At 40.5% G+C, this 72,089-nt stretch overlaps 2 long non-coding RNA genes across 2 annotated transcripts; one reads left to right on the top strand and one right to left on the bottom strand.

Annotated features, from left to right (window-relative positions):
* Positions 1–31,051: 31,051 nt before the first annotated feature.
* On the bottom strand, positions 31,052–62,500 carry LOC137851645 (uncharacterized). Its single transcript, XR_011093316.1, has 3 exons — positions 62,438–62,500; positions 32,680–32,866; positions 31,052–32,448 (listed from the first exon to the last, which is right to left on the bottom strand). It is a non-coding gene; the product is annotated as an uncharacterized lncRNA (long non-coding RNA).
* Positions 62,501–62,624: 124 nt separating this feature from the next.
* Positions 62,625–68,466, top strand: LOC137852049 (uncharacterized). The gene is made up of 2 exons (XR_011093632.1): positions 62,625–63,124; positions 67,249–68,466. It is a non-coding gene; the product is annotated as an uncharacterized lncRNA (long non-coding RNA).
* Positions 68,467–72,089: the final 3,623 nt, after the last annotated feature.

Here is a 72,089-nt window from a genome sequence, read left to right as displayed (position 1 = left end):
TCAGGATTGACAAAGTAATATTCTCTAAGTACATACAGCTGTCAGTAATGCTGGCTGAATGGTAGACAGACCCCCCAGACTTTTCTTTCAATCCACATGAAGAAATTCATTATACAGGTAGGAGGTATGGATAGAAATATGCCCTGAAAACAGCAGTTCCTGCATACTGGCCTGTGAATAATTGAGAGTTGTTGTGGTAAATATGCAACTGGGTTGCAAAATCACATCATTCTTATAATGATTGAATTAAAGGTAAGGTATAAGTGCAGCTAGTCCATGAGAATTTTAATTTTTGCAGTGACCTACTGAACTCCAAAACATTTTGTAACAATTAAAAACCTAGAGATTACCCCGTATAGAGGCAGACAGCAAGCTGCAGAAATGAATGAAATCATCATCTCAGCATGTCAGTGAATCTCTTCTGATCCAAACTGGAAAGAGCTCTGATGTATTCTACATTATTTAATCAAAAATGATTCAGAGAGTGTATCAGTGCTGCAGGTAACTAGCCTATTTAAAAAATAAGCTTGGGGATTTTCAGTACCTTACTGGACAACTTCCTGAACCTGACTTTGAAGTCAGCCCTGATTTGAGCAACGATTAGACTAGAGATCTGCAGAGGTTTCTTCCAGATTAAGTTTTTCTATCATTCTGTATTTCATTGCCATTTAATTTTCCTTTGAGAAAAGTGTTTGCAGAACTCCTAATGGGGAAAAAGGTGAAGATTACTAATTGTCAGGAGAACATGGACATTTCCAGTTTAAGTTCTCGTTATATGATTTATACTAGGAACCGGATGCTGCATAGGCATGCTTCCACATACCTCCCTGCCAATGGTTTTATCAACCAAATGGAATCAGGAGAAAGCTGAGTGAGTTGGCGGTCTGATCTGACTCGTGAGTAGAATTTTGGAGAAGATAAACAGGCTCACAGGGACACAGAGCAAAACTAGACAAAAATACTTTTATTGAAAGAAAGGAAAAGGCACTTGTTGCAAAGGATGTTTCCCATGGCTGAGTGCCTCTCCACAGAGCTCTGCCTGCTTGAAAGGATTTATGCCCTTCTGGCACAGAATCATACTTAACATCTTCCACTGAAGAGGAAAATAAACAAAATAAGAACCTTTTTCTTGACCCCTCTATCCAGAGTAATCACGTTCATCTACTTTGGGCAACAATCAAGCTTAAAGACATTAGGTTTTAGTCTAATGAGCCCAATGGGGATGTCCTTTACAGAATAAGACTCCAGGTTACAGAAGTAAAGCCTAAAACCAAGAAAAAGCAAGCTTAAATGCACGTAATACCTACCTCTTTTTCACTTGTCACTGAGGTGTCAAATGTGGCAGCAAAGCCATTCCCTCGGTACCTCTCTCTTGTGGCGTTGCTTCAAGAAGAGCTCATTTCTGAAAAGACATCCTCTCAGCAATATTCAAGAGGACTCAGAGCAATAGCCAGAAGCACCCATTGGTCCTACTTCTGTTCAGTAAAGGAGACTCACTGTACCGAGCCTTTGATGGCTCATTGTCAGAATGCAAATGGTAAAATGGTAAAAAACCCTTAAATTCACCAAACATTGGGACGCAGATGAGCTTTCTTACTCTGTGTTCTCACACTATGCCAGTCTTTCTTTGAAGGAAGCCCATTGGTTTTCAGCTTCTTCTAACCTCAATTTTTCCATACAACAAGACTTACACTACGAGGCTTTCTAGGACATGCCAGTCTCATAATAATAGGAAACTATCCAAATATCAGATATCCAAATTCTTGGATTCAGAAAAACAAAACAAACAAACAAAAAAAGTAGCAAGGGAGGAAAGACCGCCTTGGTCTACTGAGTTGGGCAAGAGCCTGAGAGCCAGGAATTCAAATCTCACACATTCCACTGCTGACGTATTGTGCCTCAAGTCAAGCCTTCACTTCGCTGTTTTTTCTACCTGTAGAGGTGGAAAGACCCAGATTGTTTTTGTAGTTACCACAAAATGTAGCATCTGTATGTAAAGCATGGAGCATGTGGTGTTTCTGTCACCGTGAAGTATTTTTGTTCCTGAGTGACAGGCAGCAAGTTCTCCTCCGCTGCATAGTGAGTACACTGATTAGTGGGTTTTTGGCAGCAAACTAAAGGCAACTCTTTATCTGTCTCCACTACATTATAGTTTTATGCTGAAAGCACAGGATGCTGGTTCCTAACTTCATCTATCCTGCAGACAGTGCTACGAAACAAGAAGTGGCTTGGGGATAGCTTCTTGCTTTTCTTTTTCTTTCCACCTCAGTTTCGAATTTGACATTTCCTGGACTCTTATGGACAACATGTTACAATAACCAGTAGGAGTCAGGACCACTGGCATGAGGTAACCAAGATTAATAATAACCAAATAATCCAATCTTAATGAGGTTTAAAAAGGAGCTTGACAGTCGTTCAAAAGCGCTTATTAGATGTATGGCTTGTCTGTGATCACTGAAGCATGCAAAGAATGTTATTAATAGGTCTGCAGTCAGGTGAATAAGTCTGCAAGTTTTGGATTAGTTTCATGTAGCAACGGGCAGCGGTGTTTTAAGTGGGTGGAAACTTCAGTGACAAACATATTGATAAACTTTCCAAGTGCTTGAGTAAACATAGCAGTGGAAAACTGATAAGGATATGTTGATTAACCATTTGTATCTCAGATTCATCCTTCAAGCACATCTGCTCCACTCACCCCAGTTTCACAAGCCTCCACAGGTAAACACACACTCTCTCTCCAGACCTGAAGTCTGATATGACATATCTGCCTCCTCACCTGTGTGAGCACAGCAGTGACCCAGGTTAAATGAGGAATAGCCTCCTTGAAATTGCAGGGTTGTATAACTGTATTAGGGTGGCTGTGTCTTGTTAAACAAAGGACTCTCACTTCATTTCATGGGCTAAGACTGTATGACTACAGTAAAAATGGGACAATCCCTGGAGTCTCTGGAGTATTTACTCATCCTCCAGCAAGTTCTGTCCTAGTGGTCTCCTGAGTCAGATGGCGTGTCTTCTCATTAAAAACAAAATATTAATAGTTTTCTTTTTCTTTTTTAAAGATTTTATATTATTTTTTTTTTCTATTCCACATACATCCCATATTCCACATTTATTTTTGTTTATGCCCATTATTCTGCACCCATGTAAACTCTTACCTTTCATAACATGCTGTATTGAGGAATCTCACAGCTCACACAATGTGAGGAATCATTTTCTACAACTGGTTTTGAAACAGATCCTTGGCAGTTTTGTTTTGCAGCTCATAGTCCTTGATTTGAAAGAAACAGGAAATAATCATTCCCTGGCCACTTTCTGCAGGCTCCAGATCTTTCACATACCATAGTGTTTGCAATATAGTTCATAGTAAATTCAAAGAATACTGCTGGGAAATGAAAATAGGATAACAAGGCAGGAACTGCTTACAAATAACCACTTTTTTCCTTGTTATTATTATTATTATTTAATTTGCTGTGAACATTTGTAGCCCACTAGCTAACAATATGTCGTCTACTTCTCCGACATTTCAAGGTGTAAGATCAATAATTTTGCTATTCTCAGAGTAGAGGGCACAATGATACCCAGGTTCATGATCCTTAGTAAAACGTTTGATGTCTAAAGAAAGGTTGTCAGTTAAAACAACAACAGGAACAAGCAGTCATTTTGTAGAGGACAAAAAGTGCCCATAACTTCTTTTTTTTCCTAATAATGAAAAACTAAAGACTTTTGTGATACCAAGAATAGTGAATCATATTAAACAGAGAAAAGGTAACGTGCTACTGCCGGAACAAGTCAGCTTCATTGGAATTATTCTGGTTTCATACAAATGTCAGTGGGAATATGGCTTTGTATTTTTTAACATGGTCTAAATACCGAGACAGATCTTGCCATCATTATATGTAAAAGGCAGTAATTTTAATCCATCTCAGTGGATATCTCTGTTTAAAAGTTGAGTCCCAGTCCTACTCATTTGTTTTCAAGAAATAAATGCCTTTAAGTAAGCGTATATTTAGTAATACATTTACTAACACTAAATTCAGTCTGTTGAGCTTCTGAGCAGCTATTTAAGTCTTGAGACTTAACAAATTAATAGGGGAATGCTTATTAAAAGTCAAGACCTTAAGTCTCACATTAAATATTTTCTACAGAGGCAGTGTTCTCATGATAAAGAGGCATCGGGTCACCTGCTTCATTAAGCCCTAGTATTTGCTTATGTGGTTTGTTGAGGCAGAATGTAAAATGCAGTGATCTGCCTGCTTCCAAGACCTTTCCCCACACCTTACCTTGCCTCCCCTCCTTGTGGGACTGTTATAACTCTTTTCAGCATCTCACAACTTGTGCCTTTGCTTTAAGAATGGCAGATCATCTGAAAAACAAAACAAAACAAAAAAAAACCACCACCACCAACACCAAAAAAAAAAAAAAAAACATTCCCGGGGAATATTTTCCTACTGGGAAATGTCAACCTGTCAAAAGAAAAATGTATCATGGAAATATGTCAGGTTTGATAAAATACTGTATTGAAAAATCAGAATAGAACACAACCATATAAATATTCCCTGGTTAGTCTTTCAGGAGCTGCAGAGTTTGTTTTCCAATTTAAAACAGCTTTTTCTTTTCCTTATTTCCCATGAAAGCATGGGAAAGCACAAGAGCAGAAATCATAATTAAATATTTTGATTCCCCCCAAAACAAACAGCATTTGATGTTACTGTTAATTTCATTTAGTAGAGAAAGTTGCTTTCCTATTACCCATTTAAAATTCGATTTTTTTTCCCACTTGTCAGAATTTCAAGTGAAAAAGAAAATTTATTTCCTTCTTCAGTTTTAATTAAGTCATGTGTTTACCAAATACTTAATCAGAAGTGAAATGGTTAAAGTCGTTCGAGTATTCATAAATTGAGTACAAACTTGTGCTATGCAGTTATGGTAGGAATACAGGGACAAAAAGAATGAAAACAAAATTGAAAATAAATAGAGCAAATAAAGATGACAGCGTTCACTTCATGAGCTGTGCCTTTGGATTCATATCCCTCCAAATCCTTTTCCCACTTGGATTGTATCCCTAAACACACCGCTGTGTAATTGCCATGGATTTTCACATTTACTTTGCATCTCTGTTTCTGGCTGTGCAGTCTGCTGAAGACAGGAACAGTTTACGCTATGCTGAGCTCACCAGACATGACACAACTCCTTACCTGCAACTCAATAGACACAGTTAAGGTCAAAAATAAGACCAAAGTACTGTGTTTGGGTTCAGGAACTACATCACATCACCATTGCCTAAAAGTTCAAATCTTTTCTTGCACCTGCTCAAGGAGGTGTTGAGGATTCAGTGTTTGCCTGTGACAAGAGATTCTTATCTAAGGAAAGGGGCAGAAAAATCAGATTCTTTTTCCCCCCTGGGAAGAAGAGGTAGAAGTATATTGTCCCCATCGTTATAATCTCCCAGAAAAGGAAAGGAAAATGTGGAAAACAGAAATATATATAATTAAATATGGAATATTGGAATATATATGGAAAAAAAAAAAGGAAAAAAAATCATAGAAGAAAAAAAAATATTAAGGGTTTTTGAATACAAAGACATACCAACTGACCTTGGGAATCTGGATGACTCCACAAAAATCTTCATGGTCATGAACACAGCAGGTGTAGACTGCTATCAGGGCTCACTCCAGTGCAAAAATCAACATAAACTTAGGTTAATTCTAGCTGTGAGGAAAGAAGACGTGGCTAATCTCTGTGTCATTTGGCATATTTTACTTCTGAGACTAGTTTGACTTACCCCAGGGCTTGCCATTATTGTCTCCTAAAGTAACGTGTGCTCTCCTTTCTGTGGGGAGCTCTGGATGACAGTTATGGAAACTTATTTTGTCACAGGCCATACGCCTCTCAAAATGGACCTATGATGGGTCAATTAGCACAGCAAATTTATCTGTGTGAAACATCCTACTGACACAACTATATTGTTTCCATGTCCAGAATTAGCTTGGTTGGGACTAGACTGAATATCTCAGTTTTGGCAGCACATTGCAGAACGTGGATATTTCCCATGGGACTTATCCATAATCTATCCGTGTTGGAGACAGATGCTGCCAGATATCATTATAATATGTAATTGCTTTCCATATACGATCAAGAGCAACAGCAGTATTGTTCAGGTTCTCTGGCATCCTGCCTTCCTAGATTCAGAATATATTTAAGGATACAATGTTTTTTAGCTCTGTTGTGTTGTTTTGTGGTAGTGAAGGAAAGTGTGGGAGAATTTCAAAATGGAAGGGATCTTCCCCAAGACTGAGGTGCTGAAATCTTTTCGAAAGAAAACCAGGAAATGAAGTTGCCTGAAATTCTTGAGGAGATTGTCCCATAGCCAGATACCATGGCACACAGGAATTTGTTCCAAGCTTTCCATGCATTAGTTTGAGAGCCACTGAATTGACAGAGCCATGGAGATAAAAATACTCATGTATCAAGAAAGGTCTCCTTTAAAAGTTGTTTAAACTTCATCAGTGCAGTCTAACCCAGAGTCTCTAAGCAGCCAAGGCTGTAGGACAGTGACAGACTGTACGCAATTCAATTCTCTACCAATCCAGCAAGTCCCACTCACGTGTATCATACTAACAAAACCTCGGGGTATGGAGTGGATTAGAGGTGGGGGAAAAACAACAGAAAAGAACAAAAAAAACGCAAAAGCTCACGAAGACTTAGAGTCAGACTACATTTTATTGGTATAGATCAAGAAAGTAAAAACGAATTTCAGATATTAAGGTTTACCAGGTAGCAGATATCTAAAGGAATGTTCCGCTGATCTCCATAGAATGCATCCTGTTTGCTGGCATGATAAACTTTTAGACTGAGGTTCCTTTGTAGGAACAATAGCAATGTCTCCCCATGTACAGCCCAAATGCTGTAATTCAGAGTATTTTGCTGATATACAAGGGAACCAGTCATGCAGATCTTTAGTAGAATCTTTGATAAGGGCCTTGAAAAGATGCTACTTATGCTAAAAATGTCCTAATATCTTTAAAAAAAAAAAAAAAAAAGAGTTACCAATGCTTGAAGAAATACCTTAGCAAGAGATCTTATGTAGACATTACCTACTTTAGCTACTGAGTGCTGCATACAGAGACCAGCATCCACTTCTTACAGAAACTAAGAAACTAAACAGTACTCAGTAACTGACATTCTAGTTTCTCAAAGCTCCCTGCTTCTAACTGTGAAGAAAAATTTCCTCTGAAACAGATCTTAATTTTAGGCTATGCATCATCAGAAATGAAGACCAGCTGAGGAAGAGATTGATTTATATCTGTTGTGATATTCAGCTGATCACCTGCAGGTGTTTGTTCCCTTTATAATCAGCAGAGAGGAACCACATTCTCTGTTTATGGGATCAGGGGCTCCAGTTAAGTTTAGACCTAGGCCTTCAGCCTTGACTCAGCCTTAATCTGAATTATGTTGTAGGAATATTTGTCCTAAGCTCAGTCTTAGCTGTGTCTGATCATAGACCCTATTGATCCAAGCTCTGACCCATGGGCTGACCTCTCAGCTTGGCCTTGGAGCTACTTTGTGACTGAGGACTTGTGTGATAATCATAGGACTATGTCTGGCTACTGCTGCTAGACCTGATTGTGATCTGCATGTTGACTTCCTGGCTTAACTGCAGTCCTGCCTTATCACCAGGAACTTGCCTGATGATCTGGACTTTTGTATGAATGTGGATGCTACTTCTGGATCTTTGGGGTTGTAGGACAAGATCTTGGCCTGTGAGGCTCTTGCCCCGTTAGCTGTGTTATCACTCCTGCTTCTTGGCTCTCTGTGCCTTGGGAAGCAGCTGGCCCTTGCTGCTCCCTGACAAAGGCATTTTATAGCTCATGCTGTTGCATGACAGCTGTCTACTACAACCTGGAACAGGACCAGCTCCAGCTTTTCACAAAGACTGCCAAACCCCCATAAGAAGGTGAGCAATTTTTCATTACTTGAGATGTGGCTTAATCAGCAGCCATGTGTTGAACAGCTCACAGCTCCAAAACCCTAAGGCGAGCAATTCCACCACAGGCAAAACCTCATCGGAAGGGAGGGAGGAAGAATGACAGAAACCTTTATAGGTGAAGGAAACAGAAGTTATCCCATGCCACTGGATAATGATGAAAACGAAGTTGTGAAACAGCTTGAAAAGGAGCAGAGGAAAGGCTTCATATATCATGGAGAATGTTTGCCAAATTGACCACAACAATTATAGTAGCATTTCTCAGATTAAATTACAAAGCATGTAGGAGTTATGGTCAAGAAAGATGTTTATATGGTCCCTGTGAGTGATAGTGCACCTGAGAAGCTTTTAGGAGGTATTCTTGAAACATGGAGTGTTTACAGGGTTTACCTGTGTTTGGTGCTTTTTCTCACCCCAACTGACTTGGTGATCTGGTTTGCAGCTTGACTCAGAGTTAAAACAGCTCATTGAGAGTGCAGGTGAACTGATATGAAGATGGAAGTGAACAGCAAGGGAGCATGAACCAGCCTTGATGCTGCAGAAAATGTCATATGTAATTATGGTTTTTGCTTATATATATCTATCCCTTTTAAAATAATGGTCACCGGGAGTTACTAAGTAGCCAGCAAGTAAAGAATCAACTCAAAATTAAGTGAAATATAGGTGGTTTTATTGTCTTCTTTTTCTTCCCTCTTCCATCCCAAATCATAAATTGGAGCTTGCACTCATTGCTGACTAGCCTTGGAAAGAATATTTCTAAAAAAAAAAATAAAATACCAACAACAAAAAACTATGCAGATTTAACTATTAAGGCTATCCAGTCTTGACTGTAATTACTAGGACATGATGAAAAATTTACCAAGAACTACTAGCAGAGAGGTGAGGCAGCACTGTGCTTCAGCACGCTCTCATCTGACCTGCTTCTTGGGCAGTTTCTGGTAAGTGCACAAATCAGCAGTGATTTTTAAAATTGGTATTATCTATGTTAAATTTTAGAAGTGATATGGAGTATCTCTCACCCAAAACATATTTGGAGAGAGGCAGATACTGAAGATGCTTATTTACAAGCCTTTCCCTAAATCTGAAGGGATTCTCTGGTCTCTTTGCATCAGGTTTTCAAGACTCTCCACAACCAGCCAGGACAGAAAAAAAAAATGTAGGGTTCTGTGGGTTTTCTTTGCTGAAGCAAGTTTCTTTCCAATGGCTTCACTGCAAAAGTTGCAGAAGTAAGTGAAGTGAACTAGCAAAGTCCTTGGTGAAGGCTGTGAGCTGGCAGCACTGACATATGGACAGGCATGAAATTAAGGTGCTCTTCCATATTGATGGGCAGCTCACACATATCAAAGTATTTATACATGTATAACCAAGCATGAGTCACTGATGGCTTTCTACAGTGTGCCAGCCTGGGAGAGTCAGGAAACTTATTTGACTGGATGTTTAGAGTTTGTAATGGTAAATATAGCAGCCATGGAAGTTTGAGGAGAACTGGGGAGGTGCTTTTTTTTTTTTAATCTAGTATCTAAGTGCATTGACTTGATGTTACTCGTCTATACTAACAACCTTTTCTAGCTTCTTGTGTTGTGTCCACTGTCCCTCCATGACAAACATATGTAAATATAATAATTGACTCAACAGTTCAGCTCACTCAGTTAACTAAACACAGATGCATGTGCACACACATGCCTCCTGCATAAACCTTCAACACAGACTCGTATGTTTTGTAAGGCAACTCTCCTTTAAAAATAGCAGTGTGTGTTTGGGAACACTGCCTGCCTGTCCCTGCCATAGGACACTCATAGAACATTGCATTTCCCTATTGTGTCAGTGTGAGGCTTTTGACCCTGGAGTTGGAGCGAGACTTTAAATTCTTCACTGAAATCCCAGCAGTGGCACGACCCTCATGGTGAGTGCTTTAGTCCCTTATTTTTAGAAAGGCTGCTTTAAAGAGTCTAAGTCTGTCCTTCATTGCCCAGGAGTAACTCAAGATAAATTCTGCTAAGTAGAGGAAGCTGCAGATACTAAATGAGTATCTTCAGCTGTGCAATAGCCAATCCAGGCATCACAATCAATTCTTTCCTAGCTCAAGTCTAAGATTTTACCAGTGCTGTTGATTTTTATACAGAGGACGTTTCATTACTCAGACAGTATCACAAAACAAAACTTTTGAAAACAGATATCATTGAAATTGGAGGTCACTTGGGTAGAAGACCTGGGGAGAAGGATTGGATATGCGTGATTCCTGTAATCATGTGGTTGCTCAAAAGCAATTTCTTTAACATGTTAGCATGGTCTAAAACAATGGTTATGTGTGACGGCCTTCAGGGAGTGCTAAACAAGGCTGTTGGGTGTTGTATAGGGGGTAAGCAAGCAGCTCTCAGCCACTCCTCTGGTGCCTTTTGTTTTGGGATACTTGTGGTCATGGTTTCAAAACTGTGTTGCATCAGTACAATGGAGGCCAAGCAGGCATCTATACAGATGAGTTAAATGTATCCCCTGGCCCTGGGCAATAACCAGCAGAGAACACAGCTTGGCCTCTGGAACAGGGGGCCCACATCCAAAAAATCTCTCAGGAACAGATGCTGGTCTGTGTTAACTCCTGACCCATCCAGGAAATGCTTGTTGGCTCAAGCCTGAGGTGTGACCGGCAGCACCCTCCCTCCCTCTTGCATGAGAGATGAGTGTACTCTAGAAACAGTTCCTGGCATGCTTGAATTTCTCAGGGTAGGTGAAACTAAAGGGATGAGGATGTAGTTCTGAAGGTTAGACCCCTTCCGCTGGCTTCACCAGTAGTAAGGTTGGGTGATTTTCATCTGTACTTGACAAAAGGACGCAAATAAGAGCTCTCAACTGTGAGAAATGGAAGCAAAACAAAGAACAGCCAGGATGTTGTGCATGCAGCTTTCCCCCAGATACTGCTTAGGATGCCTTAGGACCCAACCACTTTGCAGTTCTTGGGATGGAAACCATGACAGACCTTTAATTTGGATTCTCCTCCACCTTCAATATTTAATGGAAATTCAAAAAACAGTCCAAGCGAATATCAAGGGAATATTTCTTTGTGTCCCCTCATTGTATGAGATTGAGATATCTGTTCCCAGGAACCTACTGGGCTTTGAAACCTACTTTTATACTGGTAATTAAATACAGCCAGAAGTGCTTGAATCAGAAAGAGAAAGCATTTCTAGTGTATTACTCTTTTCAGCGATTCCAACTGGCCAGCTCATTCATTCCAGGTCTGTGAGAGTGTGTAGTCTGAATTGCGACTGGTACCCAAGTCAGCGTGGGCAGTTTGGATAATCTCAGCATCCCAACACTTGTCCAAACTTGGATCTATCTCTTTGTCACTACACCATGTGTTGTACCAGTTTTTTTTGTTGTTGTTGTTTTTTGTTTTTTTTTTTTTTTTTACTAAATAATCTTCCCAGTTGCATGGATTAAAATCTTTCTAGTTTCTTTCATAGTTTCATAATAAACCTTCAACTCAAAATTAAGGCAGATTAAATCTGCATATTTGTTTATACTTGCTAAACCACAAATCTTAATGTCAGTTCAGAAAACTCAGTTTGGAAGTCTAATCAAGCCTGACACTTTCAAAAGACACTTCATACGAGATTCTTGGAAAGGTGCTCATCTATCCAGTGGATTATTGAGTTAATTGTCGGTAGTAATGTCTTTGCTGTGTGTAGATGGGAAAAGGAAAGCAAAACAGCTCACTGACTTGGAGCCAAGACAGTCCCCTGAGGATATTAATGTCACCAGTCCAAGAAGGGATTATATAGTCCAATAAAAATAGAAACAAAGTCAATGCTGTCTTTAAAAAGACAAAAAAGGTCAACCATAACATGATCTGGGCAATTCAGAGAAAGACAGCACAAAGTCAATTGAAACACACTCATCCGGAATTAACAAATAATGCTAAATGAGTTGATTTAACCTCCTGTTTCTGTTTGTAATTTGCCCTTGCCCAACAGTAATTACTCCTTTATCCCCCCCTCCCGCCCTGATATTCCTACCAAAACACTCTAGGAAGTCACCCATGCTCTCGAAGCAGGTCATGAGCAGTATATTGCCAGACCACATCATCTGACATCAAAGAACCAGCCTGTTCAGAAAGATTGCAGTAGGTTTCTGTGTCTTCCTTGGAAGAGGATAACTCTTCAGATGAGTTATTCTTGTATTGCAAAGAGCATTGTTTACAAATCTGAAAGGAGTAATTAGCAGTAAATAGTCTCTTCTGGGTAATGAGCTTTTATGCTTCTAAGAACTAGGCTTAATTGAAGAACAAGCAGTTGTTTTGTCCTCCAAGCCACTGGAGCTTGTTCAGGAAGGAGGAGTTGTGTGTGTAATTTTTTTGTGTCAGTTCTTGTGTAAGGTCTCCTGTCAACTGTGTTTACTTGGCTAGTACCAATCATGGATTTATTGGTTTGTTGTTTTCAGATTGTTTTGCAATATTCACTAAAAATGAACAGTTCCATCCCTTCCTACAGTGAGTAACACTGCTAGACCTCAGAGAAAAAAAAAAAAGAGTTGTTCAGGCACCTCTAGATAATTCCTCTCTCCACTACAGCATTGGACAACCAGGGGTACAGAGATGTGAGTGGAATGAAGGGACAAATTTGGCCACCACAATGGATTCTGCACCATCCAGAGGGGAACCAGCAACTACGGGGGGACACCATGAGCTTCGTTCTGAGTTGTGCTGGCTAAGAGATTTGTAACTGCAATGAAGGGATTTGAAACATTGGTGACTGCAAGCTGTCAGCATCAGACAAGGGGTTTTGCTCTGCCATAGCCAATCCTTCTCCTGCCCCACATGTTTGTGGAGTGTAAATGGCACCTGAGCAGGGGCAACTCCTGCTGTGCTTTTCCTTACATTCAGGAAATCAGGATTGCTATGCAATTTACAGACCTGGCAATTTTTGGCCTTACCGCACAGACCAGAGTGACTGGTAATCAAACCTGACCGTTATTCAAGTGTTATTACTGCAGTGTATCTCCTGACAAATTTCCCCCCAGGGATTTTCAGGTACCGACAAGGTCCTACAGTAATAATACAAATGGCAGCAGCTAGTTCATATGTAACTCCCCGTGGCAATCTGACTCTGCTTCCTCCCAGAGAGCTCTTGTATATTGTATGTATGCATTTATGAAGCCTGTATGTTGCTTTCTGTGTGTTGAGCCTTTATATTTCCAAGAACTGCCACTGACTGGGAGAAGAGCTGTCATTCCCCCAGTTCTGCAAGCCTGTTTAGACACACACATCCCCACACATCTCCTGGGCAACACTACAGCTGATCTTTTATTTCTGCTGGTTGTTTTATTACTGCTACCGAGCTATCATGAAAACTGGGTGATCGAATGTAGGAATAAATCTCAAGCAGATATTGTCTAGAAGACAGTGAATGGATTGGAGAACAGGGAATTACTATTTTGGAGTGCTCTTGGATGGTACTGATTGATTAAAGGTTGTATCTTACAGTTGGCACCAGCACCCACCTGTGATACAAAAGTCTGATTGCAAGCACCTGGCCTAAATCTGAGAGGAGGTATATTTGAATTTTAATCTCAGGGCTCCTGGAATAAACAATAAACTAATGCCCTTTCAGTCAGACCCTTCCTTAATTACAGCCCTGTTGAAATTTTATTCTCATTTCCATAAAAAATTGATAGATTCCTGCCAGGAATTTCTTAACCAGACTTTCTTAGGATCCCATTAGCCTTTATCAGAATAATATATTTTATAGACCTTTTCTCGATCTAATTTATTTTCTGGTATTAGTTAACAAATGAGAAGGGTTCTGATTTGATTTGGTCCCATATGTAAGCATTAGCAAAGCTGCAGCACAAACCAGAGTTCTACAAATAGATATGGAAATGCACCAGAAACCGCTTGTTTCCTGCAGTGAAGAGGTAATTTGCATATGCAATCCATCGATCTCTCTGAACTTTCTACTGACAGGTTAATGAAACTTCTGGGACACCATAAAATCCAGGATAAAGATTGTGATGTATATTCATGACAATGGATTTAGTGATGCTGATGGCACAGGTACAGAGGGGTGTGAGGTGTGGTGCTGGGATATGGGGCACCACCGAAGAACCCAAAGGCATTTACACTCTCGTGACAAAAATACAAAAGAGACCATGTAAAAAATTAAATCGAAGGGAAGTTACAGTTCCCAGTCATCTAACTATTGCATGTGCAGCCAGTGGCCTTTAACACGAAAGGATATATCTTGTACTTAAATCTGGGGGCTCTTATGTTTATTGAATTACTGTGTTTCTGGTAATGCTCTGAGGCAGTGTTTCTCATAACTCCATCCTGTAATCCAGTGCTGACGTCTGAAAACAAGGCTTTAAACAAAGCCCCTGTACCAATACATCCCAACAGCCTGGGAACTCATTCAGCAAGTGCAGAGCTATAGAAGGTCCCACGGCACCTCACAAACTCCAACTTGTGTTGAGCAGGAGTGGCTGTAGGGATCCATAGGCTCTGCGGCTCCGTTGGAGGTGTTTTCCTCTGGACATCATTTTAAAAACTGGATGTGGGAGACAGCTGGCTCAAATTCCACACCCACCCACAGTGGTAGCGTTTTGCTGCCTCAGTGTCAACAGCTGCCAAGCCTAAACTGTAAAGTGCTTTGGGAATAATGGAAAAATTGAGCCCATTATGCTGAGAAAAGCTTTACTCCCCTGCAGGAATGATGCATAAGCCAATGGTTAACACTATTTTATTTCAGGGCAGATAAAGCTATTGTTATGACTGACTGTAATGTAAATCAAGTTTTTAAGCAATACCAAATATACAGTACACTTGTTAAACTGAAGAACATTTAAATGTAAACAGCACAGACGGATGGATATTAATATATTTATCTGTTTATTTATTGGTCATTTAAACTACCAATTTGCAAGAGATGTCCAGCAAATGTTTGCTGCTGGTTTCAAAAAAACTTTGCCTTATCCTGATATTCCCACCATGTTCATTTTGTGCAACAGTTCAGAGAAATAGTTTATTTGTCGTATCTCATCTGTGAGTGATTCTTGGTCTGTTATTTTCTTTACAAGCTAGTTATTACATAAGTTTGAACACAGGGATTGAAAGTTCAGGATGTGCTGGGTAGTTTCTCTGCATTTTGGTTCCTTGCATAGGGAACAGAGGTATTAGAATTGCATTTTTCCAAGGAATAATTATGTTTACAAATTTACACTCTCTGGAAATACACTTGATTAGTAGCCTAAATCGTTTAATTCCCACAAAAACAGCAGATGATTTTACCTTACTCTCTGACATTGGCCTGTACAATTAACTCTTCCTTTTTCACAGTTACACTACATTGGAAGAGTTTTTTGTTTGTTTGTTTGTTTGTTTTTGTGTGTGTGTGTGTCTCTAAAATAACTAGAAGTGGACTAAAAAGGCCTAGGGACAAGGCTTGCAGAACTGACATAAATATCTGCTTTTCCTAAGGCTTTTCTGCACCAGGATGGAATAGATAAGATGGTCCTCCAACTGGATACAAGAGACGAGCTGATACATTAGTAGCATTAAGATTTAATTGGTGACTTTATTATTTTTTTTTTTTTTTACCAAAGAAACAGTTCCATTCAGTTGACAGTGATTTTTTCTTGAGCTGAAGAGTGGAGGAAAAGGCCCCAAATATATTTTTTGACCATTGTGCAAAATTGTCTCTTTTTATTGCCCTGCCAAGAAGCCATCAGTGTTGGACCAGATGTGGGCTGTGCCCATTACAGCAGCCAGCAGTGTCCTGGTTTGCTGGACTGTGTTCATGGGATCTACTTTAGTGAAAGGCTGAAGGAAACAGGCTAAATGTGTTCTCCTTCTCCCTACATCAGATGAAGGGAGCTGTAGTGCGTGGCCAATGAGCCCAGGATTTGGTGGCAGAGCATGGGCCTGGGGGTGGGAGGGAAAATGATTTGTCACAAGCATCAAAATGACAAGCCTGGGTGCTGGTATCCTGCCTTCATCTTTCCTTATAATAAACCATCATTTGATGTATTTCCAGAAAGTGGCAGGAAGCTTTCAACAGCACAAGGACCAACATCAATTCCTGAAGAACTCTACAAGTATCCCTATAAATAATGACGACTCTCTACTGACAGGCACATCCAAGTTCTGACATTTAGCTTCTCCTTCATTCATAAGACGCGTTCTGTGATAGTGTACAGTGCCATTCAGATTGTCATGCAGTATCAGCTCAGCACCTTGCAATGCACTGTACCATATAGCTGTATTTATAAGCCAAATTTGAATGATAATTTGATGATGAAAACATTTGGGCTGTCTTCCCAGTCCTCACAGGGCTATCAGACAGTGTACAGTAGATGTGTTACTTCTTTTTCTCCTCTTCCTTCCCAGGGTTAGACATCAGGCACACCACTGAGATGACTTTAAAAGTGACAGTGGGTGGAATTCACCAGGTGAGGTACTGATGACCAAAGTGCCACATTGTTGATTTTGGCTAGATTCACAGTGATAACAGGAAGGAATAAGTGCTTCAGAGGTAACATTCCTCTTACCCTAAACTTTGGAAACTAGACTCTGGAAACCTTACAGGTGACTTGTGCCCTAAATTTTCCTATTTTCTAAAATCCCCTACACCAAGAAATGAAACCTCATGTAACATGTTCAGCTGTAGATATCCACAAATTTGATTACGTTAACTGAGCTGTGGTGATGGTACATGCTTACAGCCCATGGGAAATAAACAGTAATTTATTTTGGGGCACAGCTGTCAATGAAGGGGATCCAGAACAATTTGTATTATCTGCCATTTGCCTTGGGACAAGAATAACCACACAGACAACTCATAACCTGTTAGGCCCTGGAAAGGTGATTGAATTTGTATGTCCTCAGGATAGTCATAAGAAAGGAATATGAACAAAGGTGACAAATTCTGTATTCTCTTCAAGAAGACTCTCGTCACTATACAAGCTGTGTGGGAAGGGAAAGGAAATAGTGTCAGCCAGCAAGATAAAAGAATACATTAGCAGCGGATTTTTCTTGCCCATAATTAATTAATTTATTTTTATTGCTGCCATACACATCATCTCAAGGTTTTCTCTACTCCCTCATCAAGGAAATCTGGCAGACTGATGCTACCGAGAAGGTTATCCTGTGCAGACTGCAAACTTGCATACAGGGATGAAGTTAGCAAATCTCGTTCTACCCAGAAATCCACCTCTAGTACTGGTGGATAGAGAACTGTTGCATGTGAAAAGAAGAAAAGAAGCATCCTTAATCACCCTTTGAATGCTGGCATCTTAGCTGCAGTGGTAGGTGCCCTTCAGGTTTGACTTCTCTGCTAAATGTGAGGCTTGGCAAAAAGAATGCAATGAACAGAATTTCTACATAAATTACAATGTTTATTAACATGACATTCTGATTCTGGTAAGCCATGTCTTATTTTTTTCTGCTGGATCTGGCCTTGGTGTTGTGACAGAGGGTCCCATCTTTTCTGCCAGCTCATCTCACCAGGAGTGACCACAGACTTTCAGTGCATCCTTCCCAGGCCTCACAGTCACTGTCTGAGCGTGACCTGAAACCTGTGACACTATTCAATCTGACTCTTCTGGTCCGTAAATTTATGGAATGACACCCTGATCCAGATGCTCCTACTCCTTCCTTCTCCAGAGTCACTGAGCAGGACCAGACCTTCTGCAAATGCCTTTGAGGTGATTTGTTTTACTCTGCTAGTCACAGCTGCCACCTGACTCGGCATGCAGATTAGAAGCTTATTTGCCAGATTAAATAGAAGCAATGACATTTGTTTTCCTTGGCTGACCATGACCTAGATGTTAATCAGTTCTGTGTAATCTTGCCACAGTTCCATATAATGCTGACATTTCCATACAGGTCTTTAATGTGATCAATTTTATACTTGTTGAGGCCTTTCTCCCTCAGGACCCAAGTGTCGCTTGGGCTGCAAGACAAGCAGAAAAATCTGCAGTTTTTTTCTGATCATAGAATGATAGAATTATCAAATCATAGAATCATCTAGGCTGGAAAAGGTCTTCAAAATCATCAGTTCCAACCACCAACCTGACCTACCAAGTCCCATCAGTAAAACATGTCCCTTAGTGTCATATCCACACATCACTCCAGGGATGGGGACTCCACCACTTCCCTGGGCAGCCCACCTCAATGCTTGACCACCCTCTTGGTGAAGAAATCCTTTCTAATGTCCAATCTAGACCTGGCAAGGAGGTCTCTCCATAGCCCTCCATGAGGGTTGCCAGTTTTTCTCTATCTGCTTTGATAATGAAATAATATGCTGTTCCATGCCTGTCTTCTTATTTAAGACAAAATTTTTTTGGGTGAGTTCTGGTGGAGTTCCAAAGATATTTCTGCTTCTTTTGAGAGCTGGTATCTTGGTGGAAGTTAAAGAAAAAGTAGATTACTTCCTTATCCTATGCACAGAATTTCTGAGCAAGCTTTGAAGCAACCTGTAATGATGGATACATTTCTGCAGTGAGTATATATTTTCAAATGCTGATGTTCTCCACATGGCTGAGTTTATGGTGCAGGCAGAATGTAACATTACACTCCAAACCAAACAGACTTAATCAAATTATCAACACTCTTATAAAGACAGTTATCACCACAAGCTGCATGACATGTAAACACAGGTGCCTTAATTCTCACAATTCTTCGTGCAACATGGAAAATGATTATCATCTGTTATCAAGGATGAAGGAATAGAGGACAGCATTTTCCAATGTACCTAAGTGATTTTCTGAGTGAATTCACTTAGAAAAGTTTCTGCGGTTTATTCAAGGTATTAATTGAAAAGATGTTTAAACTTCTGGCAAAGCCAACAGCTTAACCTAGTTCTTCTCTGTCCAACAGCAGGCACAGAAGTAACCATTATCTAAATGGAAGGCTGCTTTGCAGCATGATACAGTGTTGGGGTATCAGCTGCTAAAGATAGGCCTTAAGATCCTGGTTAAATACTTAACCCTTTTTTTTTTTTTTTTTTTTTTCTTTTCTTCTTTCAGGAAAATTGCAGAAAAGATTACCAGCTTTTTAGGAAAAATAAATAAATGAATAAAAATCCTATTCCAGTTCAAAAAAGGCTTTATAAAAGCCTTTAGAAAAAAAGTAATATGCAATTCTAGAATCAACAAATTATGTTGGAAGACACTTCTTGACGTTTCTGAACTGGCTGCTGAGAGCAGGAATAATTTTGAAGTAATGACAGGTTGCCTACAGCTTTGTCCAATCCAGATCTGAAAACTTGCAAGAATCCTTTTCAAATACGTGGCCACCTCAATTCATCTGGAAAAAAAAATAAAAAAAATCTGTTTTTACAATTATTTGACTCGATGTAGTACATTTTCATGGGTCATTGTTGTACATTTTCCCAGTGTGCCTCATCCAGAGCAGGACATCAGCCATGGCTCTCCTGCCCTGGGCTGCTGGGTTTGGCAAAGTCTCTGACAAGTCCTCCTTCCCTCCTCTGAAAACAATTCACCCTGAGGTATGACATAGTTGCCACTCAAATGTCAATAATTCTATCAACGTACTACATCTTCAGAAACACATATATATAGAGAGAGATATCTGCATTGGCCTTTTGCTACTTACTGTTATCATTCAGACTTCTGGTGGCCATTGTCCATTTTGCTTCTTGTGTAGAAGCCTCTCTCTTCTAAGCATATTGCAAGCCCTCAGCTCCAAGAGTCAAGAATCAAGATCCCATGCTTGATCTTGATTCTTGATCCCCAAGAATCAAGATCCCGTGCTTACAACCATTGGAGTGCCCTTGTGCATTTCACAAAGCATAAATTCCCAATCAAGAACCAGCTCTGATCCAGACCTCAAATGTAATCTGGTATTCTTATGACATCTGCAGCACATTAAAGCACTTGCTTTATATTGCCTGGAGGATTTCATAGCCTAATAGTACCTCCCCTTACAAAATGTAAAAAGTTAAAAAAACACTGAGGAATTGACGTACACTTCACTTCCAGCCATTGAAGTCCAAATTCAACAGGTCCATCCAAAGTTCAGCCTCTCATTACATAGGACTGTACATGACAACCTTCATGCTATTTCCTCTTTTACATATGGCAAAAATGAAAATGGAAGAGAAACGAATATTCAAGACAACTGGTCTGCAACAAAGAAAGGAGACAGACCCAAACTATTCCTTACCACTATACTATAGAGAATTACATAGGTGGACAATGAAGAGCCAACTGCTGAAGGCAAAATAAAAAAGAAATGAATATAACAAGACTCTTTAAACTTAGACAAAGTAATTTTTATTTGCTGTGTGCAACTCCCTGGGCCAGGCTGAATTTCCTGAAGGAGAGGAGACTGCTCCATCCCTGAGAACAACCAAACATTCCCTGCTAATTCTTGGATGGTTAATTGCAGTCAATAGAAATAGCGGTAACACGGGAAGCCTGCAGCTGCAATGCACCTGGGAGGTGACCGGGAAGAGCTGGGAGCAGATGCACAGCAGAGTCTTGGAAATGTCAGGACTTTTTGTTACAACCCAGAAATGCTGACTGAGAATGAGTATAAAGGACAGATACTGCCCCAAAGCATACAGTGAAGTAAGGAAGACTTTGTTTTCAACTTTTCATTTTAATGTCTCACCCCAGATCACTGTTTTCTCTGTGTAGAAGGTTACTTTTTTAATATATATGAAGGAGAATTTGAGAGTCTTTTGGTGCTTGTATTATGCTGTCTTTAGAGGAAAATTACAGGAGGACTACCTAAAAAAGGCTTGCCAGCTCTGAGCCACAGGAGCTTTGGACATCATTTTACATGAGTGACACTGTGAAAATGCATCAAAAAGAAAAAAGCTTCATTTTTAATGCCTTTAGCTTGATCAATATATATATTTTTTTTTTCTGCTTATAATATATTAGTAAATAAAAAATGTGCAAAAATAGATTTAAATAATTCATTATATATATATATATATATATATAATCTCTTTCATTCACATTAAGCTACACTTTCCACAGTGTCAGAGGAGCCTGAGTTAGCTGGAAACATGTTAATTAAGGTTCCAGAGAGAGTCTTTCTGCAGTGACTTGAAGTTCTGGATCACTAGTTTTATTTCAGTTACCAGTGCTGGAGAATAACAAATTTAAAAACAGTTAAGAATAATTAAATTGCCATTCAGTTTGACAAAACACTGTTGTCTGAGAAACTTGGCATTGTGAAGATGACTTGGACATGCTGTGCAGTAGCAGGAATAAACCTTCTGTAATAGACCACGATCAAATTTTAAATTAAATTTTATGAGATTAAACCCATTTCCACTGGATTAATTTAAATACCAGACCTTTTTAAAAAATATCTTGGTACTGTTATCTCTGTGCTTCTGCAACTGTAAATAACCTTTGTGGAAAGTCATGGCAGGTGTGAGAGCTAATATAACTAGACCTCTAGATTCCACCCTCTTCTTGCAGGAGTATCCCAAGTAAGATTGCATACCTCAATTATATTTAATTGCCTTGTACTTGCACCATATGCACCATACCTTCCAACATGAAATTGTCTCTGTCTGCACGTCTTGGGATCAGTTTTTGTCTCAAATAAGAGAACACCTACTATATTTTTCAGTCTCCTGATGGAATTGTTCCTTTGTCCATACTCCTCTCCAGATTTATTCTATTAAAATGAAGCCTAATGTGTTTGAAGATAATCTGATTCCATCTGCTGATCACATCCACCTAGTTGAAGTCCCTGCTGTTCTGCTTTGCAGGATTTATGTCCCTTTCTGCTTCTTATCACTTAATTTCTTTTTAAGACAAGGACACCTGCCTGGAACAAGGAGGCAATATGCCATTAGATTCCCAAAATGGCCTCTGCTGATAAATTAAGTTACTCAGTAATTACCCTAGCTGAAATTTCCACAAAGAAAGCCACATGAACAGTTGAGAGATTTTGTTTTCTTTCTTTCTCTCTTTTGTTCTCTTGTTCTCTCTTTCTCCCTTTCTTCCTTCCCTTCTTTCTCCCATTTTCCTGCCATACTGATACAAAGTCACAGAAAATTTCTCAACAAATCCAGCCCAGATTTTCCAGCCCAGCAAGTATTAGGTTTTCAGCACTGCGCTCAGATTCAGGAAACAGAATTCACCAGCACAAACCCCTTTCAGTATGCAGACTTCCACAATGACCTTTCTGTGCAACGCGTGCTCCATATGTCTCAGCAAAGGTGAGGAAGGACAGCTACCCTGATCACGAATAGTGTTTTCTTCTAAGACCCATAGGTGAGGAAAGATGATTGGAGTCAGCTGTTGGCTTTGGCATGTTTTCCTCAGAGCCATTAGCACTGCATCACCTGAGCCCTGCAGCCAACAACAGCCTGCTTGGCTCCAGCTTCTGCATTCAGCTTGGGGCTGGAGCCGGTGTGGGCTGATGAGGAAGTTGAGATTCAGTCCTGGTAGCACCAAACCGTCCTTAGGGACAGGAATGCACTTTGGGGATTGGTGGAGGAAGCCAAGCACTTGCTCTAAGCAAGCAAAATGAAGAGCTCTGTTTATTTTTCCTCAAGGTTGTTATACATAAATCTTCACAGAATACATTTATTTATTTATATATTATTTTAAATCTCTGGTAGGCTGTCCCTGCTGCTGCAGAAGGAAGGTCAGCAGCCTCTCCTAGACTATATGTGTCTTTCCTCTCCATGAGTGCCATACAGTCCCTCAAAGAAGAATTTGTGCCAAGTCTTATCCCCCGACACAGTGCATTTCTCCAGCTTTCCCCACCTTATTATAGCCAGCCAGTCAGACACCTTTGATGCACAACTGAGCATTTCAGAGAACATCTCCATTTAATCCCCAAAGTCAGGGCAACCTTACAAAGTAATGCCCTGGTTTGATGTGGCGCTAGAGAATATGCCTCTGACAGATACTTCAGGAATGACCAAGAGGCACAAAGTGTTCTTTGGAGCTGAGTGATAAACAGAGAGGGGGGCAAGACAAAAAAGGCAGCTGGAGGATTATGGTGTCTGTGTAACATAAACACTGCTGGGTGGAATACTTTCTCTCTAAGAAAAGAGCTTTGAGGGCATAAGACTTTTCTGCCTCTGTATGAGAACAGGAGGTTACCGAACATTGTATACTTAGAAACTAATCTGCAATTTAATGCTGATGGGCAGTATGATGCTGCTCACTTGAAAACCCAGGTATTTTCATCTAGCATGAAAGGTGAGATCATTGCTTGCTCTGTGGTGATTAGTAGGGAAATAAAGCACCTTTGTCAGTAAGGGGCTATTTGCTGGAGATGTATATACATTCTCCCAGACTTTTGCAGACCAATGTGAAAGCATCTCAACAAATATTTATCAGCTAACTTCTGACTCTGGAGTTTTGTGTCTCCTTTGAATCACTGAAACTGTCACCTGGACAAAAATATGAAGCTAGAATCTTTATGTTCTCCATTTTACTGCCTAAAGAGACCTTTTACAAAATGTGCTTAACACTCAACTTCAGTGAGAGAAGAACGGACCTTTAAAATCTTAGATCTTTGCTTGTGACTGAGAGGCGTTTTAAGACCCTTTAAAAGAATAGTAGTAAAGGAGATAAAAACCAAAACAAAACAAAAAAACAAAAACAAACAAACAAAAACCCAACACAGTAGTTCTTGCTTTTTGCCATTGCATCTTCACTGAGTGTCACAGGTTTCATGGTTGTTTTCTTCCAGCGAGTAAGTTTAGAGACCAGGAAACCATTTTTAACTCCCCTCTGTATTCCACAAAGCATCACCAACATACACAATATTCACCTCTTCCACTCTCACGAGGAATGATCCCAGCCTAGAACTCACCAATTCCAGCAGTATGCTTGAGTATTACCTGGCCCAAGCCCTTACTTCTAGTCTTTAAACAAAATCATCTCAGACCTTTAAAACAACAACAGATCTTCCCATAGCACTAAAAATAAAATCTGAGGAATAAAAACTGTATTACAGGGAAGATTTTCTTCCCAGAGTCTGTTTTTCTTTACCTCATTGCTATTCCTTCTGCAGGAGGCTGAAGGGCTGTGATGAGGGACTGGAGCCCCTCTAAAGAGCATGGCATGACTTTTTAGAAAGAGCCAGCATGTACTTACAGTTCTGGTACAAGACAGGCAAAGCGCATAGCAAAGTAGGCATGCAAAGGGTAAGGAAATGTTCTTACTGAATGAAAATTGTTCTTCAGTTCCTGCATTTAGGAGTGGAGTGTCTGAATCTTAAGTTTCTAAAAGACTCTTCCTCCAGCACTGCTCTTTCACATGGCCCTGTGTTCCTCTCCTCATTCCTAGTGTTTTCATGTTTTTCTTGAGGCAGAAGCAGATATTCATAAAGGGGATACAGAAGGGAAGGGAAGGGAAGGGAAGGGAAGGGAAGGGAAGGGAAGGGAAGGGAAGGGAAGGGAAGGGAAGGGAAGGGAAGGGAAGGGAAGGGAAGGGAAGGGAAGGGAAGGGAAGGGAAGGGAAGGGAAGGGAAGGGAAGGGAAGGGAAGGGAAGGGAAGGGAAGGGAAGGGAAGGGAAGGGAAGGGAAGTTGGTGTGTTTATACCACAAACAGTATAAATGGTGTGTTTATAGCACGAACAACGTAAACATGTCCCCCTTCCAAATCACTTCTATCAAAACTTGCAGTCCTGTTCCTTTATTTCTGGAGGGGAACAGAAATCTGCTTCATCTCTTTTTCAGTACCATAATATGTATTTTTTTGTGTGTCAAGTCGTGGGCCTTTATTATCTCTTGGAACCAGTAGATAGATATCATCCAAACTGCATTTGACCCAGCAATATCAATATCCTCACTCTTTAGTCCTACTAGCTATTTCTATTCCTCAGAGATTTGTTCTCCCCTGAGGAGGCACTGTGGATTATGAAACTACATCCAGACCTTTGTGTCCAAGAGAGACATCTTAAAGAGATCCTCTTTTTCATCTGGATCTTTTTTTGTCCATAGCTACAGACTATGGTATTAGATTAGAGAGATTATACTTTGCAAACATGGATCGGTATAAACTGGTATACCCCAGTTTATTAAAATTATACAAAATACTAAATATCACAATAAGACAAGAAAAATATCAGAAATGTCACAAAATTTATAACATGAAAAGATAATTTCAACAAAGATTCATAGAATAACCTTGGACTGAAAGAACCTCTGGAGGTCTCCAGTCTGACCTGCCACTGAAGGCAGGACTAGCTGCAAAGTTAGAACAGACTGCCCAGAACATCATCCAGTTGAGTTTTGAATATTTCCAAAGACAGAGATTTTCATGTTTCATGCTGGTGATTGTTTCAGGCTGGCTCCCTTTCTCCCCAGCAGATGTCTGATGCTCCTGGAATCCCAGCCAAGAATTTATCAATGTCTTGTTCAACAACAGAAACATTGGACACTCAGATGTAGACAAACTTATATCTCAGAACTGGAAAAGTTCACACACCCTGAATATTTGATTGAACTTCTGTTACATGCTGCTCACCAAAGGTCTCCAAAAACTGAACTGATATGTAGACTATAAATACAGATTGCTTTCTAACCATCGATGGTTTTCCCTGGGAAGTGTTTCAATTTTCTTTCCTGTTTCCATAGCAAGAATCATAAGAAAAGGGAGACAGAAATCATCCACAGCAATTTACCAGAAGTTGCCCTGAACCTTAGATGACCCATTTAGCAGTTTTGACTCTTGTATTGCTGTCTCAACTTCCATGTGTAATTTTCCATACAGGAGATGTACAGCTATCATAACTCCAATTGGTAGAGGTCTTAAAACAGTGCTTAAAACTTTTGTTGAATCAGAAGTAACAGAAGTAACAGCCTGAAATTATACATACAATAATCTATGTTAGCATAATAAAGAAATTGATCCTGTGTTATTGTGTAGAATTTGGACTTTACCCACAGTCAGTTAAGGTTAATTTATGATAAGAAACTGAAAAATATGTCAGAGTAGTTTAGTAATGCACTGTGAAATAATAACTGGCTTGACTTCATTAAAAATAAATAAAAAAAGAAAAAAAGAAAAGACCTAGCCACAGAAATATTAAATTCCTTATTTAAAAGACCCATACCCAGACAACACAGAGCATTAGCTTTCAGGAATGAAATTAGACAGAGACAGCCAGATAAATATCTGCCTGTCTAATGCCTTCTAAAACTGTGCCTGCCTCCAAGTCTCAAAACAATCCTTAAAAATTGCAAATGGATATTCAGAGTTCAGAAACAGAAATTTTACTTTTAGATGGATGACTGTAGGGAGTCATTTAAAGTTTGTTGTTTGTAACTTTCTTTGGATCAAACAAACTGTGGCAAACACCTTTTGGAGGGTCAGGGTGATCCAACTACTAGGAATAATTCAGCGATACCTGGTATCACTGCTGTGATATTTCTGAACGGACTCTTGACTACTGGGTATGGAACAGCACCAGACGACAAAGCGTTAGTGTTAAGGTAATTCTAGGAAATAGAGAGATGATTGAGTTTAGTGTGAAAGGAGACCTTCAGGTGATGGGAGCTGGAGCACGTGACACTGGAGAAGAAAATTAGGAAGAGTGGTTTCTCCAGCACATGAAACAGACTTCCAAGAGCAAGAATCATCCTACAACTACACATATATACCATGTGGATCTTTCCAGTAGCTGGCTTTAGACACGGTCTACCCAGAAGCTGTATATTGGATCCCCTCGTCTCCTATTGCTTCATGTACACATGCAAGCAGGTCTCTTAGCAGGCCCCCAGATCTCATGGTCCCTGCAATAGCTGGCTTGGACCTTCTCATCCCTCCAACAGCCAACTCGCCAGCCTCAGGGCTCTCCAGTATTCAGCCTAGACCTGTGGTCACCCCAGTACCTGACTCCTAAGCTTCATAGCCTTCTCACCAACCATCCTGGCTTGTTAAATTGCAATCACCCACACAACATACTCATGCTCTTGTCTCTCCAGTTTCTGCCATCACAGAGACACCTGTGGGGTGATTCTGGTTGCCTTATGGGGTCTCCACAGACACATAGGAACACAGAATAGGTAGCCCCTCGCCAGGGAAGTATGTAGAAATGATGTTTAATGAGGAAGGCAGTAGGTAGAAATGAAGTTTAATGAGGAGACAGGACAGACTGCGCTGATGTGAACAAGAAATTCCAGGCCAGCAACCTGCTTATATGTGATTGGTCCCACTTATCTCTTTATCCTTCTATTTTCCAATGCTTTTTTTCTCTTCAAACCACCGAATTCTCTCCTTCTTCCCTCTTTTGGTTCCTCCCCTAAACACCCAAAACATTCTTGTGCAATCCCCAAATGCTCTTCCCCTGCATCCCATAAGGAGTCCCCCACTTTCCCAGTCTGTGAGGTGATTTGGGGAACATCTAGGACTTATTGGCTCATGAGGTGTTTGTCACCCCCAGGCCATGGGGTTAAGGCTCTCCTGGGGCAGCCTTGGGAGCTGCAGGGGCCAGGGGTTGTTTCTCTGGGTAGGTTATTGGGGTTCATCTCCTCTCTGTGTGTCTCTGTGCTCCTTCATGCGTGGGGAATGAACTGCTAACCACATAACCTAATGGGACCCCTTAACAGTGACGGCCCCCTCACCTACCCCCAGTTACTTAAAATTACAGTCCTGGCTTTTCAGATGTGTGAAGGTTTTCAACATCACAGTTTCTCCATGTTTCTCCCTCTCATTTTATCGACTGCCAGAGAAGCACATTCACCCAGTTCAATTTCTCATATGGACTTATGCTCTTGAAATACCTCTGTTGGAGACTTCTCTGGGTGAATTGCCTGAAAGCTGCTAAAATTAAAAAAAAAATAAAGGCGAGAAAAAGAAAGAAAAACCTAAAAACAACTAACCTAGCAAACAAACAAAAACCACAACAGCAAAGATCCTGCAAACACCTCCAAGCTGCTGTCAGACACAATAGCATTTTCCACATATTCTCCTTGGCCCAAAGACAAACACCACAGAGATATTATTATTATAATGAATTATTAAGTTCCTTCATGTTGAACTCCATGTTGCCAGAAAGCTTCATTTCAGCTGAGTCTTTAAATTCTTTTATCCTTCAGCACACACATATTTGCTGACTTGTCTTCTGTGTTCTGCAGAGATCCCCCCAGTTGCTCCCTGGAGAAGCAAGCAGCTCCTGATTGTCATCGTAGCAATCTCTTCTTTAGGTTGCAACAGCCCCAGACTCACATCCCCCTTGGCCCTAAATAACCACCAGTTCTTGCACATGCTGTTGCCAGTGGGAAGAGGCTGGGAAATGTATAATTAATGCAGATATCTCACTTCCCACACAGAAAGCCAACATGGTGTCATTGCTTCCTAAAATCCTTTCTGATAGATGCCGGGACTGTGGGAGCAAGCAAACAAAGCAGGCAGCTGAGGCACCGTGTAGAAGGGGCTGTGAGGATCCACGATGCAATAATGGGGTTGTGAGGATCAGACACCATCTAGGCCAGATATCCAAGGAGATCTTTGACCTTTATTCCCTGAATGAAGTCAGATCTAGAAATGATCCTGGAAAAAAAAAAAAGAAAAGAAAAGAAAAGAAAAAAAACCCACATATATAACTGAAGGATTTGGGACTGAGTATGAGCATGAGCTTTTGGTAAAATAACTTTTGACCAAGCACTATTATATGTTCTGGCTTTTTATTTTTTAATCCTTTACCTACTGACTAATAACCCAGTGACACATTTGTAAAAGATCAGCCCGTGTAAGATGGCTTATAACATTTGAAGAATGGAGGAGAAGCAGCCAGATAAGCATCTGTTGAGCTAAATCCTCATTAGGTACTTTCTGCCCCTGAGCCTCAAAGCAATTCTAAAATAAACCAGGCAGGAATCAGCAGAGCAGGGAAAGAAAAACAATTCTATTTTTAAGTGGATAATTGAAATGAGCCACCTCAGGTGGTTTGAAGTGGTTTAACAAAGTCTGATATACAACCCTCCTTCATGCTGCTTACCCACAGCATAGTCCCACCAAATACCAAAGTGATGAACTAGATGCAACACAAGGCAGTCTCCAGGATGTCTTTCGACCAAACAGCAAAATCTTTAAAGGGGGTTATAAATAAAATCAAACTCATTGCTTGGGCTCGCTGTGATTCTGCTTAAGTTTTTGAACTTCTCTTCACCCAGTTCCTTATGAGTTCTTTGTAAAAATTGAGCCACAGCTACTGTCACCAAACACGAACCCTTACTGTAGCTCAGGGGATGCTAAAGTAGAGAAAACCATGGGGAGGGAAGAAGGGGCCATATCTCTTCTCTGTTAGGCTATTTGATGGTGGACCAGAACTTCATCTGCTTTAAATTGGAATGTCCCCACAGACTGGAAAAGGCCAGAAGGGCCCTTGTGATGGAGATCCAGCAGTGTTACTCAGGCTAATTGGGTGACAGAGCTGCCTGCCCCTGCACGGAGCCATCCGCTGTACAACAATTTGCAGCAGGTCAAAATGCTGACACGGTGTTCTGACTTTGCTCTTTTCAAGACTGAACTAAAAATAACAGCTTACTGCCACATAAAATGCATCCAAAGACCAAATGTCTGTGATTCCGGAGGATGCAAATTGCCAGGATTTACTCTGTTTGCATTACGCAGTCTGCGGATCCCCAATGCCTTTGATTTGCCCTCCTTTCTGAACTTTTCTCCTTGTGCATTCCACTATGCACCCTGCCCTAGGTTAATGCAAATGTGGTTTGAATTTATTATTTTTAAAAGTACCAAACTAGCCTGACCCAGCACTGAAACCCATCTGTGATCAGCTCATAGCTCTGCTTCTTACTTGCTGTGCACGCGTGGCAGATGTCTCAGCTTTTATTTGAAACCTTCCCTTTATCAGCGCTGTTGGCTACGCTTACAAGCTCTGCAAGACAGAAGCCGTCTCTTACTGGGTTTCAGCATCACATGGGGTCACAACCCCTGATAAGAAACTTGACCAATTCCTGTATTACATAAAATAAATTTTCCAGGCCAGTAAAAGGTGATATCTGGCAGCATAAGGGTGCAGATGCTCTCCTCAGGTTGAGTAACTTGTGCCTTTTTCCTTGGGTCATTTCTCTTTCAGAGATGTGTTACACAGCTCAAGAAGTAGAAAGCCATTTGGGGTTTCCTCAGACATGCAGGAGGATTTGAAAGCAATGTTGGACATTTTGTCTAACACTTTCTTGAAGTGAAAAATGAGTGCTTTCTGTTTTCCATGGGAGAGATTTTGAAGCATTTTCACAGCACATCAGTTGTGAACTTCTTCACTGTCTCACCTGGCCCTACAAGACAAAAGCCTTCAAGTAGTCAAGTAGATTAGGATCATCAAGAGAGTCTAAAGGAGTTACACACTCACTTATTTTGCAGCATTATTAGCTCTTTTGATGCTAGGGAAATGACTTAACTGTGTTTGAAAGACCTTGTTTTGAAAGTGAGAGATGACACGGCTCACAAGGGAGGACACAGACCTCCCCTCCCAAGACTGAGCTCCTTAGCTTTTGTTGGATGCACCACTGAGTTTAATTAAAACCTGGCTTTATGTTCAATTTATGAGGTTTGTCTCCTTCAATTAGTGACACACGAAGCTGTAGAAGTCACAAAGCAGAGAAGAGTGCAGTCTAGGAAACATCATTGCTTCTTTTACTATAGGTGCAATGAAGCCAAAGATAAATTATAATGTACAAATAATAAGACAATATAAAATTGCAGCTCTTACCAAGCATGCATATATTTACAGATTCATTGGGCTTCAGATGGACGGTAGCCTAAGGTAATTTGCTCTTCTCCATTACAATAACAAATCTGTGCTTTATATCCTTTAATGGAGCTCTGTAATTTATATATTCTTCTATTTTTCCTTTCTTTGTTACAAAATAAAATTAACATTTCCTTTATCATTCTGTGTTACAGTCACCACTGTACATACAAGATATATGGGATCACTGTGTGTGAGTCTGTGCATATTCATACACATATATACTGTTATGATAGATTTGTATGTTTTTTCAGCATTTGCAAGCATTAAAATCGGATGCACATTCTTTGTTCCTTAATTTGTATGAATACTTGAAGTCTTACATTTTCTATTAGAATTTACCTCCAGATCATAGAATGTTGGCTAATCACCAAACTGCTTGTGTTTTATCAGTCACCTCAACCTGTAACTGCAGACGTGGCTTTTAAGCAGGCTTCAGCCTCAGTACTGGAGTTCAATGCTTTAGCTAAGCCTCTGTGTTCTTTTTTTTGAGGGGGACGAAGTAGTTTGCATCCCACTCCAGTCAAGGGAAATTTTCCAAAATGTAAAATGTCCAGGAATACACAGGAATGGAGAGGTTCCTCCTCAGGGCCATGCAGACAAACTTCTTACAGGACATCTCTGCAAGGCAATTCTCCAAAAGAGTTATGCTGGTGCATATGCAACCTGATCCTGCACACAGGCAAACTGTTTGCAGTGCCTCTGCTAGGTTGAGCAAGTATATTTTTCAGTAAAATCCCTCCTCCTGAAAGCTGTTGTGAATTAATTGGTTTATTCAAAATCTTCCTTACTTTCTCCTCCAATGGCTTATAATCCTTTTTCACTGTGGATGGGAGCTTGAAGTCAGCTGAAGATTAATTTCAATTTTTAAAATTAATCCACCTCTGATCCAGTTGGAGGAAGCTGGTATATGCCTTACAGTCTTGGTTGAGAAGTTACTGTTCAGGCTACTTTCCTGAAGTTCTTTTGTTTTCAGGTGTGCTTCTGTCCCCCGATTTTATTTATTAATATGTACATATATATTTAATGTCTGTTCTCCTGTATTTCAGCTTCAGGACATGTCAACCCAAGACAATAAAAGCAAGAAAATGGGAGTTTAAAAGAATAGCATATTCCAGAGCTTGTGTCATAGGACACCCTACTGCAGAAATAATTTTGTGCTATGTAGACCCAGTTTAGGAATATGACCTTATTATAAGGGATCCCAGATTGTACTTGCAGGGTTTAGCATCTGCATTTGTCTTGAGCCTATATTTTGCATTTAAAACACACAATTCTGGGAATTCACAAGGAAAATGAGGAAAGGGCAGAAATCCCTGTACATGTTCACAGTTCATTATACATTCAAACTTCCTTTGAAAGTTTATTTCATGGAATAATAAGCTGCTAAGCTTTCCCAGTGCTCCCTGTCTCTAAGGCCAGTGTACAAGCAGTTTCCCAGCAATTATGAAGAAAATGAAGAAGTTACACCAACCTGAAAACTTCAGAATGACCTCTAAAGAAACTCCAAGGTCATACAGGATGGTCTTTTTGTTGTCCCACCCTTGTTATTCCTAAGAGGAGACTCTTCCTTATTAATATTTATTTAGATGGAGATGAAGCACAGCAGTTATTTCATCACAGGACACAGAGTTTACAGCGTGCGTGTTAGAAGAGGTCTCTGAAAATATCCTTTATTGTTGATCATACCCAATTGTCAAACAGAAATTTAGGTGCCTCTGGTTTTCAGGGATGCAGTCATGGAGCTCTAAAAATAAACAAGCAAACAAAGAAAACAACAACAGGTTATCTGGAGTGGGGCTATTCATTACAGGTCGCTTGTCATTTTTTATTTCCTGACCACAGGACTTCATCATTCAGCCAAGAAGCAGGCACGACATGATAAAATTAAGGCACAAGTTACTTAACAAGCTGATGTTTCAGTGGCGTGTACTGAATATTATCAGACCAGATACTCCTGCTGTTGCAGAGAACTTACAGAGGTGAGATGTCAGGCATCCCCAGGCTGGTTAGGCTGGGTGGGCCTGGCTTTCTGATGGCTGTGAGCATGGGGGGAGACTTCTTAAGCAGCATTTGTTATATGCATGGGCCCTTTCTCTATGCCTGACCTACTAACTTCTGTCGCCCCTTTTGTCTTCACAGCAATTTCACGTGCTCAATGGTGGCTGAAAAATACAAAAGGTAAGTTAATTTCCAAATGAATCCCCAACTTACCATGCCACAACACCAGCTGCAATCAGCAGGCAGCTGTCTCCAGCCAGGTTTAACTGCCCTGCATGGGAAACATGCAGCTGAAGAGCTGAGTTTCAGGATTTGCAGTTGCCCTGTTTCAGCACAGCAGTAGGAACCTGCTCCAGCTCTGGAGCTTTGCAGTTGAGAAGCTGAATTCACCCATGATCATACAAACAATTACTCATATAGTTTAATGAAAGAAGTTTTACTTTGTTTCCCAGATGCTGTTCAAGGCAGAAGGACTGTACTCCACCTCCAGAAATTTGCACATGGTGTATTCACTTGAAAAGAGCCATGTCTTTAAAAATGGGCACCTACTGATCTCCATTACCAGACATGAGCAGTCAAGTGGAAAATATGATTAGTTGCCCTCATGCAATTGTGTTTCCCCAGAAAGAAAGGAATAACATCTCAGATGTAACTTCTCTCTTGCTATCTTGTTCTGGAGGAGTGGAAAAAAAACAGCAGAAAAAAAAAAAAAAAGTTAAAAATATTAAATTCAAAAGTCAATGTAGAGGAACGCTTTTCCATTTGATGAACGTGTAGGTGTAGGAAAACAATTACAAGAGGACACATACAGGTCAGGAATAAAGGAATGTTCAAGGAGGTTCAAAGATAGGATATCCTGCAGTATTGTAGTTATTGCAATCTTTTTTTTAAAGCAGATAAAGCAAGGGGTAGTGAGAATGTGGTCAGATTATTTGACACCCACTTACCCCAGGACAGCCCTTGGAACCTATTGGCAAATCAACTGGCAATAGTCTTTGAAAGTGGTTTCTGGACTTGAGAGCTCATAGACTGAATCACTCAGTTCCCTCCATCTCCCCCTATCCATACACACATAGCAGCAACGACAGAGCTTTCTCCCTCCCTTTTGTGCTCACCTTGGTGCCAAAAGCCTCACCATAGCTAAACAGAAGCAGAAAATCTTTGTGCAAATCTGTGTCTGAGAGGACTCTGAATAGAATAACAATCCTGGGCTTTGTCTGCCAGGGTGCTCGAGGGTCTAACAGAATCCAAAGGCTCTCAGATGCTAATCACAGTCATTCAGCTTGCAGGATCATATCTGAGCAAGAACCTGAAATTGCTCATTTAGGTGCACAATTAAACTGTCAGTCACAGAGGATGATTCAGAGGGAGGAAAATGCAAACCTGAAAACCGTATCTCCTAGGGTGCCAGGCACCTTGCAAAGCAACCTGTCAGAGCAAGAGATCTCGAGAGCTCAGCTGGGGCAAGGTGATGAGTCTATTGTGAATGGAGGTGCTATGTTTGACAGTATTGGCCAAGGGCAGAGAGCAGGAAGAGCAGAAATTCCTGCACCAGCCTTAAATTCATTGCTGAGGCTTTGTGCTCCCTCTGCCCATCGTGCTGGTTTTCCTGTGGTGGTAGAGCATGGGACTTAAAAGAGATGTTGTGTCAAACCACAGGCTACCAAACAGCAAAGAGAGCATCCAACATGCATCAAGGCACAGCCGTGTGACTCAGTTCCCTCCTGTTTTTCCAGGCAACTGTTTCATCTAATATTCCACCTTCTCTGTTTCCCCCACCATCTCATTTTGATCTTTTATGTATGACACCCTTTCTGATGATTGATTGGAGCTATTCTCGCTTTATCAAATTAAAGAAGGAAGAAAATACAGCAAGATTTAACCATCACCCCTTGCAGAAGGCTAAAAGAAACTTCCTCTAGGAACATGAGAAAAATAGGTGTGTTAATTCACTAAAGCGGGGCATAAGACATGCTGATTGACAAAGAGCTTTGGTTGTATTTAGTACAGCAGGCTTTCATTTTCTGAGCATAGAAAGTCAAATATCTCCCAAGCATTAACATTCCTAAATTGATCTTTATTTGTCTGTTTGTTGTTGTTTGTGTGGGATGAATTTCCTGTGCCTTTTCATCAATATTTTCATTTTGTATGTGGTGTTTTTGCAGGTAAGGTCCTGGGCATTTATTTTCACCTTCCCAGAGGCACTGGGTCTGTCAGGAGTGAAGAAACAAACATGTCTGGTTCAATGCTGCTGAAGTCAATCAGAGATCACATGGAGGACTGAAAGCTTCTCCATCTAAAAACAAAACAAAACAAAACAAACAAACAAAAAACACACACAATGGAGATCCTAAACTCTTAAAGTCAAACAAGCTATGGGGTATTCTGCAGAGAGGGATTTTTCCTCCTATTATTCAGGTCATTGCACAGCAAATTGTGCACAAATGAAAATAAAAAAAATCAAGCAAACAGGAACATTAATCTCCTCTATTGAGGAAGGCCCTGAACCAGAGGAGGATGAATCAGATACCACTGTGTTCAATACGAGGCAGACAGCAATTTATAAAAGCCCACACCACAAGGAACAGAGTCAAAGAGCCCAAAGTAAGGTCACTCCGTGTGGGTGGTCAAACCTGCCTCCTCTCCTAAACAGCAAGATGATAAGTACAGATGTCTCTTCCTTCTCCCAACTTTTAGAGAGAGCAGATTGGGAATCAACAGGGATGACAGCTCCCCATTCTGGGGAGAAGGAGAAGGGAGGAGTTTAATTTAAGGATGAAAGCCATACCACACCATTTGCCTTCAAGAAGAGAAAACAGACCTTGGCTCTGCTTGTGTTACTAACAAGTCTAAGATGCAGTTTGACTGGGTGCTACAGTTTCACAGTCAGATGGGAAATGGTCCTAGGTCTTCCCATCCCCAAGTTCAGGGTAGCCTCCTAGGATGGTTTTCTCTAATGACTGCAAGGACACATACATTTCACATTTTGACAATCAGCTTTCAAGCATTGCAATACCTTTTAAACACCTACAGGAGAAAGTTCTGATCTTTTCAAACTTTTTTTTATATCCAGGATGGGAGGTGGAGGGGTACTAGATGTTGCTGTGTGGCGGGAGAACAACTCATGACCTTCATACTTGTTTGATAGTGCCAATTACTTTCTTTTTTTTCCCCTTTAGAATGGCCCCTTATTATACAGTAAATTGTTTCAGAATAACTGGCTAATACATATTTTTCTGGAAATCTTATGAGTAAGTCTCATTTTTTAAAAGTCAGGCAGGCATTTAAGAATCTGAGTTCCACTGAATTTCAAAAAGATGAGAGACTCCTGAACCACTTCAGCATACTTAAATGCTTAAGTTTAAAGCCTACTTCATAGCTTTAATTCTGCCACTTCTGCACTTCTACCATTCCTGGAGTTATACCTTGCTCAGTGAGCATTCAGAGCAAGACACAGTTATAGAAGCAAAGAGGAATTATTCTGTACAGATAATTGGGCTGCATGTGCTGAGATTTGTGTGCTTTAAAAAAAAAACAAACAAAAAAAACACATACAAATTGATTACTGACATCAAAGTATTACAATAATGATCAAGCATAGCAGGAAATACAAAAATCACAGCTTGAATACAGAGAACCCATAAACTGCCAACTATGTAAAAATAACATTATGACATTATTTAAACAATGTAATACCAGAGTGAAAAACTATAGTAACTGCATTGTGACCTTCATCACATACCATTGAATGCAAAAGGAAAGGTTACAGTGTTTGTGTGTTTCATTTCCCCTGATGAAGAAAATCAAAATGTCAGCCAATAACTCAATAAAGTGTACTTCCAGAGAGATATTTTAATAGAATAAATCATTAATTTTTCAAAGTAAAGGGAACTTCAGCTGTAAGAAAGCCATCTGTATTAGTTCTTATTTACTGATGAGCAAGCTGTTTGCTTTTTTGTCACATTGCATCCCCCAAGGCACTGAATGCCAATCAACAGCACTTAATGTTTAAGTTATATGAATAATGGTCTAAATTTAGCTCAGTAAAAAATAATTCAGATATCCAGTAATGACAAGCTGAGAGGTGAGACCTGAAGAGAACTAACAATAATTCTGTACAGACCCACACTTTCTTAGTTTAAGATTTAGGGAATTCACTGAGGCTATGGACAAGCATAAAGCTGTCATAAAGGATGGGCTCCCCCCATGGCCACAGCTACCATCAGCTACCTAAATGTTATGCAACTGTTTATCCATCTGCTTATTTCTTTGTAGCCATCTTATCCCATGTGAGATGGGGTAAGCTATGTGAGATGCCTTCAGGAGGTGCATTGGTCTTTCTCCAGTTGGCCACAAGACCACAGACCTGAAATTACATTATATTAGTCCAGTTTATATCCATGATATCCTACTGTAAACTCATAACTGTTTCTACTGTTGTAATTAGTCAATCTTTTCTGCTGATGCTACGGGTAAACCCAGTGGTGCTATTCATGCAGCTGTCCCACAGCAACTTGACTGATTAAATGTGAAATACTATAAAGCACAGGGGTTTATGTAGGAGTGTGGATGTTTCAGGTTTGGGGATGAGCACAGAGAGATAGGATTTATTTATTTATTTTCCACCACCCAGCTGAACTGAAAAGGAAATGGACAGGAAGAAAGAACCTTTTGAGCTCATTTTGAAACATTTTGTTTGAACTGAAATTAAATGTTCCATGAATTTGAGGGGATTAACACAATTATTTTTTATGGTCAATTTTCAGTTCAAAATGCCATTCTCCAAATCAAATAGCAAAATGTTTTGCTTGGCAAATCTGATTGGAGCACTTTGCTAGACACGGTTTTCCACATTTTTGAGGCCAAAGATATTTGCTGAATTTGACCAGTGCCAGTAGATTTAGTTTCTCTAATCTTTATTTTCCAATAAATATTCTAGTTTGCTGAAATATTGTAAGAACTAAAGCCAATGTTTGCAACAATTACAGCTTATATAGAGGGTAACAAAAGCACTAAAAATTGTTTGTGAAGACATAAATCTGCTGTAGTTTCACAGAAGCCATTGGCTTGGGATAAGTGAAACAAAAAACAAAATGGCTCTATGATAATGCTCAGCATTAACTGATGAATGCTAAAGCACAAGCAATGTGCTGTATCTCTGTGTTTCTTCAGGCAGAAAGTGTGAGCAGACCTTTTTGCTCCTACACTTCATTTTCTCGAGGGCTATAAAATTGCAATTTATCTCCAGAATAAACCTACTCTCTGAAAAATGATTTCTTATTCACTTCTTTATATGAGGTATTAATACCTCTTACTAGCTGTCACCTTCAGCTTGCTGAGCAATCAATAATTATGGCTCTCTTTACACATTCATTCAACAATAAGCATCTATAATGAATGGCAGTAGCAAAGGTTGTTATCATTTGAGAACTCCCTATAGAATCAATTTTAAATATTTTAATTCCATCTTCTCCCTCTCCTTCTTCTGTATAGCAGAGGAATGTTTCTATGGCTGATGGTGATGTGCTGGAATCCAAACAATGTCTTTCTTGCTATTGATGACAACAGTCATGGAGTGGGGAAATATATTTCAAATCCTTCCTGAAATACTTTAATGAACACCAGTGCGGGCAATAGGAAAAGGCTGTCCCAGTGCTTTCATAAAGTCATGTAAGGAACATAGAAATGATGTCTAATTAGACATTTGTCCATGGAGGTTTTTCTAATTAATATCAGTGATTTGCTCAGAATCAGTAAATGCAGTCAAGCCTATAAAGACATAGGGATTACTGATGGTTTAACAATACATGGGTGATTTTAAAACCTCAGTGAGATTTGGGTCCGTTCCAACTCTCATTGAAATCAAATATTTCCACTGAAAGAAGAGTGGCCATTTGAAATTCAAAGGCTGCAGAAGACACTGGGTTGCCTAGATTAATGAGGTTCATCCATTCATCTTATTCTGATAAGAGAATTAACTGACTGGGCAGATTTGCTCTGAAGAAGATATCTGACAGTGAGTGTCATTTTATACCATGGTGAAGGTATACAGGTGTCCTGATGCCAACAAGTGAAAACAGAAAAGCTCAATCTTTAAATATAAAATCAGTTCATACGTATAAAGTAATTAAAAGTGCTATCACGTCATCACAGTCTTTCCTAGCTGGAAAATGTGTTTTGCAAAATCACATTGTTCTCAGTGACATTTGCACAGGTTATCTCATTTTACTTCTTGCTTTTTTCAGTCCCAGTGGTTTCCTATATTGCCCCAGGAAAGATGTTCAGCCATCTGACTCATAGAACCTGCTGTGGAGTTTGACCATCCAAAAGCATTCAGGGGTTCCTCCAAACTCCGAAACATATGGGAAAGGCATGCACATTTGCCTTAAAAAACACCATGTATCACAGAATCATAGAATAGATTGGGTTGAAAGGGACCTTAAAGATCATCCATCTCCAGCTGCAGCCATGGGTAGGGACCCCTCCCACCAGCCCAGGCTGCCCATAGCCCCATCCAGTCTGGCCTTGGGCACTGCCAGGGATGGGGCAGCCACAGCTCCTCTGGGCAGCCTGGGACAGGGCCTCACCACCCTCCTAATAAAAAAACATCTTCCTAATATCTAATGTAAACATATACTCCTTCATTTTAAAGCCATTACCTCATGTCCTATCCCTACACCCCCTGACCAAGAGGCCCTCCCAGCTCTCCTGCAGCCCCCTTTAGGCCCTGGCAGGCCGCTGGGAGGTCTCCCTGGAGCCTTCTCCTCTCCAGGCTGAACAACCCCAACTCCCTCAGCCTGGCTCCACAGCAGAGGTGCTCCAGCCTCTGAGCATCCTCGTGGCCTCCTCTGGACTCACTCCAACAGGTCCCTGTCCTTATGGTGCCTCAGAGCTGAACACAGGCTCCAGGTGGGGTCTCACAAGAGCAGAGAAGAGGGGGACAATCCCTTTCCTTGCCCTGCTGCCCATGCTGCTGTTGGTGCAGCCCAGGACATGTTTGGCTTTCTGGGCTGCAGGCACGCATTGCTGGCTCATGTTGAGCTTCTCATCCACCAGCACCCCCAGGTCCTTCTCCTCAGGGCTGCTCTCAGTCCATTCCCTGCCCAGCCTGTATTTGGGATTGGGATCGCCCCAGCCCAGATGCAGGACCTTGCGCCTGCCCTTGTTGAACCTCCTGAGGTTTGCCCAGGCCCACCTCTCAGGCATGCCCAGGTCCCTCTGGGTGGCATCCCTTCCCTCTGGTGTGGTGACCACACCACACAGCTTGGTGTCTTCGGCAAACTTGCTGAGGGTGCACTCAATTTCACTGTTCATGTCACTGATAAAGGAGTTAAATAGTGCCTGTCCCAATACTGATTCCTGAGGAACACCACTTGTTACTGATCTCTGCCTGAACATTGTGGACATTGACCACAACTCTTTGAGTGTGACCATCCAGTCAATTCCAGATTTGTCAGGCATGATCTGCCCTTAGTGAAGCTATGCTAGCTGTCACCAATCACCTCCTTATTTTCCATGTTCCTTAGCATAGTTTCCAGGAGGATCTGCTGCATGATCTTGCCAGGCATAGAGGTGAGACTGACTGGCCTGTAGTTCTCCAGGTCTATCTTTTTTCCCTTTTTAAAAATGTGTGTTATGTTTCCCCTCTTCCAGTCAGTGGGAACTTCACCAGACTGCCATGACTCCTCAAATATGATGGCTTAGCAACTACATCCACCAGTTCCCTCAGGACCCATGGATACATCTCATCAGGGTATAGTGTCACTATTTTTCATGTCAGATGGAGCTGAGTCTAAATTAAACTTCTAAAGATTTCTATTCAGAGGGATGGGAGGAAGAAAATTTGCCTTTGTCATCGGAGAATAGCACAGATATTCTGACCTTAAACTTGGCTGTTTTTTTTTTTTTTTTTTTTCACAGTGAAACCAAGGCACAGTCAAGCGTGAGACTTGGCTATGGATAAGGGTTTACAGCTGGGGAACCAGCCAGCACTGAGATATCATTGCTACACGGTACAGACACCTTCCAACTTCTACCCTTGAAGCTGGAGATATTCCCCATTTGCATTTGGTTGCAAGTAAAGGTGACAGCTGAGTTTAAAAAAGCATCTCCGATTTAAGTGCTATCCAGGCTGAAACTATGCCTACCTGCAGGGAGGTCTTGGTCTTGGGAGAGACACAATGAAAGAAACAATATGCTTAGCAGTCAAGTCCTAAGTAAAGCAGTAAAAAAAAAAAAGTCATAAAAAGCATCTAGCAAATGACATAATGATTGAAATGGGCTTTTTTTCCATCAACCATACAACTTTTTATGTAGAAATAATGATAATGGCATTCTTATGCATTTTAAGCATATGTGCAGAGTGACGCACCCAGCAGGTAAGGGCCCTGTTATGACCTATTAAGTTAATACATCAGGATAGGAAAATGAAGATGAAGAGCATCATGATGAGGATCAAAATAAGAGCTCTTCTAAGGAGTTCTTTCACCTGAGTCACTGGCCTGTTACTTGGCTTTTCAAATAGCATTGATGTGGAGTCAATAGTAAATTTCTGTAGAGAAACAACAGCACAGAAACGGGTTGTGGGGACAGAAATGTCTACTGGCACAATTATGACTACATGGGGTCTGTTGGTCAGATAATCCTCCACCAAAAGAGCTGAAGCCTTTAGTATTGTTTTCTTGCAACAGCTACAAAGCCCATGTTCAGAAGTACCTATTAATTTTGATTGTAATTGTAATAAAATGTGACAGGGTTGAAAAAAAAAAATCATTTGTTCACAAAGTTAAAATTGAATACATTTTCACTTTCAGAATTAAACATTTCTCATTTCTCGCCTAAGCTTTAGCATATTTTCTGTAGTAAATTTATGGCTGTAAGACTGCTTTAGCTAAGAATTACTGGAAGTGAAAAGTAAAGCTCTCTATCCAGCTAGTGCCATGAATAATGTGTGCATGTACTTTTACATATACCCATGTGTGCTGTTGTCAATTTTGGACATTTCAAGATTTATGAGATGTAAAACGCAATCCCCAAATGTTGGCAATTCTCACTGAGAATAAAATTCAAGAGTGAAAATTGTATGTGAATGACAAAAAAAAAAAAAAAAAAAGAAAGATCTTTATCAGGGAACATGCTCAGGAAAAAGTAATTTACCCCTTAGCCTTTTCTATGAACTTAGTATCTTTATTCATATAGGGTCCTTAGAAGTTGTCTCATTTTTCCTGATAAAAAAGGAGAACACACACACACAAGACTCATGTAAGGGAAGATTTTTTCTAAATAAGGTTTTAAAAACATCTTTTAACCAGTAACCACCCATTACCTCCTAATCCTTTTGGGGAACAGAAGTGGTACAACATGCCTAAGCCCACATGATGCAAATGGCTTTCTTGTCACAATTCTGGTTATTAATATAAATGTTGTATAACTACAAATAACCACTATATCTGAATGAAAGATAGCATTAGTGGGAGCTAGGATGCATATACACTGAAAGTTGGTTAAGCAAACCATATCAAAAAGCTTACCTGGGTCGAGTAAGTGCAGAAGAGACAGCACTGTGGAGTTAAACTGAGTAAGTTCAAACCACGTCTCTTCCACATATATAATCTGTAACCTCAGAAAAATAATTTAGTTTCTATGTATGTTACGCAACTAGTTATACATATATGTATATGCATGTATATATATATTAACTTAACTTAAGTTAATATATATATTAACTTAAATTATATGTCTACAAACAGTACTTTTCAAATTGTGAAACGGAGATAGAGACAATTTCTAACTTCTACCCTGGTCTGTTTTGGGCCAAAAAAAAAAAAAAAAATCAAACAAGGGTTCAGGGATTCATATCCTAGTTAGCTCTGTCTAACTATCTGCAATGCTAAGGTTTGAGGCTTAAATGATCCAGGCCAAAGTCTTGCTGTTATTTCATCTGTATACACTTTGGACACAGACCTTGACCAAAGGCGCTACCAAGAGTAGGAACAAAAACAACAGAAAAGGATTGGCTTCTCTTCTAGATGCCGCTTGTCTGTGCTAACATGTAAAACACCATTGCATAAAGAGAACATGATTCAGTCTGTAGAGTCTGGATGCCATGGGGAAATCAGATGGGAAATACCAAGAATGATATCCAAGGAGAAGGCAGTCTGGGCTAAAACAAAGTTACACATCTCAGCTATTCTTGGTCAAATCATAGCGTCTGACAGGAGAGATGTAATACAACCATTTTTGTCTCTTTAAACCAACAGCTTTCAAGTCTCTTTTTTACATGAGCTTTCAACTCTCCTTGGAGAGACAACCAAGAGTTATAAACGTGATATGTTTTAAGCAGTTTTTGGTGAGGACATCAATTTAGATGGGATAGTGCTAGTAAAATATTGTACATTAAATTATAATAAAACCGTCTGAAAACAAGTCCAATCAATCTGAGTTCTCTTGCAAATACATATACTTCCTAATAAACAGATTATCTATTTTCTTCAAAGATTATTTATTTTCTTCAAAGATCTACCCATATAAAACCCACACATAGCAGCAGGTTTTAAGGTAGACTTCAGACCAAATATTCAATCTTCAGGTTCCTAAGTTGAATGGAAGAAGTTAAAAATAAATATTTAAGTAACAACGTAAGGCCACGGGTGCTTGAGGAATCCCATCTTTCAAACTTATAAGGTGGAGCAAGGCATTTTTTGCAAGTGCAGCACTGGCCCCTTCTCATGTTCTCAAATCCCAAATCCTGCAGTATCATGGATTTCACATCTAGCCAACATCTTTAATCAGCCCTTTGAAATTATCATAGACTTCTAAAATAGGAAGATGTTAAATGCTAGTATCTAATACTATATATTTTATTCCCAATAGGCCATGACTGCCTGAAATAGCTGCACCCTCCAAGGAAAGCAAACAATTAGCCAGATAGCCATAAGCAGAATTTTGCACTGAATTTTCCATTTCCTGGCCTTGGAGCTCTCTAAATCAGTGATGCTTTCTAATCTGGCCATATCAACGTTTCATGTTCTTAGTAAAACCTAACACTCTCTAAACCTCAGAATAGCTAAATCCAGTTAAGTGGAACAATTCTAAAGAGGATTTTAATGTTTCTTTAAATTTGTTGTATTTATTTTTCTTAAACTGGTCCGGTATTTTATGTGAGAGGGGCAGAATACTTGTTTATTAGCAAACAGATTCTCATGTTAGTTTATTTTCCTGAATAAAAAGGATCTCTCTTTGGTATTATTCATATCGCGTATTTGCCCAGACATACTTTCCACTGTGCTGAACACAACGTTAAAGTAGATTTTTTTTTTCTTATGATATCAGAAGTATATTAATGAAAGTCTTTTTGCAGCTTCCTTTGTGAGACACTAATGCATGCTCTTTCCTTATCAGATTGGAACCTCTAGCGGCAGACAAATAATGAAGTGCTTCATATATAGGACATCTTTTACGTTTACCTATTTGAAGCACTACTACTTTAATTTCCTCAAAAGAGACGAAAAAGTCAGAAACAATCCAAACTAAAAATAAAAAATCAATTCACAAAAAGGCCTTCATAGACAGCATAGCAGCTCTAGGAAGATCATAGAGGTGATTGGAGGATATCTGGCACCATTTTGAGCTTTGACATTTAGAGATGACTTTCTCAATAGAAAAAAAAAAAAAATTATTTAAAATAAAAATTAAATAGAAACCATTTCCAGTTTGTACTTAAGGAATGAGTGGACAGCAGGTCTGGTCCAGCACCAAGGCCTTCTAAGCAAGCAGGGCAGAGCCCCAGGTGAGCAGCAAACTCGAGCACCAGGTTCAAGTATGGGGCAACCACTGTGCTTGCACTGAAAGAAGAGTTTAGTAGAAATAGAGATAAGAATGCACTTGGGACTGTGCAGGGTCTCAATCCCAAGTGATTGGGATTGGACAAAGGAGAGCAGTCTCAGGGAGCAGCACACTGAAGAGCTGAGCTCCACCCAGCAGCATCGTTTTCCCCAGTTACATCTAGGGGAGCAGAGTGAATCCAGAATTTTTAACTGTTGCCCAAAAAATCACATTGTTTTGTGAGCAAATTTTAGCCTTGGGCAGATTGTATAGGAGGGTGTAAGGAAGCATGTGGAGTTTGTTTAGCAGAGAGGCAATCTTTAATCGTGTGAGTGGTGATGGTGGGGAACACTGGTGAGAAGGGAGCCTAGAGGTGGCTAGGCTGGGCTTTGCTGTGAAAGGCAGCAGCTTCACAATGCTTTGTGTGAAAAAATCCACGTGTCCAATTAATTTAGCACCAGCCCCGCTTGCATACACAGTCCACAATTTTAACCTGAGATGCAAATAAAGGGTTCCACACTCCCCATTGAATGCCGACACTCAATTTCTTGTGCTGCTGGTGGACTCGGTTTGTAAGAATGCAAGGTCAAAATGAAGGGTGTGGGCGTATTGCTCCAAACAAGCATCAAATGCGCTAACCTCCAGAGCATAAAAATGAGAAACCTTGACAAAAAAGATTGAAATAGAAGGAGCAGGCTGCAGATAGATTCCACTTTACCTTTACAAATGCAAAGAAATTTCACTGCCATTCATACACAACAAAGAAAATAATACCCAGGTGAGGATCTACATATTTTTTTTACACAACAGACAATTTTTACTCTCAGCAGTCTGCTTAAGCTTGACCTTAATTAACATAAAATACATTTCAGGCAAGTGTAGGTGGACAGAGAAAGGGCCTGGGTTAAATTCTAAGTTGTCCCTAATAAATACCATCCTGGGGTCCTGCCCTGAGCCATCTGGATGCTGGTTGCTGCTGTTCCTATTTGCAAACATTAACTCAAATGGCTGAACAAAGCTATGCTTCACCAAGGGAAGAAAATTCCAGCAGGAAGACAAGCAGGCAAATAAGTGAAAATGACCAATGGTTTTCTGGAGTACAATAGTATTTTTTTTTAAAGCTTTCCTTTCATTTTGAGGTGAGGCAACTGCCAGCCTGCTGGCTGTGCCTCTTTCTTGGAGTAACTTGGTGTTCCACTCAGGGTTCCCTGTTTCTACCTCTGTCCAGCCAGCTCTGCTGGATAGATAATGAACATCTTCACCTACAGTGAAGACGCAGCTGACATAATAGCTTGAGGTGCCCATGGCTGACCCTACATGGCTGTCACTTCACTAGTTTTTCCATTGTTTCCTGGCTTCTGTTCTAAAAAGGCCACATGCAGAGGAGATTCAGCCCGTGCTACCCTGTGAGGATCTTGTGGAGGGTCCTCTCCATGGTTTTCAAGCCCTGTTTACCTTAATGCAGCAAACTACAGTCTTAGACTAGGTTGTCCACAACCCCACAACCTGGGCATGCTTCTATATAGTCAGTTCCCCATTTACTTGTTGCTTTACTACATCTGTCACTTGTGGCTCAGCTTGACTCTTTTTTTTTTTAAAGGTGTGCTTCCCAAATACAATAAAAGTAACTCACAAACTAAGTTTGTCTTCCTTTTGGGTCCCCCCCCCTAACAGACACTGATGGGTCAAGATCCCCCTGCTCAGGACTGCCGTCCACCTCTGGGGTCTGGTCTCATCGCTCAGGACTTCATTGCCTCACTCTTGTTCAGGGATGCTGCATGGTGTGTGTTCATAAAGCTCTCCTTCTCCTTTCTTCCAGCAATAGTTTCTCATCTATTTTTTATTGACATTGCAGGACTGCCAAATCTGTTCATTACTTATTTAAGTGCTCTTCACAGTGTGATGACATTTGCCAGCTCCTCCCTTAAACAATTACCTTGATATCTTTATTGTTTTCTGTCCCCAGAGCTGCTTTCATGGTGCTTAATGTAAAACCATCCTCCAGCCACCCCGCATAGACTCAGCTTCTTGTCAGAATCAGTGACGAGACTCTGAACCATAATCTAGTCCATTTTTCCCCACAGGTGAAAAATCTCTGTCCCTGAACCCCTCATTATCCAAGACTGCTGTGGTTAAACAGTATCACTGCTTCCATGAGTAAACCAGGCAATTCTGGGGCTCTGATGTAACTTGCAGAGGGGGCTGTCTAGGAAGAAAAAAGTTTCTGGAGGATTTTTTGGCCTCCAATACAAGCCAGGCTGGCCAGAGCACAGAGGTGGCTTCACCACCCAGATCCACCCCCATGGCTCTCCTGTACACCTTTTGCTCCAAATGCCTTTGGTCTTTTGGGATGTATTAAGGCATGACAGTCAATGACTTAGAAATGCACTGATTTCTTTTTAAGGAAACCGCCCAAATGACCTTTACTTTTAATGTTTCAGTTTTCCATGTGCATTACCAGGAAATTATCTCCTCTCACTGTCCTAACTATCCTTTGTGTTTCCTTTTGCCTCACTGTGGCAATGCAGAGGGAAGTGCTGCTAAGAGCCTGACAAGCTGTCAGGTTTTTAATTCATGCTTAAGAGTTGCAAGTGGAGGCTGGAAGCATTATTTCCACAGGCTGGAAAAAAAAAAAAAAAAAAAAAAAAGACTAAAATAACACCACGATGATAAACCCTTCATCAGAAGGAGCGGGAAGGGGATTATTTTAGACCAAATATCAGATCTGACCTTCAGCTTGGCAAACTGCATAAGCCTTTGCCCCCAGCATGGGTTTGTGTGTCAGATGTGCCCAGGGATGTATATTTCACAGCATTCAAAGTACCCGCACGTCTCCATTCAGGGGAGCCTGCCAAACCTCTGCCCACTGTTTTCTTGGAAGCACGAGCGGTTTCAGGGTGAGAAGCAGCTCTTTCTGCCTCCTGAAATCAGCCGCCTGATTTCCAAAAATCACTACACTCTTCGTGCTTTTCAGAGCAGATTTGCTCCTCCAGAGGCCACATGCTCCAGCTTCTCTGGCAGACAGAGGTCCTGAAAAGCACGAAGTGGTGTCTGTGGAGTCCAGGCTCCTCCAGTTTTGCAGCCTGTATCTCTTGCAGTGTCCCACCACAACACACCACCACAAGGTCAGCTGCCCCAGTCCTCCCTACCAGCCCGAAGAATGCCAGTACTGGGGTTAATTCTGACTTACACACATGCCAACTGAGAGTCACAATCAGTGCAAATAAAGTATAAAGCTGAGGACTTGCTGCCTGTTTCTTAGAAACCATTAATTTTGTTTGCTCTCCCTCAGCCAGGTGCTGATTTTCATAACACTTGAAAGAAATTTTCTCTGAAATTAAAAAATATTCTCTTAAACTTGGTTTCTGTGGCAAATACATTCAAAAAGGATCAGGGGGGAGACTGACAGACCAAAGGACAGGTGAACATATATCCTTCAGAGGCTGAGTTTGCTTAGAGGCAGCTGAAATACTACTTTCCTTCCAGACCAACAATACATTGAATTTACCTGACTTCAGAGGATGACGAAGTCTGAAATTTCAACACACAAATCCAAGTAGAACTCAGTGGTTTTAATACATTTGGGCATTTTTCCAACCTGTGTGTCAGTGTGAAACCCTTTGCTACAGTACGGAGGAGGAAGGCAAATTCACTGAACTCAAAAATGGAAGGAAAATGCCTTTGTGAACATTTAGACATGACTCAGAGGAAAGGTTTCAAGTTATAAATGGCACCGAGTTGCTCTGGAGCTCTTTCGTGGCTGGGCAAACATAACAGGGATGCTTCCGATGTATTTATGTGTGCAGAGGTACACAACAGGACAGCCATCCCTACTTTTCACTGATTTCAGCATTTCAATTATTGCTGCTGAGCTTGTCTTTCTCCAGTCCTCTGGTTCTAGCAGCTCTTCTCAGTTAGCTTTTTTTCTCTTGCTGTATCTATATCAAAATACTGCCCTGTCCTCATTTTCGTGCCTCTCTCTTGCATACCCTTGCATACCCTTAATCTGTTAATGCTGTTTTCTGCTGTGTCCCTTGGCGCTAGACTTAAAGGGCACAAAACATTCAGCAGATCAGTCTGGGTGATGTAGCGCATCCTTTCTTAGCAATCTAGAAAATCAGAAGCATTAACTTTTTTCATGCAGAACCCCCAAACAATTTTTTTTTTTTTTTTTTTTTTTTTTTTACCACGACATTGTGGAAAGCTGGCTTTAAGTTTATGAGCAAAGCAAGAAGATTCTTAAAATACAGCACCTCTGTTATGATTAAAGTGATCTCAGCATGTTCAAAACCACTGAAAGATTGATCTAATTGAAGGAAAACTAGGAAAGTATCTTCAGCTTCAGAAGAAACAGGACTGAACCTTACCTGTGCAGCACTCAGCTCAGGGGGAAAAATTAGCTTACATGCTTCAGAACAAGATCCACTTTTATTTGTGGACCATTGGAGTAAGAATATGTGGAGAATACTTCAAATCCTAGAGAGAATAAGCCATGCTGTAAAATGATATTTGAACTAATTAGTCATCAGAAACTTAAGAAAAAGCAGAGACCCTTGTGTTATAGTCAGGCTGGTCACCTCCTTGCACTGGAGAAGTTACATCTCTACTGGATGTCTTCGCCTTCAAATACCAATTCAGAAAATTCCTCTCCAAAGCCAAAACAGCAAACAGACAAAATCATCAAGTATGTGCTAATCTGCCTTAGCCACAGTTTTCTAGTGCTTGGGTCGAATTAAGAGGATTGGTACTTCTTCCTATTGCTATTCTGGTCTGGGCTTTGTTCTTCCTATTTTTAGCTTTGCTAGGCACAGTCAGCTGGGAAGAGCTTATGTTGCTACAGAAGCGCCTAACACCTAGAAGCAGCCAAGCTGCAATGGCAATTACTTCTTGTGGAACTGTTGTCTTGAATAAGGCTTTTTTCCTTTTTTCTTCCTCTTTTTGTTGTTGTTATTTTTTGTTTGTTTGTTTTTGTTTTCATGGTAGTTTATTGTATTCTGGGTACTGCTGCAATTACTGAGCAGCTCAGCCTTGAGTGGTAGTCTATTAGATCCAAATCCTACTTAGAGATGATTTAAATCACAGGATTATAAAGCTGAATTTTTTTCTTGTCATTAAGTTGTCATCACAACTTCCAAGTCAGTTTGTTATTGAGTTTATACAATTTGGTACAAGTAGCATGTACAAGTGAGGGCAGGCTGCCCACCTTAATACCCAAAGTAGTCGTTAACAGTGTTAACCTACATTCCTGTAACTCTGGTAGGCAGAAAATACTACAGGAAAAGACTCTGTAAACTGAGTTCCCTAAAACAACAGCTCTTTGTAGGACTTAGCCCTACACATGTTTTGTCTGTATGGCTTCCAATGCACAGCCAGAAGTCAGTACCAACTCAGTAAACTCAGGTACAACACCAAGGTCCTGACTACATATGTAATATTCATTCCTCTGCCTGCAAAATGTCACAAGAGAGTATTCCAGAACATCCTTAGTTGCTCCTCAGGGATATGGACCTCCATCAGCATAGACTTTTTTGAGGAAGATTTCTTTGATTTGTTTTTACACAGCACTGGACAACTTTAATCTCAATATGACTGATGAACTATTATGACCAGTACCATAACATCGTGATGGGATCAGTTATTGCCAAAATACAAGGCTGCTTCTTTTCTCCTAAGATATCCTTCTCCTGTGAGACACACGGATTGGAGAGTATGCTGAGACAGCAATTTGCACACCATGGAAACAAGAATTTTACCACAAATCCCCACGAAAGCTGGCTGTCAATATATATGACCTTTTCTTTGCAATCAGTGCATGCCTCAGCATTAGCTGTGGCATGAAGGAGTGGGAAGATCCAAAAGTTTATGTGCTCATCACCCAAACTTCAGTGTGGATGCAGGGGTTGCTTAGGCTTTTGCTGATGGTTGCATCCTGAGATGTCTAAGCATCAAGTTTTGTTGGCCAGTCTTTGTTGATACGTTGGGCTCTGTTAGGTGGTCACCACCCAGGACTTAAGCCAGTGAATTGTATTGTTCCTTCTGCTTGAGGTGGCAGGATTATCCTGTAAAAGGTGCTGCTACCAGAACAAGGCTCTGCTGCAGAGCTGGTGATGCCAGTGAGACACTGGGGGAGAGGGCTGCCTCCCCAGTTGTTCTGAAGGGCAAAGTCTTTTTATGCAACCTCATGTGGGTCCCACCAGTAATTTATGGATTCTTTTAATATCTTGCAAATTAGACAGTTACTCATCCCTCGAGATGCCCTGGGCTAAGGCTGTTATTGCACTGAAAAGGTGAAAGTGAACATTTGGCATTTATCTGGATGACACAATGTCACTGATACAGCAGACTCCCCAGGGGCACTGGAAGAGCTTTCCTGACAGGAGTATGAGAAGCAAGTAAAATCTTTGCAAACACCAGCTCTGCCACCAGCCTGCTGTGTGGCCCAGACACACGGCACCACCAAACTCCTTCCATGCCCCTTGCTGGCAGGGCTCTGAGCAGCTTGCAGGATGGAGCCCCTAAATTCACAGTCCTGCGTATATTGCCACTGAAAGGTTCTCCACATCAGACTTCTGCAAGAAGAGAGTGTCATTTGCCCACCATTTGCTTCCAGGAAAGGGGAAGAAAAATTACCATAAGGGCCAGCAGCAAGGTACTGTATATTCTCTCCAGGCATTTGTCAGTTGAAAGGTTGCCAGAAACACCTCCACCACTCCATCTGTCACTAAGAGCATTTTAGGAATGTGGCTCTGTCCCTTATCCCAAGAAAGACATAGGAGGGGAAAAAAGCTACTGGGATAGAAAGGGTTTAAAATCTGTGTTTTAAAGAAACACAGAAAGTGCAACCAGCCCAGCATTTTGTGCTTGGAAGCAGCCCACCCTCGTACTGACTCTATTCCATATTGCCTCTTCCTGATGTTTGATGTTTAGCATGGTTCTTCAAACCAGCCAGAGCACCAGGTTTTTATTAATCCTCAATTTGCTTGCTGTGCCAAATGCTGACAGTTCATTAAAATTAACTGGCCTATGGAGAGGACAGGGCATTTCAAGAAGCCATGAAAGCACCATTTATAAAATTGGGAGATGCAAATTTTTTTTTTGCTCAGACAGCACGTGCTTGTAGATTTCCCATCACTGTGCTATATTAGAGTTCCTCAGTGCCTTCTGCATGTCTCTTCTTGCGACATAACTTGGGAACAGTGAAAAAGGGCTTAAATTATGTGTCAGCAGTCACACAGATGGTCTCTGTCAGAGCAGAAGCTGTCCGCAGCCTGTTTCCCTCTCACCTGCTACGCGGCAGCGAAACAGCGATGATATAGCTATACGAAGGATCTAGTTTTTAATTCAGTGTAACATATGAGCTCAGCCTCCTCACCGAACACAGTACAGATGGAAAAGGCTGTGCAGCATTCCTGCTGAAAAAGCTTTTTTTCAACGTAAGGACAGAATCCTGAACACAGATAATCCAATACAAATCTGCCGTAAGAAATGAATAGGTTCTATAATGTCACCACAGAAAATAAATGGCATGGCAAGAAGAATTGCCCAGTTCCTATAAAACATCTTCACCAAAGATGAACCTCCCATCCACGTAGTACCTGTGGGTGCAGTTTAGGTGCAGTGGTGAAAAGCAAGAGGATACGTGGCTCTAAACCAAGAGAAGTTAGATAAATTTCCTGTGTATTTCCTTCATGCCAACTCATGTGATGAACAATATACACGTTACATACTATGTACATGAGCACAGACCCATGCATCAAAGGCCTCTTGCAAAGATGACACAGTTTCTCGTCTGTATGAATAGATTTTTGGTCAGGAAAAGATGATCCTTTGGTTCACCAAAATCCTCCTGAATATGAGGCTAGATATCATTAAAACAGAAAAAAATGAGAGACCTCAGGGTGGTGGTCTGCAACATACTATGCAAACCATCCCCTGGGATGTATTGCAATTGATAAATCTTCAAGGAAAATACTGTAGAAAACCAAGCAAAATTGAGACTAATTATCTGTGGTAAGTATGCCTAAGTGGCAGCGACCAAATAATGCTAAGCGAGGATGAAGTGGATGGCTACTGCGGCCAAGAGTTTGTTTTTATTTAATACCTTACCAAAACATGTGCCCCAGTCTATCACTAAACAAGGTGCTTATTGGGCTGGGGAAATAGGCACCATAAAGAGGGGTGAACCCTCCATAATCCCCATTAAATCTTCCTGTGACCTCTCTACAGTCTTCACGAAGTCTATTTGCATACAAGCAATACACAAATGAGGAACTCACAATTTCCAACAGCTATGTAAATTTCACAGTATTAAAGCCGTTGATTAGAAGAGCCCCAGCAATGCTTAAATCTTATCTAATTGCAAAAGAGATTTTCAAAAAATTGAGAAATTAATTACGGAGAGAAACAATAACTCTAGGTATTCACAAAGCCATGATGCAAGGTCAACCTACTAAGACTATTGTGAATCTAACACAGTCCAGAAAAGAGATAACAGTGAAGGAAAAGAGTGTATTTTATTTCTTCTGGTTCCAGGTCCAGAAATTAAATAAAAAAAAAAAAAGAAAAGAAAAACACACGAACCTTCCTCCCTCAGAAGGATGATTTGCAAGGCCTGAAGTAAGAATGAGAGGTGCCTGAAAGAGGTTGGACCTGTATATCTGAGCAAAAGCTTACGAGTAAATAACAGCCATATATGTATTTTATATGTGTATATATATATATGTAAGTATGTGTGTGAATGTAGTGAATGTATTTATATGGGTATATATATTTTAATTCCAGTTAGTCCTTAAAGACAATTGATATTTTTCTTTTCCTTTTTTTTTTTTTTTTTTTTAATAAGCATGGGAGGGCAAATGTTATTGTCAGCACAACCAGATGCTGAGAAGTTGAGCATGTTATTTTGACAGCAAAGGGTTAAGATTATTCATGTAAACAAATCAAGTGTTGTGTGCCAAACTGCTTAAACTAATTTATGGTTTCTGGGCGAGAAGCACATACTGGCTACTCACTTTGCAATTATAAATCTTCACAAAAAAGATTTCTGGTGTTGATGGTTTAAATGTATGGCCTTGGACAAGTCATTCAGTTCAAATATCACCCCAACCCCAGTAAAAGTAAGGAGGCTACAGTGAGTGTATTTCACACAGCTCCGGAATTTTAATTCAAAAATATTTGTTTATCCAATATTCATTTTTTCTTGTGGCATGGGGTGGAATTTCTAAAATAAATTGAATTTGGAAAAATAACAAATTATCTCGTTCACCCACAATCGTTCATGCTGTATGTACTGAATTTTAAAGCAACTGCACTCCATAAAGATGTGTTATTGTGCCAACATAAAATAACACTTTAATTAAAGGAACTGCCCTTAAAAGGGTGGGGGAATCAGAAAGAGCAGCAATAACAGCAGCTGCATGCGTAACTTAACTGCATTTAAAGAAACATAACTACAGTATTGTGAATAGACAAAAGACCTTTCATCTGTGTAGTCAAATAAGTTAAAAAAATGCATTAAGAACAACCAATGCAAACTAAAATATATATATATATATATATATATAACGATTTTCAAATAAGAGCATTTACTTTACCGGCACAGAACAGAGCAAAATGGCTCTATCAATGGAAACCTTAAGTAGAGAAATAAATAACACCCAGTCTGTAGAAGAAAATCTAGCAATTATTAGTAAATACAGTTAAGAAAACACCTTCCAAAAGACAGAAGTGAAGTTATGCTAAAACGGTATGAGTTTAGTACTCCATCTACTAGGAAATCTGAACATAAAATTAGTGCATAATGAGTTAATCTTTCTTTTTAATGGAGTGACCTGTTCAGAATTTTCCTGTTGAAATGAATCATTATTTTCTCTTACAGCACCTGCAGGATGGTAAACAGAAATTCTGTCTTCAGGCTAATATGCCACACTCTAATAACGCTACTACTTTTATAAAACCTTAGAGCATCTGTATGAAAACAAATTCTAATAATGAACTTCTCAACTGTAGTCATACACAGAAATGAAATATACTTACAAAAATCAATGGAGCTGAAATATTGTGAGTTGAATGCAACCAGATTTGAAAAGAAATTCTAATTCTGGTTGTATTTAGTCAGTTTCACTTATGACCCAATCAACAATAAGGCCATAGCTTTTGTTTTTACGATACACAATGCTTCATTATATATCATACCCAATCATTGTGATAGGATTAAATCATAACAGGACTATACTCTATCCAGTGGAGCATACGGTGTGGGCCCAACAAAATAGAAATAAATGGCAAACTGTTGAAGTTAACATGTGCATTGTACAGGAAGAACAAGGATTTATTTGTGAAGAATAACAATTAAAGCCCGAGACATTTTTCTTGACACCAAACAAATGTTTGTCATTTTGAAATACATCCTGATGAACTCCTTGAAATGGTGCTTGTATGTATTGGAAAAGGATGTGTTTGTATGAGAACGCCTTGTGACTTTATATTTGTAGATAATACTGTTTTAGTTACAAGCACTCAAATATACATGTTTGCAAATTTGCTAAAATTTAAAATTATAGGTTGCAATGTTAATTATTCAACTCCTGTTACATCTTATCAGTTTTTACAATCTAGCTATTTACTGAGTCAAGATTTATTGCCTATCCCCAACAGAATGAACCTTACATTAGGAAAGAAGCTACTACAACATGATGACTGTCATCAGCTGCTAAAATGCACCCAGAACAATGGACATAAACCTGTAATCACCATCCATCATGATAGGTAAGAAATATCTCAAATACTGGGGAGAGTTAAAAAGGATGGAGAACATAGATGGTCGGAAGTCTTGCTTGGATGGTCCTGTACAGCAACTAAAGTATTTAACCTAATGGTACAGGCCATTATGATCTTGCTTATTCATTTTTATTATTAAATATTATGTTACACATCAAGGTATATGATAGGAGGAAGGCTAAAAGTTACATTACCACAAGAGCTTTCCCCAGAATGTTATACCATCTAGCCCCACTACATGAAACATTCTTTAATAATTATAGAGATTCGTCAAACATGAAATTGTTCCCTCAAACTTTAATTGAAATGAGGCTCCGTCCATTTATAGGCAAGAGGTGATCACACCACTACTCTGCAAAAGAGACAAACTGACTTCAGTCATGGGGTGGACTGTGGTGGAATAGCTCTTTCTCCAAACTTAGCTATGGTTCAAGATAGTGTAGCCCAGTCTGGGATGTACCAGAACTGTATGTTCTGGAAGGTACCAGAATGACATGGCTGGTGGAAAATATCAAAATCGCCTTATCTGAACTATAGCCAAGATAGAAAAGTACTGACTAACAGTTAACACCTCATGGTCCTAAGAGCCCCTTGAGCTCTCCAGAGATTCCAGTGGACTGTGACAGTCAATCTCCCCCTGAGCTGGGATGCCTGTCAGGGTAGGTTTCACAAGGATCAAGGTGAGAAATGCTGATGAAGGAGAAGGGTAAATAATTCAAAAAAAAGCGGAGAAGCTTGTGAGCACATGACTGAGTTAGGCACCCCCCAATAGCCTGCAGTAAGTCTTGTGTGAGCCTCGCCATTCTCAAATCTTTAAGTCTCTGTTTCAATTGTAGTAAATTTTGTTGAATCATTGCGTTAAATTGACGGATGATTAAGTTCTGTTAAGAATCACATAATCTAATCTTGTGATTTACCATAAAAATATTAATAAATCTTAAATTGCTACTAAATCAAAGTTGAGTAAAAAATCTATTTGCTACATTAATGAAAGGGGAATTGAACCAAGGTAAATTCAGAGCTAGCTGTCTGAATGCTTCACAAGGCTGGGGTTCTTTAATCATTCTAAATTTTTATATCAAGGATAAGTTAGGGAAAAAAAAGAGAAAACAAAGACCCTGAGGGTGGATGGGAACATGCAGAAGTCATGCAGGCTACAGGCCCATAAGTTGAAAGGCAAAGTGTGAGCCATGGCATATCTGGGGGGAAGAACGAGGCAGTGCTGAGAGCCTTGAACTCCATGGTGTGAGATCTGAGAGATCTCTTCATCAATCAGCACAAGAGAGAAAGGAACACACAGCTCCAGAAAGAGTGAGCAAAGCAGATAGCCTGGGCCTGACATCGTGCCTGTCTGGTTTGTGTTGTTCCAAAATGTGTTCAAAATTAGGGGTTGAGTAAGGGATGACATTGACTGCTAACTTCAGGAAAGCACGTGAATAGATAGGACTCTGGCATGAGCAATGGCCCTACACAAAGCAGTCTAAGCACGTTGCTGAAAGTGCAGCAGCCTGTGGTATTTTACACCATCTTTGCCAACAGAGCACCCTTCCTCTTGCTATAAATGCATATGGCTCTAGGGACCAGGTATCACATGCAAATTGAAACAGATATATCAGTTGTTGTTATTTTCACTACTCGCTGGTGTTAAGTCATCTCAAAAGACTTCTTAGTCCTTGCACGAATCCCTCTCGTCCCACTGAAAGAGCCACTTCTGGGGAGGAACAGCTCTGGGGATTTCATAAAAGTAGGGCATACGCCTCGTTTGGTGGGGACGGCACCATTGTCACGAGAACAATGGTGTGATGTCAGCCCTAACAGTCGCTGCTCCTCCCACATCACTTGTGCGTGCTGTTCCAGGCCCCACTACAGCCACAGAGATGCATCAGAAAGATTTGCTCATTGGCTTCGGCATGGGTACAAGGAGAAGGAAAATGCCGGGAGAGGCAGGCACACTTCTGATGTTAGTGGGCATTTATCGTTATTTTGACATTGACGGTCTGCTGCTAAGTGGCAACATATCTTGCTGAGGTAATTTTCCATCACTGTGCAAATGCATGCACCATACTAAGGCAGACGCTCGCTCTAGTCTCTGTTGGACCTGCCTAAATCTGCACTCATGGTGAGTCTGAAATAAGGGTGAGAAAAAAAACAATGTCCTCAACAATATAATCCAGTCTGACCCATTCAAGGGCACACATCATGCTGTCTTCACCTTCTAGACATGCACACATTCTCATAATTTCACATTTTCTTATCAAAAGCAGGTGCCTGCTGAGAAAGCTGGACCTAAAATCAGTAGGCTGTGGGAAAAGCAAATTGCCCATGCTGTCAGAAGCTAAAATAGTCTGGATTGAATTTTATATAATGGCATCAACTGCTTAAAAATTTGTGTCTAGTCACACACAACATATGCACATTCACCACACACAACATGACTGTTTATATATATATATTTATAGAACATTTGGAAAGCCTATCGAGTTTTGGTTTTCTCACAGTTCTTTAACGTGACTAGAACCAGGGGAGGCTGTGTCCTTTTGAAAGAAGCTGAGAAGATGCACGCCACCTCCAGATGTAATAAGTCAGAGATATAGCCTGTATTTATAGGCTTACCTATGGCACCAAAGTAAGCAGTAGGGAATGCAGTTTCAGGCTAGCTCTGCATCATTTAGTATCATGGGTTTAATTTAGACAGTGTCTGATGGAGGTCCATCTCAGTGGATAACATACCAGGAAAGGACTCACAGGCTTAGAGTCCAATCCTTGTTCAGCTGTGTGCTCTGCTCTATACAATAACATTGAAAGTGATGAGCAGGAAACACCATATGAGTGAGTTGTTCTTGGAGTAGCTTGGGAACCACTACAACAGCTTGATGTTTTATTTTTTTCTTCATTCACATTTCTGAAGTAAAATTGCAAATCTCCCTCCAAAATGAAACAGTGATTCCAAAAAGAAGTTCCTTGATACCTCTGAAACAACTGCCATTGCAAAGCAATTTTTTTTGCACCACTTCCCTCATGCTAAGTCCCTGCTTTAGACTCTATTTGGTATTAGAGGTGTGACACCCAAGACTCCTCTCCCCCATGTCCCTCAGCTGCCAGTGAAGTTTCCCTGAGAGCTGCAGCCCTGGAGAAGCTGCCTCTCACTCCACTAAGAAGACATGTTAAGGACAGAGGTATTGCAAACTACGAGATCAACTACCACCTACCCATCACATTATTACCTCACACTGATATTTTCATCAGAATATCACAAGTGGAGTTCAACAGTTCAGCTCTGCTGCTGCAGTGCATCTCTAAAGAGAGACACATTTTAACAGGATTTTTTTTTTTTTTAATTATTTATTTCCAGCATGTGTGTTCTAATTATTATTTTTATGTCATCATATCTAACTGGACTTTAACTTAGCTGCCTTTTGAGACTGATACTTTGAATTTCTTTCTTGAAGTAGATAAATCTCTCCCAGTTGGTTCTAAGGCTGAAAGCAGTAACTTCAACTTTAGATTTAGACTAATCTAAAAATGAGTGTCTGCTACAGATAAGACTTGTATTGTGAAGGACAGTATTTCTTATCTCAGGAGGTACTTACTTTTTCTTTCTTAAATATATGTAACCTTCAATGACATTTTTATGACTTGGTATTTGCTGAAAGACAGTCAACAGACACAGTTACATGTATTCCAAAGGGTCTCGTTAGAACTCATTCATTCTCTACACAGTTTTAATGAGGCTATAACCATGGCATCTATCTGCTATATCCATGCAATCCAGATTAGCAATAAGATTTTCTGACATCAAAAAGTCCGCTGGGGACATTTTGTTGAAAATTCTCCTTCTTAATGGGATAGGCAGCAAGATAAACTTGAGAGAGAGTGACTGGAAGCAACCAATCTTTTGAGAGAATCTATCAACATTGAATCTGGGGCAGGATATTGATTGTCCCCATCATTTCCTAACAAAACTGTTGTCCTTTGCTGACCCCATAGCCATTGTCAGTCCTGGGGAGTGTGAATTTACCACGGATATAACTTTTCTTACAAAAACTTCTGCTCACATTATCCTAAATGGGCACATGCAGATGGAGCAGGGGGACAAAAAATCCAAGCACACACAACACATTTGGATTTTATCACCTCATCAAAGAATACTAAATGCTACAAGTTTCCCGTCTAGAGCACAGGGAAGATGTAATGACAAGCTGTCCTCAAGCAATCAGGTCCAGTATGAATCATAAGCATCTTTTGTCTACAGGGATATGGCAGTTGCCATAGTTCTGACCGTGACTTTTCAGAAGAGGTGTATATAGCTCTTCTACTGTTAATGCATGTGTGAGTTTTTTCAAAGAGACTAAGGTCCACACAGGAAACCTGGCTCTTCCTTGGATGAAGCCACATCATTAGTAGACAGTATCTGAGATAGCTTTTCCCAGTTCTCCAACTGAACACAGTTGTACTGGCTTGTATTTGCTACTTTAATTGTTTATATAAGGGCAATCACTGACAGAAAGGAGATGTGACCACTGCTGTAAAAGTTGTTGATAACTGTCTCAGAGACACTGCTACAAATAAAATAGACTCTTTTCAAGCTAAAATTCACCCCTGAGTAAGGAGAACACTCCTCTCCTCCTGACATACAGCCATGCATTAAACTAGAAAAGATTGGTGTGAAAATACCCTACACAGCTCTATGTTCAGAAAACAGAAGAGTCATGGGGCAGTATGCTGGCCATCCTCTTGGGCACACGTTCCCTGCAGAGATCTGCAGAGGCAGTGCACAAGCATGGTGCCTTCTTCTTCCACGATATATGTGGATGCATACCCAGGAACAAGACTTAACAGCCTCCTCTTAGAAGATGGGATGCAGAGAACTGTGTGGGACTGGCATGATCGCTGCCACAGCCTGACACACCACTGCAGTGCCAGCAGCAGGCACTTTGCCCAAAACATTATTAATTTTACAGCCAATCCATTTTCAATATAATTCTTTCCTGCTGAACTGTAATTTATTTGTGATAACAACAACTTCATTTCTCTGAATGGCTTTTTAATACCTCTAGCTATAAAAAAAAAATTAATTTTGCCACATGTTCCTCCTCATTGTCAGCTCAGCAGTGGATTATCTTAACTTGCATTTAAGCTTTCAGGGCCTAGGCATGGATATGTACTAATGATTAGCCAGTTTACTTGAATGGTAGAGATTTACTGGGATAAAGCAAGAGAATTACATTTGTGTGTGCTCTCAACAATCTGCAGAATTGGAGACTTTTTTTGCCACAGCATCCATCAGTGACAAGCACTAGAGAGCTGGGAATTAAGCATACAGTAATAATAATCACAGCATAATGGCCTCCTGGCTGGGCTGAACATCTGTTTTGCTTGCAGCTCAGCTAGTGACAACTCTTTGCTCTTAAACAGAAATTCATCTGACTAAATATAGGCATTTCTAAGGGAGCAGGGTCTCTGAGCTAGTTCTCCTGGGCTTCCTAGATTGTGGAGTGTAGGGACTGGTCACGAATCTGTGTGTCCCAGGACACTGCTGTCTCATCTGGCATTTTTCCAGGTCTCCCAGAGCTCCTCCATGGAGAGGCAACTCATGGTATGGCCTCAAGCAGGATAAGTGGGGGCTCCCCTTGCCTCCCATCGTGATCCAGATGTCACAGTGATATCTGACTGCATTCTCTGGTGTCACTGATATGCGTGTCCATGAGCCAAGTCTTCATACTAGAGACCATCCTGAGACAAGGGAGAATAGTTTTAAACTAAAAGAGGAAAGATTTAGATTAGATATTAAGAGGAAATTCTTCACTCAGAGGGTGGTGAGGCACTGGCACAGGTTGCCCAGGGAAGTTGTTGGTGCCCCATCCCTGGAGGTGTTCAAGACCACGTTAGATGAGGCCCTGATGTGGTGTTTTTACCCAGCTGGGCAGCTGAACTCCAGCACAACCACTCTCTCACTCCCACTCCTCAAAGGGAAAGAGGGAGAAAATATGATAAAAAGGACTCAAGGGTTGAGGTAAGGACAGGGAGATCACTCAGCAATTACCATCATGGGCAAAACAATTGACAGTGAAGTACTCATGTGAAGGACCTCAAATTTAGGCTGGACTAGCCTCCTCAGCAGTCTCACCTCATCTGTGATGAGATGGCTTACTTGATGACTGACAGGCAATTGCAAAGAGCGTAAACATACAGCTATGTGCTCTTCCCCTTGTCACAAGCATAGCTTGGCTTATATTAACTAATTTATTTATTATTTTATTTATTTATTATATTAATGTACACATCTAAAACAGGTCAGCTAAATATTTCTTTAGAAATTCCTTCTGTCCACTCTAAAAGGAGGATAAGGACATTGGTTTAGGTATCTAAGGCTACTTAGATCATTTTTTTTTCAAAGGTACTGTGTTTTTTTTTTTTTTTTTTTTTTTTTCAAACTTGAACACATGAGAGAGGCCTTGGCTTATGCCTGTGGTTGGTAAGCACCCAGCCTGCAAGCTGCTTATAAGGGTGGCACAAATCCTGCTTGCCAGGATCACTGATCTTTTCTCTGTGGAAGGCTGGATGTGGGCAAAGCTTCCACTAAAACATAACACCCAAAGAGCTGTTTTGCCTGAGGGGTTCAGGTGATTAAGCATGAGAGCAATCTGCCACAGCAAGGCTAGGCTGAGCTCTGCACAGTGTTAGCTAAATCGTTCAGCACACCAGGCCATTTCTTCTGTGAGCTCCTTCACTCAAATATCTGCCATGAATAAACACTCAAAAAGAAGAAAAGAACATTTAAAATTGATTTGTAAGTAGCAACTTAAGTTCTTTATTGCTACCCTGAAGAATAGGCTATCTCATTATTTTTTTGGGAAGGCTTTATACATTTTACCTTTTAGATTACACTGAAATGCTATTCATGCAGGGTGTGCTCAGACACATAATGAAGTAGAATAAAGGCTGTCAGACACGTTTCTTAAATGCAAACCCATTTGAAAATGTGATTACTTTTCAATATATAATAATAATATGAACACTAGAAGAAAGCAGAGCAAGTATAATGTACAAGCACTTCAGCAGAGTATTTGTGATCAATGTAATGGTGCCCTGAAAACAACTTGTATTTGAATTGGCCTGATCTCAGGTTTTACCTTGTGTTCTGAAGACCCAGCTGAAGAGTTGTAAGGAAAGCACTGTCAATAGGTCAGGCTTATGTGGTGTCACGGGACCATTTAAACACTGCAGAATAATTAGCTATCTCCACCAGGTGTGAACTGGATAATCAGGCTCTGATAATAAACAGCTGGTGATGGGCAGTATCACAAAGAGCATCAGGAGCAGTAAAACTACCTGGGATTCACCACCACATATGAAGATTATATCTCAAATGCACAAGGTGCTTCTAAAGGACTGCTTAGCAAAATGGCTTTAATGTGCCACAAAGCTGGTGGCTGTTCTGCTAGGGTGGCAGAAGAAATGAAGGGCACCACTGTGTTACATCTGATTGGTACATACATCTTAGGGTGCACAGCAGCTGTTCCTGTGAGATGTTATCATTGCATTAATTGAGGTCACAGTCTGGGAGAATATCTGGGGGGCATTAGGCTGAATCAACAAATTGAAGCCTAGGAATTTAGGGATCACAGAACTGTAGGGATTGGAAGGGACCTCGAAAGATCATTGGGTCCAACCCCTGGACACTAAGGACATCTGAAAAGCTCTTCCATGAAAACAGAAGAAGACTGCACTGAGGGCAAACACTGGATTTCTGGCAGAGGGAATTGTGGAGAAGAGTCTTCAGAGGAGAAGAAAGAGCACCAGGGCAACCTTCCACACTGGTATGGATTTAACAAGAAATAACACAATCTTTTGAATACATTTCCCTTCACTTTCACTTTTTACCTTCTGTTGTTTTGTACCTCTTGTCAATTAAATTATGTCTTGTTCTTGGTGAAGCTGCTTGTGGGTCACATCAGTAAGTTGGCAAATGAGATCCCAGCAAGGAAACTCTAATTAAAGAGCTGTGTAAAGGGACAACAATGCAATGATAGAAACAGTGTCTGAGTACTGATCTATCAGTGTCTGGGCTCCAGGGCTCCTCCTTGGAAGATGTACAAGAAGATTTCACACTGAAGTCATGTGAAGTCTATTGTTAAGTACTTACATCTTCAAAAGATGACACTCCTTTTGGTGGTCATCTCATCGCCTGAAAAATGGAAGGAAAATGGGGAATATATTGTAAATGGGATATAATAAAGGCAGTATAAGAGTAGCTACAGCTGCCATCTGATAGAGATGGCTATTGTTAGAACACTTAAAGTAATTTTGCATGTGTGTGTCCTGTCACTAAAGTGAGCAAAATGGGCTTTTTCTTAGGGAAACAAAACCCAATGTTTGCACAATAAGCAGATCTGAAGGAAGATGGTAAGGAAAAACAAAAACAGATTTCAGGACTGGTATTGCAAGAAGAGAGGTGGTAATGTAGGTGAAAGCAGCCAAGCTAGTTACCAAAACTACCAAACTAAATATGTACAGCTTGGCTGTGTCATGGCTGTGATGGAAGTGTGACGCTAGCCTGGATACAGCAGGAACATCTCTAGTCCCTTCCTCCTCCAAAGGAGGGGGGGGGGGGAATTATTCTGAGTGTCTCAAGTCATAGAATAAAACTCAGAAAGGGAATTCAGTACAGAATATCAGGAAACACAGTATGGGACTTGACTGCAGTGGCTATCTGTAAGCCTGGTGGCTGACACTGAAAATGAGTGCAAAGTTCCCATACTCCTGCCCCAAAACCAGAAGAGCAGAAAACCATTTGAGTGTCTGGTGTAGTGATGGTGAACTAAATGGAAAGGACAAATGGGCAGGTCTGAGACTTGTTTTTTGTGCGTGTAGTGTGAAAACAGTTCTGCTAAAAAGCAGTTTAAAATGGAGAAAAGTTTGAAATCAAGCAGGATATAGCCATTTGTAGCTCTAACCACAGGCAGTAACCACCAACAGAGGAATGCAACATTAAGGGCATGGGAGAGACAAGCAACAGTATTCACACTGGACTTTGAAGAGGTTCCTGTGAGAACTGGGTGAAGGTGTTAGGATATCTTCTGTGAGCTAAAATCTGGTTTTAGTTCCCAACTTAGAAATTACTTCATTATGAAGATGAGTGATGCTAGAGAGATGCTCTGCAGCTTATAAACAAAACCTTAGCTTCTACTAGGGAAGACTGTACACTCATGTGATCCCGCCCACTGCACACCTACTCCAAAAAGCCTAATTCTTCCCTTTCTTCTGGAGGAAAGGCTAAACTGTCTCCCTCACCCACTTTTTGCAGATAGTCTTGCCTGAGACATAAGTATAATTAAAACCATAATAATGAACAAAAACATCTGTTTCAGCATTGCCCTTAGCAGCAAAGCATTATGTGTAATTGCAAATTCATTCCTTTGTTATACATTCCTATACATATAAATTAATTGACTTAACAGGAAAATTATGAGAGTCAATAAAGAACAATTTTTTATTAGTTTTGATTCCATGCTTTTCTTTATCTTCTCTTTACACAGCAGATGTAAATGGCTGCAAATTAACCTTGTAAGGTTTGTCTAGTCCAACAAATAGTCTTTCATTTTGGTTCCAGGCACAGAGCCAGAGCACGATCATTTCTGAAGGCTGCTTAGCTGAGATAAGTCATGCTTCTAAGTGGCAACATTTTTAAAAGAAGTCATCTTTTATAAGACCTAAATCAATTTTTCACTTGTGACTTATGAAAATAGGTCCAGAACATCAACAACATAAATGTGCCAGGTCCCAAATAGCCAGTGCCATTGGTAGGAGTTAAGTCCCTTTGAAGATCCTGGTCTTGCAAGTATCGATATTCCAGGGCTTTGACCATCAGCAAGACACTGCACATCAGCTGCTCTACAGCAGCTGTTTATATTTCTGGGCAAGGTACTGCCTGGTAAGCAGAAGGCAATTTATCCCTTAGGAAAAGAGATTCAAGTAATTTCCTGTTTACTGTTGTCTTCTTAAAGGTAAAAGCAAACACGTAGGCAGTTACTCTTCAGTTGATGAAGAAGCCCATTTGTATAGGAGCTCTCAGGCTAAGTGGTAATATCATAATTAAAAATGAGGTCTTTGCTCTTCAAAGTTTTATCCAAGGCGTAAATACATTTATCAGACTGATTCAGTGCCAGTGATCTTTAGATGTCAGCTGTGGGTAAGATTCATTTTTGTGCTATGCCAATATATATATATTTGGGAAACTTTCTCAGCAAACTTTCCTGCATTGCCTTTCTTTTCAATATTGTCTCTCTTCTGCCTGTTTGAGGAAATGAAATCACATCTTCAAAAATCTGTAGGTAAGAAATGTGTACCATGATTCATTCATATGAGGAGATAACTTAGTACAAAAACTTCCCTAAGAAAAAAGGACCTAGTTGTAGGATTTACCTCAGAAGACTTGAAGACAAACCATCCACTTCAAAGTCGTTTTGCAGTAGTTTGCCATTTTGATTACTGTAAATTGTTAACTGGTGGAAATTTTAGAAGGAATGCAGGTTTGGTAGGAAATGGGCTTGTATAGTGCAATACCAGGAGGCTTATCAGCAACTCTCCATCTTACTTCTAAGGATGTAAAGTTCTTGTGATACTGGGCACAATGGTCCACTACCAGTCAGAACTTGCAGGTATTAATCTGCAGACTGAGTCCTACATAATAGCAGAGTTCAGTTGTTTGAAAAGACACTTAGTGCCATCAAAGATGAGCTGGAAAACCCTGATAACAGCTACAATGGAAGGGTTCAAGCTTCCCATATGTCCTGTGTTATATCTGCTTGCAAAAGTACAAATGTTTCAGACATCTCAAATCCTAGCAGCCTTTTTAGATCTTCAGCTAGGGACCTGGTTTCACATTCATGGAGGACAATGGCTCAAGGGCATTCATTTTCCTTCCGAAAAATGTGACATCCATGTTAAAGATGTGGAACACTGACACATTTTAATGTAAGCCATGGAGTCAGTAACAGAGACAGACCATGAGAAATGAGTGCACTGCCTTTCTCTGGAGCACAAGAAAAACACAGGTCCCCCTTTTATACCTTTTCTCAGTGCTTTGCCTTTGGTTTTAAAACCTAAAACAGAGTCTGTATTTTTTTTTTTTTTGTCATGTTTTTTCTGTTTGTCATGCCAGTACTTGCAAAACAAAGATCAATACCACACTAGGAGCTGGAATTGTCATCCTAACAGATAAAGGCATGTCCCTTTGAACAATGTCTTTCATGTAACTATCAGATATTCTGGCATAAAGATCAGATCAGAACTTTTTAATAATTTTTGTTCTTGACTCAAATCACAAGTACTTTGGGAGTAGCAAATAAAACAAAATTTTCAAGTCAGGGACTGGAAAAATACCCCCACTCCCATTCCTCTTCAAAACCACGAAGAAATCATGCAGGCCCAGAGCTGAATATTTTGTTTGTTTGTTTGCTTTCACCTAAAGAGGAAAAAGCCAGAGTGTCTCTGAGGTCCAGTAAGAACTTTTATATGTAGCAGATGAGAGCTGGAGGGCAGTGATACAACGGAAGTTAGAAAAAATTAGATCAGCAGCTGGTCACCTCTGGTGACTTGCAAGACAAATGCATGTGCAATTGCTCTGACCTTTGACTTCTCTAAGAGATGACCAAGCAATGTAGTCCAGAAGACCTTCTAGACTAGAAGACTCAGAGACTTGCTCTTTTCTGGATTACCGTAGTTAAAGCTCTGTGCTCCCAAAACAGTTCCCGTAGGAATACTGCCTCTGTGATTTACTGCTTGAGACGACACTTGCCAGGTTGGGGAAAAAAAGCTTTTTCCAAATCTCTGTGTGACTCCTAGTTTTATAGAGCTGTAGTAAAGTTGAACCAGCTTCAGTTGCTTTGTGTTTTAGTTATAACTGTTTTTTATGACTGCAGAATATTTTCCCTTTTATTAGCTGCTCTGCTTGGTGACTTATTACAACACACTTCTGCAACTGGTGACGTGGTGTTTTTCTGGAGATTAAGGACTGTGAGTGAGCAGAATGGGGCCCAACTACATCCCAGGATCCAAAGCAGCATCTTTGGAGGAGTAGTTCTTTCCTGAAGTATGCAGGACTATGGCAATTTCCGTCAGAGCTGACCTTTGCACTTTTTCTTCTCAGATCTGAAATAAGTGTCCTTTTCATTGCTAAGATCTTGGCAGACAGACCACAGGGTAGCAGATGAACCGTTTCCCATAGAGTGTTAAATTGTCTGATGGCAAATCTGAAAATTCAGCTTGCATCTGCAATTCTGCATTGTGCAATACACATCTTTAATCATCTCATGAAATTCTCAAAGCAGCGTTTTGGCGTTACTTGCAAAATCCAATTAACTCAGCCTGATCCTGGGGTACCTTTACCCATATGATCAAGGGATGTCTCATCCCCAGCTGTACCCAGATCTGACACTGACTGGCATCGGGATTTTGAGTTGATGGATGAAACCTGGCTAGGAGCAAAGCAGAATGATTCCCCCATAGCTTCCTCATGATAGCATACGCAAACTGTAATTCTAGTGAGACTAAAGTTTCCCTTTGAGAAAAGGGCATTGTTCTAAGCCAGTCCCACTGTACCTATTAATTTCTAAAAAATAGATGAAGCTGAACTCTTTTTTTTTTTTTTTTAAGTGACCCTTTCCCAGTTACAGCAGCATACGCACAGCCTTTCCTGCCAAGACTTTTTTTTTTTTTTTTTTTTTCCCTCTCTAATTGGCCTACCTAGGGGTTGAATAATTATTTCCTGTGTTCAAGTTCTGCTGCAGGTGATGGGCAACCATTTTACAGTGTGTTTTGTATCACTGCTGGAATAACTGGGCAGGTTCTGAAGGTCCTCAAGCACACTGGGGAACCAGCTCACTTTGCACTGTAGCAAAGAAATAGCAATTATCCATTGCTTAAGCTGCAGGCAGAAATGATAAATAAATACAGAAAAATGAAAACATGCAAAAGCTCCACAAAGCTCATGGAAAACTTTTTTTAAAAGAGCAGATTGGTAAAAGAGTACCATCTCCCTCCAGTGCTAAACAGAGAGAGAGAGCACATCTTAAGGGTTGTAATACTTTTGGAGAAATAAAATGCATTGTGATTGGGATAATAGAGAACATCACACAATGACTTTCTGTGAGTCTGTGATTGCTGGAAGAGAAGTCATTAAAAACATTTACCTCCATGCCTGATCTCAGCACACTCTCTCCTTGCACACAGACTGGGACACAGTGTGAGGGAATAGGAATGATGCATACTCCTTTAGAGGGAAGTTAGAACAGTTATTTCCCTTGGAAATTAGATGTGTCTACAAGGATCACAAAGAATTTTGAGAGTAAGGGTTCTTTGGTACTTGCATGTATGGCAGAGCTCAGTGTTAGCATGGACCTAGGACCTGGGAAATGCATGGTCATAAGAAGAAGTTGCAATGATGTCAGCAGAATCTACAGAGCATCTACTGGGAGGTTTCTGACCTCTCTGCTCAGGTTCTGGCAACTTGGATGACATCTTTGGCAAACAAAGTTTTAATGGATGCTATGAAGAGACACAGCACTCTGATAAACTGCAAACTGTCCAATCTTTCATCCATGAACAGCTAAAACAGATCTTAACCTGGAGAAATGCAACATTTGCTCTCTGTCCCCAGCAGTGTCTTTGAGAATCCAGGAAGACTGGATAAAATTTCAGGGCCATTTGCCATTGGGTGAGCACTGGATCTCCACTTCTGTCTTCATGTACAGATTAAACACAATGGATGCTCTTAAACATACATGGAAAATTCATGCCCAATTCCAGAGGCTGGCTGTGATACAGGTGTTGCTCCAAAAGCAGCACATGATAGCAACAGATGAAGGGTCAAGATGACTTGGTGCCACAGGGTAGCACAGGGAAATGTCTCCCTTTAAGTGGTGTGAAATCAGGTTTCCCGAATTGTTTCATACTCAGTGAAGTGTACCACAGATGGTGAGTCTGCATGTCTCAGAGCAGCTATAAATTATGACCTTTTGCCTCATTAAGATCATCTGGTAATTCTGCTGCTTTCCTAATCTATGCCAAGGGAAATTGAAGTTAGAGATGCAACAAGCTTACCTTTTCTGCAATTGCTGAGCGATAAATATTTTACTTACTGTAGGGGAAAAAAATGTAGGAAGAAATCTGTGGATTTCCCCTGTTTTTACCAGCTAGTGCTCAGGCTTCAAAACTTTTAAATATAAAAGAAATCTCAAGTACTTTGTAAGATTTCTGGCTGCTTGCTTTAAGCACACTCCTTCATGAGCCTGGAGAGAGAAAACTGAGAGGGATGAATCTCTTCTTAGGTATTTGCATTTGACAGCCACCAAATGTCTTACACAGTACCTCTGGGCAAGGATCCCAGATAACATCAACCAGCCTAACTGGGTGCCACCAAAGAAAATTAAACCTGTTAATTCACATTGTTCTCTAAAGCAGATGCTGGCAAAGAATATAGCTATGTACATTGTTATATAATTATTCTGATTTAGCATCAGTAGATCGATGGCAATGGAGCAGTGAAGTGATCAGTTCTCAAAGAAGTGCTTCATACACTGAAGAAATGTAGAAGAATTTTACTGAAGAGGGAGATCTAACCCTGGGCCAACTCTTTCCAGCAGCTCAAGAGCCCAGCAGGGAGAGGTTTCCATTGGTAAGAAGTCATGGAAGTTCACCAGCATTAAAGGAGCTCTGCTGGCGAGATGGAGGATGTGGGTCTCCTATATATAGTACAGGATGTAGGCTGAGCTTGCCATTTCCTGCGATGGAAAGAACTGTTCTTTCTCAATACGCCACTGAGATCAGTTCAGCACACTAACTTAATCAGGAGGGAAATTACAGGCGATATTAGGCCTAAAATGAAATCCTGGCCCTGCTGAAGTCAGTGGGAATTTTGCCACTAATTGCAAAGGAGATTTCACTCCCTGCCTTTGCACAGAGCTGCTGGGAATGTGAGAAGCAGTAGAGAAATCTGATGAAGTCTTATTGGATTTTATGTGAATTTATCCTGTTAAGAAAGGTTAAGTGAGAAGGATTTGGGGGAAGCTTGCAGAGCAGGGAGGTGAGCTCCCACAACCCACGTAAGTGGACTTGCTCTTCACCCTTCTGCTTGACTTACCTGCACAAGGATGTTCTATTTCTCTACCAAAATGTAATTCTGAATCCCCTTCTAAATAAGCAGATGGCAACAGGGACAGACAGACCACTGGACTGAATTAATCAGTTCTTCCATACCAGTGCTTCGGAAATCTCATCAAGCCTCGAGACCTATTTGGGCCAACAGCAGCCTCAACAGACACCTTTCCCTGCAAAATAAGACATTGGTCCTTACCTACAGGGAAAACCTTTTTAGCACATAACAGGAGTAGTGTTCTCCTAAGCATGGTTTTCCGCCGTGGAAGGGGACCCCTGGGCTCCCTGTGGAGTCTCACTCTTGTCCTAAAACTGATGTTTAAAATGGACAAAATGATTCTTCCTCTCTGTAAGTTATAGCGGCACATAGTTTAGCTGCAAACTTTGGAATTGCCCCAAAATATGTGAAATTAACCCACCCAAGCACCTCCTTTGTGCTTGGCCTTGCACAGTGATGTGACAATGCCTTCTTCATGGTAGGACATCACTTCCAGCCTTCCCAAGGGCTCCTGCCTGCAAGCAAACCTCACCTGGCCACTCTGGTGGTCTCTGCTGGGCAGCATGGATCCCCTACCCACTCCACCAGTGTCCCAAGTGTTGCCTTCCTCAGCAGCGTAAAAAAGCCACCAGGAGCATCAATTTCCTAGCAGGGAATTGAGATGTCTGTGGGATCTCTATGCAACCAAATCCCTGTCTACTTAAGGTGATTCAGTTCCTTTCACCAGATGATTAGTATAAGAAAGGCAGGCAGTATTCTGGACACTTATAAGTCTCATATCCACCCCCTATCAAAAAATAATAACTTCTGCCTTGAGACCTTCATTATACAACTCTGCTGAGTTAGAACACAAGTCCATTTACCTCCCCTCTCATCCCTAACAGCATATGCTCAAGGAAGGCTGAAAGAGCAGGAAAACACTTAGCCAAGTCCTCTCTATCACTTTGCATCTTTAAGAGTACCTGCATTAGGGATGTTGTCTTAAAATTTAATAGCCCTTGATGGATTTTTTTTTTTTTTCTCATAAACTTTCCAGCCCTATTTGGAATCAATGTAAATTTTTAAAGTCTACCACATCTTGCAGCCTAAGTACATATTTGCTGACTGAGCCATGTGTGAAATGTTTGCTTCGTATAACAAAGGGTCTTCAGGGGCTTTAGGCATGCAGCACAGCCATGCAAAGTGACTGATGCACTGCTTCGAAAGAGATCTCACCTAGCACCAAACTGGGCAGCTCTGCACAGAATTAGTGTCACTATATCAGATCCTATAAAGAGCACAGCCTTTATGATGTGGTGTCTGACCTAGGACCACCTCCACACTATGGGCACACTGGACCCAGCTCTTCCAAGCCAAACAGGATCCCTATCCAAAGAGGAAAATCACCGCAAGGTTCAACAAAATATGTACCTCCAGGAGACAAACAGGTCTGTCAAAGCCATAGCTCACCCCTGAGAGTTGTTTTTCTTATTCCATTGATGAGAAATGGAGCTAAGGGTGATCCCTGACCTACATATGTTACTAAAGCTAAGAGTATGCAGCACTCCACTGGCAGAAATTGGTCTAAATGGGGAATGAAAGGCTAAAGGGTTCCTAAGCCTTCTGTCACCCCTCATCATTCCTCCCATGGG

The sequence above is a fragment of the Anas acuta genome, chromosome 2 (assembly GCF_963932015.1).
Source record: "Anas acuta chromosome 2, bAnaAcu1.1, whole genome shotgun sequence".
In the NCBI taxonomy this organism is placed as follows: domain Eukaryota; kingdom Metazoa; phylum Chordata; class Aves; order Anseriformes; family Anatidae; genus Anas; species Anas acuta.
This window is presented reverse-complemented; position numbering and strand designations above follow the sequence as displayed.